Raw genomic sequence first — 72,089 nt, 5'->3', positions numbered from 1 at the left:
TCCCAGCAAATGCAGGAGGTCTGCCGTAGTCTGGAGGTGGGAGACGACTGCCTGGGGCGAGCCCGCCTTCAACAACCAGCCGTCGAGATAGGGGAAGACTGGAACCCTTGATCTGCGCAGATGAGCTGCGACCACCGCCATCACTTTCGTGAACACCCGAGGGGCACTGGTGAGGCCGAAGGGGAGCACGGTAAACTGAAAATGCTCGTGGCCCACCGTGAACCGCAGGTAACGCCGGTGGGCCGGGGATATGGAAATATGCGTCCTGCAAGTCCAACGCTACCATCCAGTCTCCGGGGTCTAGGGCAGCTAGAACCTGAGCCAAGGTTAACATCTTGAACCTTTCCTTTCGGAGGAAGGCATTGACGTTCCGGAGGTCCAAGATGGGGCGTAGGCCCCCTTTGCCCTTCTAGGGAACCAGAAAGTAGTGGGAATAGCAACCACGACCTACTTCTGGACTCGGAACGCGCTCGACGGCCCCCTTGGCCAAGAGGGCCGAAACTTCCTCGCGGAGAAGATTCAAATGATCCCCCGAGATACGGTGGAGCTGCGGTGGCATGGCTGGAGGGGTCATCTCGAAGGGGAGGGAGTAGCCCCTTCGGACGATTTGCAGCACCCACCTGTCCGATGTAATGGACCGCCAGTGGAGCAGGTGATGGCGAACTCTGCCGCCCACTGGCGTGGAATGGGCCTGAAAGCTCGGACTAGGAAGGCTTTGAGGCGGATGCTGCCGGGGTGGATGTGGGCTGACCACGTCGTCCTCCAGATCCACCACGGCGGAAACCACGTCCGCGACCGCGCGCAGGTTGGTTCTGCGGCTGGTGGCTGGGCGGACGTGAGGAGGCGCCCCTTCCTTGGCCACGAAAGGGGCGAAAAGCGGAGGTGTGCGCCCGCGGAGCCGAGAGGCCCAAGGACTTGGCCGTAGCCCGGGAGTCCTTAAAGCGGTTCAGCGCACTGTCCGCCTTCTCACCAAACAGGCGAGTGCCATCAAAGGGCATGTCCATGAGGGTGTTCTGGACATCCCCGGAAAATGACGTGGACCGCATCCAGGCGTGGCGACGGAGTGCCACCGTGGTGGAAATCGCCCGACCCAGCGAGTCCGTGGTGTCAAGCCCACATCGTATGGCGTGCCGCGCTGCATCCCTCCCATCGGCCAAAGCCTGGTTAAGACGTGTCCGGACCTCCTCCGGACACAGGGGCAGCACGTCCTCCACCGTATCCCACAGAGAATGGGAATAACGGTCCAAGAGACAGGCGGTGTTTAAAGACCGCAAGCCCAAACTAAGGGACGAGAACAGTTTCTTGCCAAACTGCTCGAGTCTCTTGGAATCCCGGTCCGGCGGAGCGGTCGGGAAGGAGGATTGGGAGGTAGAGGCCTGGATAACCAGACTCTCGGGGGTGGGGTGTTGGTACAGGAAACTGGGGTCGCCCGGAGCAGGGCGGTGGCGCCTGGCAACGTTCCTATCCACAGGAGGAACTGTGGAGGGCTTGGACCAGGTGCCCTGCAGAACGTCAGTGAGGGCCTCATTGAACGGCAGCAGAGGCTCAGTGGAGCTTGCTGCGGTTTGAAGCACCTCAGTGAGGATGTTAGTCCTCACAGCCACGGCAGGCAGCTCGAGCCCAAGGGCTGTGGCCGCCTTGCGCAGCACCACAGAAAATGCTGCACCCTCCTCCGAAGCCACAGTCGGAGGAGAAGTGAATCCAGTGTCTGGCGATGTATCAAGACCACTGGCCTCCCCCAGTTCATCTGCCCAGTCCTGTGAAAGCTGCGACTGAACAGCCAGAGGGTCCTCAAACCCCTCCCAGTCGCCCCCGTCGTCCGATTCCTGATAAACAGGAGGAATGATCGGAGCCGGACTGTAGAGATGAAGGGTCTCAAGCGGCGCCGGACGCGGCGTCGGTCGACGCCGTTGCGGCGCCGGGTCCGGAATAGGGCTAAACTGGGGTTGGACGCCGTCCGGAGTCGGCAGCAACGGCGGCGGCGTCGGCGGCACCGGAGGTGTAGGCGTCTGCGCCGGCGGCGCCGGTGACGGCGTCGGTGGTTCATGCGCCGGCGGAGGAGTGGTTAGGTCAACCGGCGTCGACGGGGGCCCAGGCATGGGCCCCGCGGGGACCTGCGGCGTCGAGACCGGAGTCGTCGACGGCGCCGGGGCCGAAGCCGCCGGCAGGCAGGGTCGCCCAGTCGAGCCCGCGGGGCCCGAAGGCGCGCCAGCGGACGTCGACGGCGGGGCCAGGCTCCTCATGGCCGAGAGGAAGGCACTGACCTCCGCCGGCGTCGCGTTAGTCCCAGGGACCGGAGGGTATGGGGACGGGCGCGGCGCCTGCGGCTCCGCCGGAGCCGCGGGGGTGGAACCACTTGGACCCTCGGCCGAGTCGCGCGACCGGCGAGGGGAGTCCGAAGAGCGATGTCGCCGCTTGGACTTCTTAGAGCGTTTGGACTTACCCGACGACTTGGTGCCCAACGATCGATGGTGGCGTCGGCTAGGGCTCCGCGAGCGATCCTTGGACCTCCTCCTGGACCGGGATCGCGCACGACGCGGAGCCGAGTGGCGAAGCTCGAGAAGCTTGCGGGACCGCTCCCGCCGAGCCTTCGAAGTCAGGGCCTGGCAATCGGAACACGACTCCGCGTCGTGGTCGGGGCCTAAACAGTAGAGGCACCGGCGGTGGTGGTCGGTCACCGACATCAGTCGATGGCAATCCTCGCAAGCCTTGAACCCAGGCATCCTACCGGCACCAGATGTCGACAGACAAGGATCAAAAGTGATCAAAAAAGATTTAGTCAAAAAAGACTAAAAGGGGTAGCTCTCCCGGATCTGCGCTTACTGGCGTGGAAAAAAGAAGAACTGACGTCAGCGCGCGAGGGCGGCGTCTAAGTACTCCGACGACGTCATCCCGGCGCACGACGCCGACGACGGACGCGGAGCCGCAGACGACGCCTAGCGACGCGCAAGGGGTATTGCTGACGAAAAATCTTCCGGATCCAGTCTGACGCCTGGGGATATTCTAAGGTGAGGAATCTAACTAACGTGTTTCTTTCAGATGCACCAGTTTACACCCAATCGGAAGATTCCGGTCCCTGCATGCTGCAGTTTCCCACACACCTCCTTAAATATTACATGCCAGGTGCCACACACCGAGATGGCTGAGGTTAGATGCCCCACTCTGAATGATGTATTTTCTTTGTCTAAGCACTTTCACACAGGCAAGGGCCAGACCAGCAGTCTCATGAGTCAATCTGATTGATATTCTACTTTGGCACCACAGTGCATCATCTCAAAAAGGCCACATAAGCATACATTGTACTTTTGTGACATAACCAAGGCAGGTGATATGGTTACACAAATTCAAGCCTAAATATCAGCGGCTTCCCTCCTGCCTGGCTAGTTCCATTTGAGTCACCTTTTATAGTTAGCCTTCTTCCAACTTTTTCAGAAACGCTAAGGAAAAATAAAGATTGCCTGTAGTGGTCTATACTCCTTTTCCATTTGGTAGTGAAAAGCTGGTTTAATTAAAGAGAATTTATGAACTCCTCACGAGCACGTGGCTTACTATTACCACCTCCCAAGTCTCAACCCAAATGACAGTCTCAGGTACTGACACCCAGAGATATAGTGAACCTTATTCCCAGTTTTATATGGTGGACAAAATGTTTCACTGCATTCCAGCTCTATTAGTTACAGGCACAGCTGGCTGGTCAGAGTACTGCCAAAGCAGATCTAGTAGGTTTGCTGACATTATGTGGGATAGCTAGTAGTATGGTTTCGGGCGATTTGTCTGGGTGTCTCCATTCAAGCTGCCTAGCAAGCTGCCTAGCATGCTCAAACAATACACAGGCAAACAGAAAATATTCTATGAATTTACTCACACTTAGGTGCCAGTCTGTCATATAAAATACTATTCCAATGTAGGGTAGACTAGTTGGCACCTCACTGCAGCAAATATTTCCCCCAGCTCTATGGCATTTTGCAGCACATGCGCATTTCAATAATACCCTTTTATGGGTGGAAATACAAAGGGGCTCATTTATTAGGTTTTGACGTATGGCACCACCCCAAGGAATCTTGCTGCGCTACCCTACGTCAGAACAAAAGGACAGGAATTATCTATGTGATACAGTGCATTCCTGTCCTTTTCCCCAGCACCGGCACACAATGGGTTGCCAAAGCAGCCACCCTTGCACAATAGTGCAAGGGTGCCTGCATTGCAGAGCTGATTGATTTCCTGCACAAAAATCAATCAAGTCAGGCGATTTCCTCTGTCTATGTGTGCTGCAGATTTTTCGTAAATCTGGGAATGCTTGAGATTACATGGGTGTTGCGTGGGAACGCCCACAGTAACACCCATGGAACGCCCCTTTCATGCAGTGTTCTGCGTGAAAGGGGCACATATTTAAAAGGCCATGAAAAGCCACGTAAAGCGGCTTTACGTGGCTTTGTAAATATGAAGGGGCACATTGCTCACCGTAACGTCAAAAAAGTGACGTTCCGGTGCTGCAAGGGGCCTCATAAAGGAGGCCCAAAATGTCAATCAATCAGATAGCAACAAACTGGCTAAAGAGGATTATATATATATATTTTTTAACTTTTGTCTAGTGCGGACAAAGAGGAATAAAATTAATTTTTCTGAAGCTGAATCCAAGTGAGATTTTGCCTGTCTGTAATAACATCAATTGGTGGGATTCTCAGTATTGGCCCAAATCCCTTTGTTCTAGTCTTGACACTGTTCCTACAGCCCGTAATTTATTATTAATGCTAAATTATCATTCGAACCCCAAATATCAGCTGTGACTAAACAATTCCTTTTTCACATCAAACAGCTGTGAAGATTTTTCCATGTTCTCTTTCCATGACACAGACAGATCCTACCAAATGTTTTCTCCAGTCTGAACTAGACTATGACAATTTAGCATATCTTGGCCACCCTGATCAATCATTGGGTCGCCTGCACAAATACCAAAACATACTTGTCAGACTAGTATTGTAATTCAAAGAGTTGTATTACGTGACCAACTACAGACAATAACTACACTGGCTGCCTATTAATAAATGCATACTTCAAGTTATTTGCCCCATGCATCAAGTTGTCTGCTATCGCTCTCCTACATTCTTCTCTCATAAATTCAAAAAATAAACTCTGAATGGCCACTTGAAATCATCTGAAAACTTACTGCTTTGTGCTACAAAGTTTAGGCTCCATGGATGGCGAGGAACTCACTTCTTTTGTCAAGCAGAGCTGAACCAGTGGTCAACAAGGAGTCCTGCATCCCTAAAGTTATCTCTTGGGGACAGGACTGCAGCAGTGGTCACCAGCTAGAGCAAACAGGTGCTTTTCAGAGGTTTGTAATGTTGCTGGAATATGAATTTACCTTGAAAAAAAGCAAAAGACAGGAGGCATTTGGCAAAAGAGTAACAGTTGTTTTAATTAAACTCTTTGGCCAGGAAACATCCACAGAAATGGGTCTCCGGACTGTCTCAACATACATTCGTTCTGAGTGCCATTATATACAGTCTTTGTAGCATCATAAAGCAATTTAGATCTTATTTAAGAGAAAGGAATGCAGGCCTAGTCACAGGGTGTAAATTAGGCCACCTGATATTGAATGCAGGTGGGCCTCAACCTTGCCTGGACACAATGAGGGCCAGTGGGCGAAGTGTCCAGATGTCCGTATGGGAAGCGCGTGATCGCTGCATATACTGTGTGTGTTGTGTTCTGAATGGCTGAATGTTCCTCACTTCATGTGACATCTAATTTTGTGGTGTTTTGGGAACGCAGCACCCCTCCGGCCAGATGTGCTTTATTGGGGCCATTCTCCTGGTGTTGCTACCGATCTGTGGGACTAATTTGGGGTTTTCCTGTTCACATGTTTGTTTGGCTAGTTATGTGTCAAACCACCTGTGATCTGTCAATCAGTAGCCTCAGGCCTAGGTTGCAGGGCCTACCTGAACATGTATTTCTTACTCTGGGTTGATAGAGAGGTTACCTCGGGAGATTGACAACCGTGACTTGATCCCCTCTTTCAATATACATGAATCGTTGCGTAGAATGACATCAATGTTAACAATAATTACCCTGCTGGCTTGATTTGAAGGCGAAGGCGGGACAGTGCTGAAGAAGGGATAGAGAGCTCAATGATCCAGGGCCTTGCCTTGCCAGCGAGTGAGTGGCGCATGAAGATTCAGATCCTCATCTATTGATGTGGGCAGGCTGCAGAAAGCACACCGGTTTCTCCTCCCCATCCTTTGTCCTCACACGTGCAGGCTGCTGTGCACAGGACACTTAGGTCGTCTGAGGCGGCGAAGCGAGAAAGAATTCCAGGAGCATTAAAGCCCAAATAAAAGGGCAGAAGGCACATAACGGGGTGGCCTCTGTGACATTTGCAGTATTCTGTAACCATCAGATTGGCCACAAATACTGGAGGCAGGTCGAAAGCATAACCATTATAAGGAACGTTTTCCACGCCAACGGCTCTACAAATGTTGATTGTGAAAATTATTTTGTCCCCTCCTCCCTCCACTCCAAAATCTGAGAGGAATAAGCCCCCACACCACTAATGTCCAAGCATGAAAACAACATTATTCAGCAAAATGAACTGTGTGGGTATAAACCTAGACCAGATGCAGAAGCTTTTAGACACAATCACTGGGAGACTCCTAGAAATGAAAGGCAGAGGGAGTTGGACTGGAGATTTTTTAAATACCCTGGAGGAGACAGTACAAGCATTGACCAAAGACTTAAAAGCTGTTCAAGCCACACACAAAGATCAGGAAAGCACGGAAGAGCAATATTGCCTGAGAAATCCAAAGCTGGACTGATGGAGCCTTCTGTCAAATAACTAATCAGAACTTTGCTTCCCAAAGCCATTCTCCCAGCTATCTACCTAGTGGAGAGGGCACACAGATCCCTTGGTCCAAAGCTATAGTGCAAAGAATGCATTACTTACCTTCAGTAACGCTCTTTCTGGTGGATACACTCTCTAACTGCATATTCCTAACCTTGTGAATACTCCTAGGTGCCAGAGTGGATCCAGAAAAATTACATCAGCAATTCCTTTGCATATCAGTAGATGGCATTGTGCAACTCTCCAAAGAAACACAAGGAGATGTTGAACAGAGTGTTGAAACTTTTCAGACACTCACCCCCAGTCACAGATCTGGGTTGAATCCATCAACGTTCTTTAGCTCACTTTGCCACCTCAGTTCAGACCCAGCTATATGCAAATCCGTCTTGACCCTGTGCCTCATGAGATCAGTCCAGCCCAGACTTCCAAGCCAGGTCTTCCCTGGACCAGAAACAAGCATCCTGGGACCGGTCTCGGGGTAACAACCCTCATCAGCCGACTCTCCATCATGAGAGTGAGTGTTTGATTGGTTCTGATGCTCCGTCCATCACCACCCCCTTTTGTACCAATAGTTTGAGCATGCAGGCCTTCTGGATGCCGTTACCTGGCCAATCGGTAGCAGGTTTTTATACACAGGTCAATCCACCTGGAAATTGTTTTTCTGTACAGTTTTTCCCTTCTTTGCCACAGAGAAGCCTGCAAAGAGCTGATTGTCCACCTGATGTTCCTTGCTTAATCAATGTAAAAACAGAGCGGTTTTTGGTTCTAAGCAATGCAGCCGTTAATCCTCCTTGGATAGATGAGGCTGGGCGAAAACAACTGGCAGTAGACTCTTCTATGTGGAAATGCGTGACAACTTTGGGGTGGAATGCAGCTTTATTACATGTACTAGTTTGTCTGGAAATAAGTTACTATATGGCTGCTGGGCAAATAGAGCTTCTAATTCACTCATGCAACAAGCCAACAGTACCACTATGAGGAATGCCATCAAGATGTGCAGTCGAAGGGAACCGTTGTGCATGAGCTCAAATGGTGTGCACCTGAGGGAGCACCAGATTGAAGACCTACTGGGGCACCACAAATCGTGTTGGTGGTAACAAACGTGTAATCCCTTTGAGAAAACGCATCACAACGGGCGAATTAAACAAACATGGTTGATCAGGTAAACGTAAGAGCTGACAGAGCCAACAAATAACCTTTAACTGTTGCCACATCAAAGCTTTGCTGGGCTAAAGATAAGAGCAATTGCAAAATATCAGACAGCTGTGTTGGTAAATGTAGGAAGTAGGTTCTGCGTTTATGGTTACTCCCAAATTTTGCTGGTGTCACTGTTTTCTGACTAGTCTGACTGGGATCCTGCTAATCAGGACCCTAGTCACTGTGCTCTCTCCCTAAATTGGACTATGGTAAGTACCTTGGTACCTACCTAAATGGCTACTGGTATACCCTTCTAAGTCCCTAGTATATGGTACTAAGGTAACCAGTATACTAGAGTCCTGACCTCCACCTCTCCCAGATGACCTCCACAACCCAGCAAAATACATCCGTTATGACCAATAGCTTATAATGGGGTAAGGGGAGAGGTCTGCCACCTGCACAATTGCGGTTCAACAGTCACCACTGCAGGTGGTTTGCACTCTCCTCTGAAACCTGTGGGAATCCAAAAGGTTTCCTTTGTACTGAGCCTTCAGATCTCACTGCAGTCTGCCTGTGTCACTAAGTATGGTCCACAAGCAGGATGCAGGAGGCCAAGAAGCCTAAGAGCAGTTGTATGTTGGAACAACGCATGCTGTTACTCCACAGTCTTTACAACGAATAAGTCTTTACCACGCATATCATTATAACATGCCTTAGGGAAAGCGCTGGACTTTGGAGCAGTTTAATTTACTATTCTAACTTCAGTTTGCGCAACAGTAGGGAAACCGTGGAACTTTAAAGTCCCACGCCGCTTTCCCTGAAGCATGTCGTTGTAACAACATGCGCGTTAAAGGAATGCATGGTAAAGACGCATTTGTTGTAACAGCCGCGTTGTAACTGCACTGCATGGTTCGGCCGTCGTGGTAAAGGCCGTTTCCCTTATGAGTCGCACTTACTGAGACCAGGATCAACGGTTGAAATACAAGGACTCATTGAGGCAGAGGGAAGGCTCAGAAGAACACTGTATCCAGGACGGTTCCAATGAAGTGGAGCCTCTATGAAGGAGTCAGGTGTGACTATGGCGTGTTCCAGCAGCAGAGAAGTCAACAGGTGAGTTGTCACCTGGAGGTGGTCCACGACTGTTTGAGGGATGTTAGTCTACAACAACCAGTCGTCCAAGTATAGGAAGACTGCTATTCCTACCCACCAAAGATGGATAGCTAACACCACCATCATTTTTGTGAACACCTGAGGTGCATTGGTAAGGCCAAAGGTGAGCACCAAGAACTGAAATTGCTCACTGCCTCTCTCAACCTGCAGGTAACGTCTATGGGACTGCAGCACAGGGATGTGTCAATAGGCATCCTGCAGATCCAACATCACTACTCAGTCTCCTGTATCCAGGGCAGGCAGACTTCGGGCCAGTGTGAACATTTTGAACTGGTCCTTCTTGATGAAAAGGTTCAGAGGGCGAAGGTCGGCGATAGGACAAAGGCCTCAGTATTTCTTCCGCACCAGGAAGTAGCGGGGATAACAACCAGTCCTGACTTCTGGTGATGAAACCCTCTCTGTTGCTCCCTTTTCCAAGAAAGCCTGAACTTCCCCTCACAGAATGCACAAGTGGTACTCTGATGTTGTGGAGCAGGAGTTACATTCAGAGAGGTGAAGAATAAGGGAAGGGGGTACACATTTTGTATGATTTGAGGCACCCATTGGTCTGCTGTGCCACCTATAGAGGTAAAAGGTGATCTGACCTACTAGGTGATTGTATGCCGCCAAAGGCAGACTAAATTGGCTTTGCAGCAGCTGAGGTGAGAGTATGGGTTTAGATAGTTTAAAATACAGAACTATTTTGAGAGTAGGGTAGGAACAGTAGAATGTACTTGTGCACACAGACTTTCAAGTTGTATGTCAAAGAAGCCTGGTTTTTTTTTTGGGGGGGGGGGAGAGGTGTGGTATTCTTAGGTCTATTCGGGAGTGGTTAACCCAGCTTGAGGACACTGAACAAACGAGAAACAGAATCTGCAGTTAAATCAACCACGAAGAGTGGATGCAAGGCTAAACTGAGAGGAAGATCACCCTGGATGTTTCTTCACATTAGCTATATGAAATGACAAAGGAAGGACAAATATATAAGGAAGAAAAGGTGAGTAAGGAGAGGTCTGCAGGGAAACATACAGTTCTTGAAGTGTTTGAAACATACTACTTAGCACTCTACGCCTCCAAGGCATCTCACTTGGTATATCAGATACAGGTTTATCTCAACTAAAGTGTTTTAGCTTGGATTGAATTGTCAAAAGACACTAAATGCACGTCTACTAAATGCAGATAGAGTTAGAGAAGCTATTGCTGATCTGCCCAGATAAGACAGGTGTCAATTGTAGAAGGAATTCTCTGATTTGGTTAGCGCTCACCTCTTTCATATGTGTAAGGGGTTCCTTTGCCACTGTCCGACTCACTACCGCCAAACACAGAGCACTTACAAGTCTCCTTCCAAAGCATGGCAAGTCTTCAGTGGAGCATTAAATTTACAGACTAATATCCCTAATTAACATATAAAATAACATTTTAGCAAAGATACTTGAGAAAAGTAAGGCTATAGCCTTATACATCATACTTAGTTCTCTTGGACCAAGCTGTTTTCTTACCTTCTAGATCTACCCAGAATAATTTGAGACGGCTGTAATCCATTATTCACAAAGCTAACCCAGATATAACATCGGTTGTAACAAACTTTGCTGCAGAGAAGGCTTTCAATTCTGTTGAATGGCCCTTTCTGTTTGAGGTAATGCAAATGATTGGAGTGGGAAAATATGCTCTCTCCTTGGTTAGTCCAATATATGCAGAGCACATAGACAAAATACCTGTATATATAATGCTCTGTGAGGAACTATCATTGTGACACAATCCTTGACAGGGATGCCCGTTGTTCCTGCTCCTCTTTGCCCTTGCCTGATGTGCAAATAACATACAGATAGAGGCATCAAAACATACACACACAGATCATCAGTATTTAAGCTGATGATAGCCTCCCACATGTAGAGAGCCAGTACAGCAATTTGGCCAAGATTATGAAAGCGGTTACTCTACGTAAGGTAACTACTCAGGATTAAGTATCAACTGGGGGAAATCAGAGACAATGCCACTAACCCCTTCCATGCTACAAATCAGGACGGGCTCCCCCTTTAGTTTATCCCCCAATTCAATTAGATACTTGGGTGTGGTTTTCTCATATGGGCTCAAAGTTCTGTTTGAAATGAATTATCAATTGATCCCATCAGAAATGGAAATGAAAGTTAACTGCATAGAGCTTCCCATTTCCATGATTAGTTGTATTTTCTTTATTAAAATAGTGGTAATATTGAAACCGCTGTGTTTCAAAATGTCCCCTCAGTAGTACCCAAACACTATTTCCAAAGTCTGAGTTCAGTAATTATGCAACTGATTTGGCCACGCCAAACTCAAGTGGTGAGCTACGAGTGTCTGACTGCACCTTATGCAAAGAGGAGACTGGCAGTTCCCAATTTTGACAGATACTTAGTAGCCCAGGCTCAGTACACATATTAAGGGTGCCATCCTGACACGGAGTTACTGAATGTAAGAATCGAGAAAGCAAATGCTATATCATCTCTCCCTGAATACATTACTTCTTAGTGAATACAAGAGTTCATGTAATGAAACCAGGCTACTTTTACAACTCAGCACGGAATACATGGGCGACCCTCCTCTTATTTCTCCGCGGTTTCCACTCCGGAATAGTCAGGGTCTAGACATTTCCATAGAAAATACATTTGCTAAGGGCTTGGGATAAAACAGCTAGATGATGTCTTTGAAGATTTTGCCTTTACACCGCTTATAAGGCAGTGTTTGCCTTCAACTTAAACCATATTCTATTATTTCTGGTCCGGAATATGGTTAAAACGAAAACTGTCATCCTTGAAGGCTCCAGAGAAATCAACCCTGGTGCTCCACATTCTGACAACAGACCAATAAACTATTAGCATAACATATGAATATTATAGTATTAGGGGCTGCAAACACACAGGTCATGGTTCACAGGATGCTTGGGAACAGAAACTGGGACATGCACACTCAGTCCACCAATAGAGACTTGTCCATCTACAGACCAAGTAGTCCTTATAACCAACACTTGCTTCACTTTACATCCTCCAGTGAGTATATGTTACTCCTTGTAATCTACAAAGGGTTTTTCAGTATTAGATGTGTTCAGATGATTTGCATTTAGGATGGTTATGTTTGCCTATCAATGGGTTTTGGCTACAAGTCTAAAAGGGTTTATCCAAAATGGAGGGCAAGACACTTGCTTCAGCGCCATAATTAAGGCTGCTGGGATGAGTGAAGGGGCGAACAGCCCTGGAATAGCTACGTTGCCAGATTCCTAAATACTGAGGTTGGCACAAGGATAGAATTTACTTAAATAAGTTTAAAGACACTTACTGCACACTTATATGGGCAACAACGCAAAAATATTTTACTGACTTTACTGCGTGTTTCTTTAAAGATGAGACAGTTGAAGATGGGGGGGTGGTTCAGATGTGTTACTGCTGATGTAATGTACTGATTGTAGGGACTAACACAAGGATAACATACTGACCATACATGCCATTCGTATAGATACATTGGTACAGGCAGTACACAAGCACTTTTTAAAGCAACTTCCCATGGTCCCCCTCCCTCCACATCTTGAAGTTTTAAAAGACGAAACTTAATAAAATTAAACACAATCACCAATCCACCTGTGCCAATGTCACTGCAAACACGAATTTAGGATTACCCAGAATCACCACTGGAATTTTCAGAAGGCACAAGCAACTGGACAAAGCAATGGAACTCAGAGACTGTTTAGGGTAGACAAGTTAAGGGTGCTTTTGTGGGATTCCGATTCGTTTTGGGCATCAATGCAAACACCTTTCTTAAAAATGTTATAGAACGCAATCAGGACAGGTAACATCATAATGTGTTAGTCCTTTGTAAGACATTTGAGGACTTTTGTAGTTTGAGAAATTGCCTTGTGAACACTATTTTCAGCATCTCTCCGCTATCATTTAATACATACCGTTTCATTACCCAAAGAAGTCTATTTTTTTTTTTTTTTCATCAGAGTACCCAAAAAAGCAAAAGGCATTTGTGGGAGGCACCTTGGAACCATGATGTTCCTGGTAAGTTAATGGGGGTTAAATATATTCACATGGTCTATATGTAGCTGGAATAGCAGCCTCAGTATATGTGTGAAATGTTAGTGAATTTGTATAGACTGCAGGAAAATTGACCCAGGAATACATATTTGTGCATTTATACGATTCATAAGCCTCAACCACAAAGGGAACATCTCCACTGCCATTGGCGAGCCCAGATTTATTTAAATGATTAGTGACTGCTTGTCTGCAATTAATAGCAATAATCACTGCTTGCGGTGTTGCCATATTAATGAATGTAATCCAAAAAAGGAAACCCTATAGGGGACTATCCTTGGGTTTCACAAGTAGGACCTCTTGGAGCATCCTGGTAAATCCTCTCACAAATGTAGTCAGTAGTACACCTTTTTTTAAAAAGGTAAGTTTTCTTTAATTTTTATTATAAATGTACATTTAATATATAAAGACATGTCGGTTTCTGTAGCACCTGGATGGGTGCATGAAGAACAGTTTTTCCTGGGATGTTCAAACGTGTAACGGTCAGGCAGAAAACACAAATTAAAGATATATTATGGATTGTGCGGCTTTTCCATCATCTTCAGCGCCAGTCTTCCAACCATGAATAAACTGTCAAAGACATAAAAACAAGTCTTTATTAAACCACTGCACTTAAACAACTTTTTAAATGGGTGGCTATAGAAAATGTTTGAGAGTTCTAAGTGCTCACATTCATTACCAAACAGCCAATTCTATAAGCATTAGCCTCTGAAATCAATTACAGCAAACAAATTATGGTCTCTGTACGAAAAGAGTAAAATCAATGACATGACATTCTGGAGTCTTTCAAACGTGATATGTGGAACTACAGCAGAATTATCGTGACAGATGTGCTTTCCTACTGTAAATTTTGATGTTTTGAGTGTTTGGGGTTGAAAGCCTAGCGAGGCTCTGTGGTTTACTCTGAATTACAAACTACCTAGAACTGTGACCCTTATTTACGGGGATTTTGCATAGGGACGCAGGGCAGCGCAGCAAATCATCGTGCTGCGCTGCCCTACGACAAAGTGAAAGGGAAGAATGCACCATATTTATGCAATAGGGTGCATTCCTGTGTTTTCTCCCTACACTGGCGCAGTTTGGGCTGCCTAGCACCAACAAGCACCCTTGCCAGATGGAGGAAGGGTGCCTGTGTTGTAGGCAGGATTGTTTTTGTGCAGGAAGGGGCACCTTCCTGCATAGAAACAAATCTTTAAAGGCGTTTTCCTCTTTCTAGGAGTGGTGCAGAATGCAGTAGACATAGAAAGGAAATAAGGATGAGAAATAAAGACTTTTCTCGTTACGCCACACATCACGAAGTGTAAAGATTTAGCACTTCCCCCGGCTTACATGATCTTGTACATCTGGGGCAGCGTCAAAATCCATGGGTGTTGCATGGGAAAACCCACCGCAACGCCCGTGGAATGCCTCACGAGGACAGAGTAAGGCAATTCAACGGTTTGGGCTGCCTTGCCTTACTCCATATCTATGTGGCCACCCAAAGTATAGCCAAGACACGTTTTAGCGGCACAAAAAGTGACGTTCCGGCCATGCAGGGGGTTCGTGAACAACCCCTGTGTGTCTCGATTGGTCAGTCAATCCCTGTGTGGTATTTGGAGTACAGAATGAATCCATGTACAGCAGTTATACCCCAAACTCTAAGTAACTTAAAGGGGACACTGATTCCTACATCTGAGCAACCAAGCACTCTTATCAAGGTGGTTCCCTTTGTGTTCTCAAAATGCCGGCTCCAAACTGCTGTGGCTTCAAGGGCTCAATAGAAGGCTACAACTAAAATAACTCAGTGGTTAGAGATTATAGATTATGCAATGGTGGCTGTCAGACACCATTGCATTCAGGTGGCAATAGACCAGACAGCGGCTTCTGGCCACAACTGTGGTAGATGGGGCCGTTAGCCTCTGGTATCAAGGAGCTTGACCTACTGTGCTGACGGAACTTATTTTCTGTCTTTTGAGATACCAGTACTGTCCCTTGACTTTAATGTATGCTAGTTGATTGGATGGTGGATGACAGTTCTGTACCAGAAATGAGCAGAGGAAATACACAGGGAAAATTAATTGCAGATGTCAGGATCTTTAAGAGAGTCCTGGAAGCAAAAATAGTACGCAGTCACATTTTAAAGATGGTTCCTATTGACCCCATCTGGAATTTGGCTTCAACTGGCCTTAGTAACTAACAGATTTACAACTCATTCATGAATTAGTTTTGCAAACCTATCTTTTTTTATTGGATTTCCTGGGTGACATCATCTGCGAAGTTCATTGCAGACAATAACGGTGAAAATTTGAGTTTACAAATAGTCTTCAATGAATGAGAAGTCCTTCACTAAGCTGCAAATTCTTAGGCAAAGCAAGAGAAATGCAGTGATTGGCGGACTGCCTACAGTTATTACCCATTATGAAATTTATTTTTCACTAGCAGGACCTACTTGTTAAACTCAATCCAAACAATCATATTTTTCCCTTTCTGTGCCCACGTGGCAATCCAATTAGGATCATCAATATGAACTGCTGGATTTGACCACATTTTCCCCAGATCATTACACAATGGCAATCTACTTGGCAAACTCCATCCACCACACTGGCTCCAGTAGCCATCAGGGGAAATAATGAATACAGCATTGCAGGGACTGTGAAGGCGATTCTAATGATAACCCAAAAATAACAGTATCAAATGTTACTATGTACCAGCATTTGCTGGGGAGAGGCGTTGGCCTAACGGCTAGGGCGGTTGACCGTGAATCTGGGGAACTGGGTTCGAGTCTCAGTAATACATCTGAACATCCTGCGATTCTGGGCAAATCACTTAATCTCCCCGTGCCTAACAAAAATGAATGTGTTCTCATGTTACCCAACTGGTGCTCTGTAAAGCGCTCGGATACCCGATTCGGGTCAGGTTCGCGATATATAAAACTTTGCAATTTAAATTTTTTTTTATTTTTAAATTGAGACTATAGGAGGAGCTGGGGACTCTTTGGATCTGAAGGATGGTACAGGATAAACAAAGAGACCCAGCTAGCTCGCTCAAGTGAACAAGACAATAATAACTTTGTGGTAAAACAGCTCAATGTGTACATGACCCCTATAGCAATCCTCAAAAAATAGTTTGGCTTACAAATTGCCTGTTTCAATGGATGCATAGTAGTAGCTTTCAGAGTAATTCCAGCAAGTCAGAAATGTTACTCTTTGGGTCCCCCCTCCTACCTGGGATAATGGCCTTTGGCCAAAGGATATCCACCGGATGTGGAAGATGTAGTAGGTACCGGTTCTGGCCTGCAAAAAAGGCTTAAAAAAGTCCTATACCTTCTTCCCCTCTTGCAGCAAAAATAAAAAATACAGTGATCCAGGCCTTGATCACCTCTAGTTTGGACTATGCCAACTCACTCTACTATGGTCTGCAGCCTACCTCCGGAAGCGACTGCAACTGGTGCAGAATACCACCGCTAGCCTTTTGCTGCGAATCCCCATGACAGCACACATCCAGCCAGCCCTAAAAGACCTGCACTGGCTGCCAGTCAAAGAACGTGGAGGTTCAAAGGCTTAAGTCTAACACATAGAGCTTTTTACCGCAAAGGTCCTCAGCACTTGTCCAAAAGTTTTACCCATTACCAACCGGTCACGTCACGCCAGTCCTCCAGCTGCCTGCTGGTGGGAATTCCTCAATTCAAAAGGAAAAGGTGAGGTAGTAGCTCCTACTCCTACCTGGCCGCCAAGGATTGGAGCGCACTCACACCACAGGTCTATACCACTGGGGATATTTCGATCTTCAAAAGACTAAGACATGGCTCTTTGGGTCTGCTTTCTACCTCCCTTTATTAGTTGGGATTAGATCTCACTGTGTAGCGCCAGGACAGCTGTGGAGCTTTCGGGCTATACAAATCCCAAATACAATTTATCTCTGCCCTCTGAAAATGTATGGCTCTTCGATCCAGTAACTATGCGGGAGGTAGGAGCCTTAGAAAGGACACATGCTACTTCCAGTACTTGTTTGGACTAGCACCTATGCTGCATATGTCTCTACGGCATTGCTTAATGACATCTTGAGTCAGTTTCAGGATATACATGATGCGGCCAGATGGAAAATCAGATCCCATACATGTCTGGCATTACCTTAGGTGGTCTAAAGGCAGGTGTCCTTTCAGCCGGGGTAACTGTAGTGGCGCCCTGGCATTTTGAATGCTAAGTCGGAATTTACAGGACGTGCAAAAGAATACATTTGAAGCTATTATTTATAGCCCCAGATTTACTTGGGACACACCTAGATGCCTTTACTTTCTATGAGGAAGGTTGGAAATCTGGGATAGTGAACTTGCTTTCTCCAAGTCATAAAGCTCAATGCAAGGTTGGCTTCAAGCCATGTACTTCAGGAGTCCTCAACAAAGCCAACCAAAGTCCCAGGCAGCATCACAGCCGTCTCTATGCTAGGGTCCACATTCAAAAGAAAAGTAGAGTAGATGGGTATATTGGGAAGGTCAGCAATATTCCCAGTAGTTATGTGATGAGCTCTGTAGCAGAAGGACACCAACTAATCCGTATGCTGCGTCTTCCCAAGGACAAACATACCGTGATCTTCTGGTCTTCCTTCAGATAAGACTGTCCATTTATGTTCCAGCACTTTTTTTTAGCCGCAGGTTTGATGGTATACCATGGGGCTGATGTAGTTTTTATTTTGCAGCTCTTTATTCTAAGAGGTACTATGGAGTTCAGCGCTTTACTGACCCGTGTGTTAAACCCGAAGGGATCCAGTGTCATATCATTCCTACTGTTGGTCTCAGGAGGTGGTAGTTCACGAGGGACGCTTTAAGGCAGACATAACTTTTGATCAGGAGTACCCATATTTTGTGTGACATTTGTGCTTGATGTGTGCAAATTATGGATTTGCAGTCTGAATGGAATACCGCAGTCCTCACAACAGCATCATTTTTGGTTCACTAACCTTTATTATATCATTCAATGTAAATATTTGGTCAATCCAATTACATTTATCATTTGTTGAGGTGATGCAGTCAAAACTTCAACAGTGAGGGCAAATGTCTATAATAATTATTGGGAGAGTAAATTCACAGTTGACCAGTGTTAGCCAGTAAGAAATAGTTGAAGGTTGCAGGAATCTACAGAGTCTTCTGCAAATTAAGCAATTCGGACAAGGGCGGCACAGCGAGGAACCCAATATCCTCAAGAGACCACACCCAAGAAAGTCAATGCATCCAATTACTGGTAGCAAAGTCAAATGCAAACATTCAACCCACAACGTTTCAAAGTAGATTACTGATGCGAAAAACCCAAATCTTTCTGTAAAAAATAAAATAAAAATCCAAGTAGTGACTGTCCCATTATCATGTATGTGAGGGCACAATGTAAACTCAGCCTTTAATGGAAGGCTATGTAACAGAAGCCTCAGCATCCATTCCTCCTTGAAATATATGTAGTGTCAAGACTGGAGGCTTCTATGCTACTGTTAGCACACATATAATTAGGTAAAAAGGTCTAGAACCAAACATCACCTGGCAATCGCTGCAATAGAAGTTTGAGAACAAGCTCTGTGCCAGGCCAATAAGTGGAACCACCTCTAAAAAAGCATTTTACAAGTAGCCCAATAGACTTCATTGAGAAGCAAAAGGCTATCTATAAAAAGGTAGTTATTAACTGCAAACAGTATTGTCTTCGAACATTTCACAATTTCACGATTTTATCCACTGTAGACAATTAAATACCTTGCACCAGCAATTAATCCTGCAGGCATGAATTTTCCAGAGTTGTAGAACCGGAATCCCATAACACCGGATAAGGTCCCGGAAGCAACTACAATAAGAGAAGTACAAAGTAAAAAGAAATTGCATGAGATAACAGTCGTGCACAAGATGCAATGGCCTGTCTGAATGAATAAAATTAGAAAATATATTTTGCATTGCAATGCTTTTTTTACGAATGAAACAAATAACTTTCTGAAATTATTTCTCTTTTTGTGACTCACTTTTTGGGTTCACAGGGTTTCAACACCTGGGGGTAAAGAAAAGTGAATCTAGAATACTTCAAGATGTGGGAAATTCAAGATATATACGATTTACTCACCTTACCAAGGTGGTTTAACAAGCAGTTTAGAAATGATAGGCTGACTCCCCACTATGCAAAACACACCTCTACACGTTTCAAGCTCTTGGCACTGAAAGATGGTTCGGTTATCTAAATTTGCTTAACCTCTTAAGTTTTGCAACCATGTACAGAGTTGTGTTTTGCACCATGAGGAGTCAGCATTTCACTTCTGTACTCGCTACACCTGCTTCAATAGAGTCAACTCAGCAACTTCTAAAACTTGATGGCACAATCCAAAATAAAGCTGCTTAATTATTTTCAACATGTTTATCCTCTGCCAGGTTGCTAATCTTCTATATCCCATACTTTATGGATACCTTCCCAGTTCCAGGTGGACCACGAGGCACACTGACTTCACTCCAACTGGCGTAGGATCTAGTTCTGCTAGTTAGACATGCATATGCCGATTCCAGAACTACTCAAATTATCTATAAAGCCATTACGGTTCCAGAAAGATTCCGATTTTTGTTTTAAAAATATGCACAGTTTATTTTCAAGTCGAGCATTTGAGACCTCTTGTATATAATTTAGTATTAATAGGTGTATGTACTTTGTGGGCTCTGGAGATCAGCCCTAGGAATTGCCTGCTTCCGCTTAGGGACTATTTTTTCTGGTCAACTGCCTCTATTTAACTGACTTGATAGAAAACGACCAGTAGAGGTTAATAAAATGCCAGAATTGCTTTCTGCTGCGGGACTTTGTTTTTCTGGCAACTGCCTCTATTTAACTTTGATAGAAAACGACCATCAAAGGTCAGTAAAATACCAGAATCACTTTAGCATTCTCTAGATTCCAGTCAACAGAAATTGTCTTCCACAAGCACCCGTAGACAAAAATATTTTTTTTAATCTTATATTTTCAGCGATATGACCACTGATGGCCCTGATTTTATATTAAAAAGAGCTTTGGACTATACAATTTGCTGCTGAAAGGCAATATTTCTCTCCATGTGTTCCCATACCTGGCGTGTCACGCAGTTTGGCGCTTACTTTACCTCCATGTTAAAGAACAGTAGATGTTTCAGCACCCAGGCTAATGAGCTGCATAGCTAAATACATACAAGGTCCCAAAGGCAAAACAGATTGCATTGCAGATGCTGGTTTGGTTTCTTATCAATACAGCAAAAAGTAACCATGACTGACAAGCAGGTTATTTCTCCCAATGCATAGCAATTACAGGATATTAAACCACATAATACCATTAGAGCCAATGGTGTGACGCACTTTGTAGTTGTTGACGTTTTCTAGCAGGCACAGAAAATCCAGCATATGTCTTCCTCCCTTAGGTTGCATGCAAATATCCCTGCTGCCCCTGCAGGTCTATCTTTCCTAAGAGAGGGTTCTTTAGGTGAATCAAATGCCCAGTCACTGATCACCGTCAAGTAGTAGGCACAATAGTGTTGCAGAGGAGGAAGAGCAGAGGTAGGCGGTTGTGCTCTTTGAACAAGGTATTCCATTGGATTCTAGACACTGCTGCCACCTCACAACCACTCTTATGCCTTACCCTCTCATATTGAACTCCATTGGTCAGGAGAACCAGTCCCTGGGATGTGTGCACTTGTCCTAGGTTAACCAATGATGTGGTTACATTGCAATTTGAGTTATCATAAGATTCATTCATGTTAATCTGTTAATGTGCTTGAGCATTTCCATCTTTCCTAGACCCCTGAAGAAGGGTCGATACTTGACCCGAAATGCATTGGGTATCATGAAAAGCGTTGTGTTGTATATACCATTTTGAAAGTTGGAAATAACGTTCCATGAGTTAATGGATGAACAAATAAATGAATAAAGTAAATTGAACTCCCAGAAACATTGAAATTATTTCTTTGATGAAAGTGGAACGACGATAAGAAACATTACGTTTCAACAAAATTGCACACATCCCAGGGACTGGTTCTCCTGACCAATGGAGTTCAATATTATGTAGGGCACTGACAACAGTGCAACAGATGTAGTAGCACACCACGAACGTATAAAGTACTGGTCATTATCATTTGAAATTGGAGTGCACTTAGAAACAAAACTGATTACCCTCTCATAATTATAATACATGAATTAGGTGAATTGATAGCCAACATATGTCTTCAGATACCTAGAGATGAAGAAAACGGTGGGCAGAGGAAGGTTGGAAATACTTGTACATTAATGTATTTGAACAAAAGAACCCCAGTCCCTCATCAGTTATCCGTACCATTGGAGCTCCCAGCTGCCACTACTACAATTACTACAAACAGCTGGAAGCTGTTCGTTGCTGCACGGAGGCCAGAGTATTTTTAACAGGTTTTTAATCTACTTGTTGCATGACAATTACAGCAACTTTATCAGCCCACCTGCCGCGTCGATGTGAAATCGGCGGGGACGTTTTAAATTTATACCTCCAATCACGGCACATCTGCTGGTGTTATATATGTACCAGTTTTTCTATCTTGGACCTTGTTCTTAATTCATGAACAGTAATATACCGGTGGCACCAACGAACCTAACAAATATCAATTGATTTGTAGATTAAGGGTTTGGATATAAAAATCAAAATACGAAGAGGGATATCTTCAAACCCCTCTTCATTTAAGCAAATTTCCTCTACAAATGTCTAGTGTAATTGAATCCTAGCTTCTTCCTACTTTTAATAACTGTCCTGAAGAAGGTGAACGATTACCAACTCACTGAAACGCAGCGTCGACTTTTGTTTTCTTGTTCTATATATGATTATAAATTGTATTTTAATATGAAATGTTTTTAACTTTATTTATACAGAATAAATTTTATATGTCCCATTTAGTTTGTCATTAGCTTTTCATATGGTACCGACTCTTGTGATTGGAGATTGTATGATTGTATGTATTTTTTACTCTAATTTAAGTTACAGTATTGTGTAATGCCCATGATCCAAATCAGTTGACACATTGATTAGGTACCTTTGTTTTCTGTGTGTACTCACCCTGTCCCTTTTCTAAACATAAAGGTATCTTCCCTGTTTTTTTAATTTAAACTACTACAATTAACCCAGCAACACAAAACAAAAAAGTCCCTCACTTCATGTCTTGGAACACATTGTATTTATTATGCATCTATTTATGTGATATTTTTATAGCGCATGATTAGCCGAAAGACAGCAGAGCACTGTACATGGTCATGGTCACAGATATTCAACAAGTCATTGAAATGGTAGATGATGGTGTTGGGTGGCAGATAGGTTCTGAGAGTTGAACCAGATTGTAGCGTGTTTAAAGAGGTGTATCTTCAGCAGTTTCTTAAATAAGACTAAGATTGAGGGTCAGTCTGAAGGATACTGGGCTCCTGTTCCAGATCCTTCTACATAGAAGGGGAAATCCTATTGCGGGTCAAAACAGGCTACCACATATGCTTTTGCATTGGACTTATTTTCCCCACATTCTCTATCGATATAAAGTCTGCTGCAGTCTTTTAACACTCCATGAAGCAGTGATGATCAGAGGGCAGAGGTGGGATGCCAACGTACCAGCCCCAATGTCACTGGCAGGGCTTGCATACAAAAGAAACCGGGATGCTGAAGCAGCGCACTAACTGGAGGTCTTCAGCATTGTAGAACATTTAATATTCCTGCATTCCTTCTCTGCCGAAAGTGTGCTCCAGTCTTTAGATACTTCACAGGGCTATGAGGATCAGAGGGACGATTTGGGGCAAAAAATCATCAGCACCTACAGTGACTGGAAGGGCTTCAGCACACATGAAACCAGGAGGAGTGGAGTAAGATGGTGGCACAATGGTGAAGTCCAAATTGGGCATAGAGTCCAAAACGTGGGTTGTGACAGGGCAGTCTGACCAGCGGGCAGGTCAAGCTACAGGTTTTCAATCAGAGGGGGTACAACCTCTCAGTTTAGGATATATTCGCTCTGGGAAGGATTTAAAATGCACACAAGTAGCTATTATAACAAATTTAACACTTAGACAAAGTACGAGCCAATAATGAACTCTTGCAACAAAATATTGCATTATAAATCCGCAATCAATTTTGTGAAATATCAGCATTGCTACATTACGTTGAACGGCTGGCATGGTCTACGCTGTGCTGAAGAAGCCAGTTTTAATGAGAATGTAGGTTTTAACTATGACCAGATTGCCATAGGTGAAGGGAAGGCGATAATGTTACAGTCTGACAAATTAGAATCCCAAGTTGTTCTTCAAATGCTGGCCCCGTTAACTTCTACTATGGACGACAAGTTAGAAAGATTAAGTAAACTGGTAGAAATGAATACTGGAACAGAGGTGAATAAAAAGTATAACTGCACATGCTCACCAGTCTTGGATCAATTAGTTACTATCCCAAAAGTGCTACTAAGTTCGGTGGCGGATATTAAATGGTTATGAAATGAAAGAGGCCAGCCCTTTATTACCATACCGGAGGTAACTCCTTTAACAGACAGCAAGGAGGGACAAGTTCTGTTGGACCCTATTACAAAAAGGGAAAGTACAAAGAAATATAAGAGCAGGAATTCTACGGAAGAGCCAGTCCTACTTGTTAAACTCGGGAAAGACTTACAGCCTTCAGCTAGTCCTCCTCAATAAAAAAAAAGATTGCACTGAACTGTAAAGCTAATGCAGTGGTGCCTTTCTAACAAAAAACAAAAAATGACATTGGAAATACAAAAGGTAAATGACTATTACTGGTTGGGAGCTCTCAATCGACAGTCACTAAATATCTGAGTGTTGGATAGGCTGGGGTACAGTGTGGTAAACTGCACCACTTAAGCACAATCGGATAATACTCGCACTTACATAGCCCCAAAGTAATTAAAACATTGTCTCTTAAACAGAGTAATCAACTATTACTTCTACGAGCAACCATATGCGTTTGAATCAAGGTGGTACTCCGCTATGAGGGAGACAGGATTGGGTTCCCTGTGAGCCGAGAAAACCTCATTATCCAGCACACATATGATCTTGAAAGGCTGGAAAACCCAATAAAATGTTTTTTTGAAAAATCATCTTGAAAGGCTAGCCTCCCAAGAAGATACAAATATAAAAGCCACTAGGCCAACGCCAAATAGGAATACATATGCTGTCTTGAATGCTCCTACCCATTCTTTCTCATTTAACACGGGTGTGTCAAAAGGTATCACCAAGACTGAAAGGGAGGCAATACCTTCCCAAAATCTGAATGACAGCATCATTTTGTCTTAGGAGAGGAAGGGCCGTTTAAGGGCCACTCTGGTATCGCAAGGGGTTTACCCTTTTGAATGGAAGAGGCCCCAGTCAGAAAATTGCATTATATTCCAATAAGCTGGGAACCAGGTGAAACACCTGGTTGTAAGCAAGCAATGCTGCACAAAGACTAGTCTAGTAGTTGGGTGGCTACCACCATGGCACACAACCAATGCACCTCCTCCTTCACCTACTAGGTACATCACTCAAACAGCTAAATGAATTCATATCTTGAAATTTTCATCATAGAACATTGGTGGTGTGGCAAAAGATTTAGAAGATGAACCTGTTAAAATATAACCACTTTTGCTATAATTGATCTGCAAGAGATGTGGGCAATATGATAATTCCCACTAGAGGGCTACTGTAAGCTTCACTGCTTAGCTGTAAAAGCATCTAAAAATGGGCGTGCTTGTGGTAGGTTCTCAAATTATTTTCCTTCTCATTAAACATCAAGGGCTGTATTACAAAGAATGCCCCGTGGGTACAATGGGCATGTGCGCCCACTTTGCGCACCCCTGGGGCACTTTGATATTCCAGAAGGGGCTGCAGACACCTGTGCGGTCCCTTCTGTAATACAGATAGTGCTGGTGCACATGTAGCACCAGTGCTATGATTAGAGGGTGTTCCCTCATTTGCATGGGGTGTGGCCACATGTAATTGAATGAATCACTTTGCCTCTGCTCCCGAACCAAATGTTGGACGTAGGTGCAGAGCCAAACAAGCCTTTAGGAGGAACACTGAAAGTGCCCCACAAAAAGGTGGTCTACTTTAGTGCGCCTCCTAAAGGCAGCCCTCTAGTGGGGAGAAAGGGCGGGTCCCACGGACCCCTGAGATATCCCCTTGCAGGCAGGCAGGCAGGCAGTCACTAACTACACCCACCTGCAGGGGGATCTCTTCCCTCTTGAAAGTGCAGGTGGGTTGCCACCTGCAATCTTAAACATGGAACAGCTTTGAAGCAGCCGCTCTGGATTTCACTTGAATGAGCAGCTCCTAGGGCAGCACGAATTTGCAGCTGCCCTGGGGGCACGTCATTCACTGTAATACGGAGCACTATCCTTGCTTGTGCACGATGCACCTAACGGTGCTTCGTGGCGCAAAAAGGGAAGGTGTGGTGTATACGTAATACGGCCCCTGGACAACAAGAGTAGCCATGCGTGCCCCTTTCGTAGCTGCAGTGAATTTGAAGAGAGAAGCAAACATGAGAATTTGCAATGTTTATATAAATCCTGGATCACAGTAGAAGAGCACCTTTTTAAAGAGCTAACAGAAATATTAAGTCTAGTGAAGGAGTACCACCTAGATGCCCACTTAATTTTGACAGGTGGCTCAAATATGAATTCATTCTGGAGAAGATCGATCTAAATGTTTTTTAAGGCCATTTGAAACGGAACATACCTTCCATAACTAGATCTGCGGAATCCGGCAGAAACAATGCAGTGCTGTTGGCGGACATTATGCAGTCACGAGACATGCTGGATGCTAAAATAGGCACAGTTGGCTCAGATTTTACCCCTTTGTGTCAGGATCTCCTAAACACAATGGAGAGGATCATGGGGGCTGAGACTAGGGTGTCAGGTTGTAAGATTCGGTGATGTCCCTTCAACAGAAAGGGAACAAAATTACGGTTGTGACGAAAGAACTGGCAGTGCAAGTGGAAGACGCAGAGGGTCGTGCCCTTTACAACAATTTACAGTTTGTGGGCTTTCCTGAAGGATGTGAGGGTGCTTCTATGGACAAATCTTTGACATAATGGCTGCAAGTGAGCATGCCCCCAAAGTCCCTCTCGCCAAGTTTTGTGATAGAGAGGGCGCATTGGCTTATTCTTCCATACTACTTATCATTATAGTATAGGGGAGAGGGAATAGGGATTGTTTGAATGTTCTTTGTTGTGGTAATGCACGGGCCCGATGCTCGCTCACTCACAGTTCCATATGGAGTGCCCCAATACATGTCTCCCTTAGCAGCCCACGAATGACACAGACACGATAGGTTCCACCCGACATTTCCATGCCCTCACATGGAATGTCAGAGGAGTTCTGGATAAGATCAAACTAGGTGCAGTGCTAAAACAAGCCAAAAGATTACAGGCGGATATTCTCATTTTAAAGGAGATGCACCTCTTGGGATCCAAGGTCCCATGCTTGGCTAGTTATGGATGCACACAGACATTCCACTCTGGGTTCAGGGGGGGGGGGGGGTACGAGGTACTGGGATCCTCATTCACCGCAGAGCGCACTTCAAGTCCACCAGAGTATAGGTGGATGGCCATGGTAGATATGTGCTAGTGACTGGTACACTTTATGGAGACTATCACACTTGGCAGTGTGTAGGTATCCTCATAAATTGAGACAGATCTTAAATCGACCGCATAATTGGTTTATGGGGAGAATTGGCAGGTAGTCTCTCAGTGAAGGTTGGCGACTGGAACAAACTACATCCTGAGGCTGACAGATGGTGTGCTAAAGATGGTGACATGGGAACTCAGGGGTACAGGTTGGGGTCTCTGCTGTTTGAGCTGGGTTAGACCGATGCCTGGAGGGCATATCATCCAGCCGAAGCTGGATATACATACTATTCGGCAATTCATGGCTCCTTTTCAATGCTAGATTATTTGCTGGTACCCGCCGGATTCATCTGAGGTGGGACATAGTGCCCAGAGGGCTATCCAATCATTTCCCAGTGGTTTTAAAACTTCATGTGGGTCTGGTGTGCCCTCCTTTTCAATGGCGATTATTGCCCTGGCACCTTCGGAACCAGTCATATAAAGCACCTCTAGACCTGTCCATCACAGAATATTTCTCTCTCGATACAGAGATGGCGTCCTCCAAGACAATATTATCGGAAGCCCTGAAACCAACATACTGGGGGTAGATATTAACTTTTACAAGGGTGGGCGTAAGCGCAGATCCTTCACATTCACAAGATGCAAATGCAAACACTATGCCATACCTAACAGCAATACCATCAACTGCCACTAGACAATCTCAAACAAGCGTGGCATGCATCACAGAGCTGCATATATCAATTTGGTGACAAATTGAGTAGGATGAAACATCAGCTTTGCCAGACTGCACCACCAGCCTACCTGGCACCAGTGATACAGGATGCACCAGTTGGGTCCCAAGGAAGTGGCTCAAAGTTTTGCTGCATATTATGGGGAGATGTGCACCCAAAGAGATGCAGGAGACGTAGAACAAATAATCAAATTCATCAAAGCCCTGCCCCCAAGATCTCCAACAACACACCGCCCGTGCACATATGGATGAGCGGATTATTGAAGAGGAGCAGTCTATGGCTCCAGTGGACCGGAGGCCTAGAAAGGCACCAGTGCCCAATGGCTTGCCCAGAGAGTTTCTTAAATAATGTATGCCGCAACTGGGGAAACACTTCTTGGGGCGATTCCCGCAGCGCTTGAGGAATCCCCGCTTCCACCAGATTGGAGGCACTCTGAACTAGTCATTCTGCCAGAAGTACATTTATCATACTGTCCAATCTAACTTCTCAATATAGAGGAGAAACTTTGCTAAAACATTAGCCAACAGGTTAATAAAATAAATATCGAACCAGATTCACCCTGATAAGGCTGGCTTTATGCCCGACCATGCCACTTGCCACAATATCAGTCACGCTTATAACTCCCTGGCCCCGGCGGACTGACTGGGGCAGGCAGCAGCGGTGCTATTATCTGACCTTGATAAAGCCTTTAATTCCATCAGTTGGGAGTATCTCTTTGCTCTTCTTCAGTGCATTAATTTAGAGTGAAGGTTCCTTTCATACATCAGACTATTATACACTGACTTAAGTGCCTCAGTCCAGGTGGCTGGGGCGGTCTTGGATCCTTTTCAGATCAGGCGGGGTACCAGACAGGTGTTCCCATTATCCCCACTGCTGTTTGCCATGGAGCCCTTTGCCACATGAATTAGGATCAACGCTCAAGTGCGAGGATATGGATGGTATGCAGGGTTGTCGGATAGGAGAGCCATGTACACTAATGACGTTTTATTCTCCCTTACGGATCCTGCAACCTCTGGACCTCGCATTTAACAGATTAAGCAGGTTTTTGGTGAGACCTTCGGGCTATATATGAACGCTGGTAAGTCAGTGATATTTCTGATCGGTGAGGTCCCTGGAGACATGGAGTGGGCATCAGGATTAATGCTAGCTCTTCATGGGTTCAAGTATCATGGACCCAAACATAGCCCCACTGCTATTGCGTGTTAAAGAAGAAGTGAAGACTTCATCCCCCCTATCCCCAAATATACCCCTTCCCACCCCCACCACCGTACCGGTTAGGCAGATTGTCCATTTTCTAAATGGTTTAATTTCCCCGTATGGTATACCAACTCCAGAACTACCCCTACACTATCCCTCCATCACAGTTGCGACAGGTCAATGTAGTTCTGAGTCAATTCTTATGAGGTGGTGGCGCGTCCTGTATAGCTCTGCATACTTTTTTCCAGTCCACATACTGTGGGGGTATTGCAGCTGCGCAATCCTGCAATTCGGCCTCTCACTTAAGGATAATGAATGACTGGTGGTACAATGGTCAAAATGATCCAGCATATGCCACAGAGATGGGCAATGGGTGACGCGTCTGTCCTCAATTTTCTCTATAGTGGAAGAGATCTCTTCCCCAGGCAACTAAGGTAGTGATACACATATGGAAACGGTCCCTCCGAAGGATGGGGTGGAGTGGTGGGGGGAGGCTGACGCAAGGGACACAGTAATGGCATGGCATTTTTCTCCGGCAGGTGGCCCAGCTGAGAGGGATTCAAAAGTGAGACACTATAGGCATCACAATGCTAAGGGACATCATGCGTGGCACGATGCTCAAATCGTTTTCAAGAGATGCAAGCTAATTACCAGTTGCACCATAGCCAGTTTTACAAATACCTACAGTTGCAACAAGCCATATTCCCTTATCTGCGAGACCTCCAAGAACTGCCAGAATTTAGCCCACCAGAAGGAAAATTGTTAATAGGAGATTGCGATACGCACAAATTATATCAGTTCCGGATTACGGATAGCTCCACTATGCTGCAAGCCCTTAGGGTGGCCGGGGGGGGGGGGGGGGGGGGGGGGATATAATGGAAACATGAAGATGAATGGACAGAAGCTCTAGAAGTCCCCCCATAGAGCAGCAATCTCTTCCCGGCTCCCTTTGATTAAAATGAAATATCTACACAGTACTTATACTTGGAGCCTCTATGGCACATAGGATTGATTGGATCCCCCATATGTCTTCGTTGCGAGGCAGAAGAAGGTACCTTCCTACATATGGTATGGAGCGGTGTGGCATTAATGCGCCTCCGGCAAGAGGCAAAGTCCTGCCTTTGGGAGGTTCTCGCCTGGGACATTCCACTGGACCCTAATTTGCTACTTCACAACACGGAAGGAATTGGCGGGAACCGCTATAAACAGCATCTGCTATTTTTAGGGCATACGCTGGCGAAAAGGGACATTGTCAGACAGTGAAAAGCAAACACACCACCATTAGTGGAGATATGGAAGAGAGGGATAGACAATTGTGTGGGGCATGAGGTGGCAGTGCTCCAAGCTAGGGGATGCCCACAAAAACCTCAGAAGATATGGCAGTGATGGGAAGATGACAGGGGTATAGTGCTGGCCCCGGTCCATACTATGGAATCTCAACTAGATACCAAAATACAACACTAAGGTCTAACAGCACGGGGGACTGAGATGAGCCTAATGCTGCATCTGAATAGGGGCATTACCGATGACGTGTGTATGGGGGGGGGGGGGGGGGGGGGGGGGGGAGGGGGAGAAATGGTTGCCGGTTGTTGATTGTGCTTGTTCTAGTGGTTTACAGGATTTATTTTAAATTACAATGTCCTACATATGTACGTGGGCCGGCTTGGCATGGATAATTGTTAAAACCCAATACAATTTGTCATGGGAAAACAAATGTGTAGGGACCGAAAAAATAAGTGTGTAGATAATGTTAGACAGCTAAGAATGCAACAAAGCTATCACAGTGAAAAGGTAGATGGCCCTTTTTATGCCTGTAAAAGGGAATTATGTTTGTAAATTCTGCCCATATATGAATAAGTTAATAAATGAATGAAGTGGTTCATGAGTAATAATATAGGTCTAGATGAATGTAAACAGTATATCTAATTTCTCTATTTCTTCGAAAGGATCTCCACGGTTGATGATAAAAGCACCGACAACTCAAGGATTAAAAGGAATCTCCCACAGATTTAAAAAACACTCTTTAAAATCGGATGGGGTTCCAGGACCTAATGGAGTGACAGCTTCTATATTTAAACACAATCCAGATTGATGGGTCACAGAGTTTTACTCCCAATTGACTTACTGTCTTCACCGTAAAAGAATTCCGGCGAGTTGGAAGGGCTCCATACTCTTTGCCATCCACAAAAAACATACCATCTGACTCAAATCATTGAGGAAGTGCTTTGTTAGAGGTGGATGGGAACTGCTATGCAAGTCATGCCTCAAGAGCTAGAGGCGGGTTTAAATGAAAAAAATGCATCACCAAACTGGTTCAGGGCATAACTGTGGCATGGAAGATAATTTCATGTATTTGTCTTTATGTGACCATGAAGCAGTTAATATAAAGGGCTCTTCACTATTTGAAGCCTTTGTAGATTTTAAAACCGCTTTTAATTGTGTACGTTGGCTATGGACCAAATTGTTCAACTGAGGAATTTCATCCACTCTTCTGGGTGTCATCATAGCACTGTACTCTAGGACTTGAGCTAACGTCACACGGGTGCCTCAGTCACAACTTCTGAAAATAAATTACACAAACCAGGAACCAGTTATTGGTTCAGACTAGCACCAGGATATCCTGCTCGGGATGAGTTGTAAGCTTTACAAATACAAACAGAGGTTTGAAGCAGGGTAGCGACTTGGAACTCCTGCTTTTCATGCTCTATGAAGTACACGTTGTTAACTAATAATAAAGCTAACATCCCCGCCAAAATTGGGTGATGACAACTTTGCAGTCCCCCAAACTTGTTAGTACCATTAGGGAGGTCATTGCCCTTCAGAGGCTTATAACAGTGCTAGGTGAATATTACTCATCAACAATCTTGCAATAAAACGATAAAGATTTCATTTTCTGAGAGAAACGCAAGATTACTAGAAAATAAAATACTAGTCTGAGTTCCAGCATATAAATATCCTGGAATCTAGTTTCAGGAAAGAGGACAACCCAGTCGCACTTGTCCTCTTTGAAACCCAAAGTTTCAACCTTGAACACTGCTATTTATTTTTCGTTTTTAAACAGTTCAGTGAACAGCTGTCAGGAGGACCATGCTCAACCCCCTTATTTCGTGCGATTGCTGCTAAATTTATTACCATACTAACCTATGGTGTAGCACTATTTGCCACTAAAATGATGGGATTGGCAAATGCAACACAATCTCTCAAAACAAGGGAGCCTAGGGGGTTAAAGGGTAGGTGGCCCCCCTCTCTAAATCATGAAATACAACAAGACCTACCCCGTACACAAATTTATTTAAACTCTTAAGTAGTGTGCAGGTACTCAATGTCTGTAGTGCCTGCCTCGCTCTCACTCAATGGTGTTCTTACCACATATATATATAAAAAAGAGTTGTTGACCGCTATAACCGAGTGCAGTCACTTGGTGGTGGCGACAACAACGTGGTACTTAGTGTTAAAAAGTTTCCCCATCCTGTAGTGCTGTAAAAACCTGCTAGTGAACAGATCAAAACCAAGGAAGGTTAAAGAGGTAAAGAAGGTGTGATAGGACGTCAGCGCCTCACGGAAGCAGCCCCAACGAGGTATATGTAGACAGGTACTCGCCTACTACCTCCTGTTGTCATCATCGGTCGCTGCCGCCCAAACAGAAACAGTAAAGGTGGAAAGGAAATTTATAATGTGCGTCACTCAAACCCTCGTGATAGTCCTAATGACTAGTGTCTACAGGGCAACCTATGTATTGAGATGGTGTGTACTAATCTACAAAAAGCAGGAAGTATCGACCCAAAATTGGTGAGTTGAGCCTGATCAGGACTCAAGTCACTCGAAAATAAAACCGAACAGCACTACACTGGCTATATGGTACTTTATTCTCAGCTGTGTCGCTGCTCATTTAAAAACCGACATGTTTCGTTGCCTTATTTACTTTACCGGCAACTTCATCAGGGCTGGGGTCGACTGGTTTCTCTGCAACGCTGGTGTAAACCAGCAATAACTTTCGGTCAGCACCCTCAAAATGCTGTTTGGCAGCATACCTGCACCTTCATTGTGTAAGTGTCTGTGGTATTTTGCACCAACCCTTTGGCTGTTTCATTCAGAGCTGCGGAACTTCGTTTCTCATCAGTCTGAGCGTCGGTACTGGACTCACCCTCGAGGGCGAGTCCAGTACCGACGCTCAGACTGATGAGAAACGAAGTTCCGCAGCTCTGAATGAAACAGCCAAAGGGTTGGTGCAAAATACCACAGACACTTACACAATGAAGGTGCAGGTATGCTGCCAAACAGCATTTTGAGGGTGCTGACCGAAAGTTATTGCTGGTTTACACCAGCGTTGCAGAGAAACCAGTCGACCCCAGCCCTGATGAAGTTGCCGGTAAAGTAAATAAGGCAACGAAACATGTCGGTTTTTAAATGAGCAGCGACACAGCTGAGAATAAAGTACCATATAGCCAGTGTAGTGCTGTTCGGTTTTATTTTCGAGTGACTTGAGTCCTGATCAGGCTCAACTCACCAATTTTGGGTCGATACTTCCTGCTTTTTGTAGATTAGTACACACCATCTCAATACATAGGTTGCCCTGTAGACACTAGTCATTAGGACTATCACGAGGGTTTGAGTGACGCACATTATAAATTTCCTTTCCACCTTTACTGTTTCTGTTTGGGCGGCAGCGACCGATGATGACAACAGGAGGTAGTAGGCGAGTACCTGTCTACATATACCTCGTTGGGGCTGCTTCCGTGAGGGGCTGACGTCCTATCACACCTTCTTTACCTCTTTAACCTTCCTTGGTTTTGATCTGTTCACTAGCAGGTTTTTACAGCACTACAGGATGGGGAAACTTTTTAACACTAAGTACCACGTTGTTGTCGCCACCACCAAGTGACTGCACTCGGTTATAGCGGTCAACAACTCTTTTTTATATATATATGTGGTAAGAACACCATTGAGTGAGAGCGAGGCAGGCACTACAGACATTGAGTACCTGCACACTACTTAAGAGTTTAAATAAATTTGTGTACGGGGTAGGTCTTGTTGTATTTCAAATGCAACACAATGCCAGCATTAACAATTACTGTTCAGCCTTTCAAACGGAACACCGTGTTCCATTTGAATTTGCTTTGTAAAGACAAGATTGAGCGCTTAAGGATAAATGTGTTATTATTTATTCCAAGATTACAGCAGCTCCAGCCACTGCATTAAAATCATTAATTTGGAAAGAAATGAATACATTCTCAGCAAGTGGCTCTAACCGGTCAATCACAAGTAACTCTGGCATCTTCAGAGTAGCTGGCAGCTACGAGTTCATTTTTAAATGAGCACAGGGTCACATTTTCTAACTAAAGTTAAGAGAAAGATGTGCTTATTTTTACATGATCATCGTTGGGCTGCAGAAAGCTGGGCCTGATAACGAGCAATGCTCGAGTCAGATTTTTCAACAGAGGTGAAGAACGGAAGCACTGAGGCATTTAACTCTTAAATACCAGTCCTGGTTAACTCAATATTGGAGGGGGAGAACAAAATAATGCTTCTGAATGCTTTTCAAATTAGAGGAAATTTTAATGAAGAATTAATTTAATGATTAAGTTAACTCTTTAATCTAATATTCTCCCATTTCAATGTCTCATTTATAAAACAGTAGGCCTCTTCCCCCCCCCCCCCCAGTGGCCAGTAAACACTGTGCCATATTTATAACTGAAAAATACTAGGGGCGTGGACGGCAGAGCCGATGGCTGCCTGATCGCATCCCTCTGTCTCAAGCGGAAAATGTATGCAATGATTTTGGAGACAACGAGATCGGTGGCATAGCAGTGTACCAGAAATCAATCGGTGATGGTGCGCTCCTTCGGATGGTACCATCATTATTGAACATGGAGTGCTGCCTGGAGCACATCTATCGTCGCTATTTTAGCCAAGTGTGGATCGGCGGCAACACAAAATGGCAGTTTGAGAGCAACAACCTCACGGACTCATTTGAAAGCAACCAAGCCTCTGAAAACCCTTTCGAACACTTGCTTCTCAAAGATTTGCCTGGATACACCTTCCAGTAAGCCATTTATACCGGTACTGCCACATTTTAATACCCTGCGATGCTCTTATCGTAATGAAGCTGGATTCTAAGATGGCGGCTTTAATGCAAAGCGAAGACCGGCGTTCCGAGTACAAAGAAGTTGCAAGGGGAGATTGTGCTTTTGTGCATCCGTTGTTGATGCAGCGCGAGTGGCTCACGAAAAGCGCTTCTTGGAGGGGTGGGGGGGGGGATGAGGGGGGGGGGGGGGTGACTCCGGCTGCCTGATGAATCCTTTCATATATGGTGCCTGACCCCAAGATGGCAGACTCGTGAAGACGTGACAGTAGTCCTGCCCCAGGCGATCCAGAGTGCTGCATTTCTGACGAGGGTGCACTTGTATTGTGACAGCGCTTGAGTCATATGTGGAAAACACCAAGTATGTCCAATTTTGTATCCAAGTTACAACTCCAGGTCGAATTATTATGATGGTGCCGAAGGCTCAGCCCTGAGCATTGTCGAGGATTCATTCTGTTGTCTCTTACAATGGGCAGTGCCGCTTTGAACCTTCGCAATCTCTCCAAATGTGGGGCGCTTTATCATCAGTGACAAGATCACATTGTGGTGCCTTATATATCCTTTTTGAGTTCAGCCTTTGGTAATGTTCTTCCTCATCTATGGATTCACCAGATTACCCCGGTTTATCTCCCAATTGCTTGTGGATCTTCAATATTATCCTGTGGATTTTACAAATGATTCCTGCTGCAAAGTTTCTCTGCTGAATTCTCTTTAACAGCCAGGATTGCTGATCCTAATAGGCTGAATCGTATGAGAGGTTCTGTAGGGGAGCAGTTGGTCTTCCATATACATTGTGATAGGTGTGCAATCACCAAAAAAAAGAGGTCTTCACAGCTGGTCAGCAACCTGTGTTTATTAGCAGGAGCTAAATCGTACGCCCAGAGCTTCTAAATCTTGTTTGCGCACTCCTAGTGCGATTCAATCAAGGTCTCATCACTGTGCAAGCTATTGCTTCAAGACGTGTACTGCCATTACACTAAATTGCCACAATATAGTGTACTGGTATTAATCTACAAGTATGTACTATATCTGGGTTTAATTTCTAGCACTAGCATTAGCACTTCTAACTCAAGGAGGGTTGCTTCCTCTCCGTACAAGATCTTCATAATGGCAGAAAAGGAATCCAATTCAAAAGAAATAAAGGTGTCCGACTCCCCCATCAAGGCCAAAGCAGATATAAATAGTACGATGGATATGATACTAAAAAAGCTAGCCAATGTTCAAGACTCATCTAAATCTACTAAACAAAATGCGGACGCTATGCAGCTCGAACTAACTGCCATCCGAGCGGATATGAACACGATTAATTCTAAAATAGCAATCGCAGAACAACGAATCAGTGATGTTGAGGACGCATCCTTCCAAGCTAACAAAGAAATAATATCTCTTAGAGATATGACTACCATCCTTAAGAGACAATCAGCCGAACTTGAAGATAGAAACAGGAGAGGTAACATTAGAATTTTAAGAGTTTCGGAAGGCTCAGAAGACACCGCAGATTCTTGCATAGCCTTCATGAAAACCTGATTCCTCAGGTTATAGGCATAAAATTCACAAATCGCTTTGAGCTGGACCAGGCACACAGAATTCCGACTTTCAATTCCTCATCGCGTCAAATAACTCGTTATTTGTAAACCGTTGCGATTTCAGCACGTTGAAGCCATTCTTAACTTAACTTGGCCCGTAAAAACCGGCAGATCACTTGGAACGGTCACAAAATAATTTTTACACAGGACTATTCTAAAGCTACAGTTGACACTAGGAAGGGCTTCCTCATGTTACGAGATAAATTGAGAGATACAAATATTCAGTTCTCGTTGGCTGGTCCTGCCAAATTTAGACTCAATGACAATGGCAATCATTGCTATTTTACGGGCCCCAAAGAGTTGTCAAATTTTTTTAGACGGCCCACCCACTCAGGACATGGACTTAACTCATTCCTCTTCCAATAAAAGGAAGTCAAGATAATTGCCCCATATTCCAGTTTCGCCATTTTTGCCTTGTAAGCTGGCTCATATCTTTCATATGTGCTTATACGGTTCATGCTTTCGGATATTTTATCACAGTGTGCAGAGCTGATTAATGTTAAATTTGAGATTTATTCTTTCTCAATGTCATGTGTGTATCAAATTGCTGACTATGCGGTGGTTCACCTTAGATATTATGGAACAGTCTCAAGTTCAATTACGTCCTAGATGGTAATATTAAGGTCAGTTTTTCGAATACAGTCTGGTCTTTAAGTATAGCGATTGAATAAAGATATACATGTGTCAACAATAGGCAATGTGTTTAATGTGTAGGATTTACATTTTTTCCTTGCTTATATTTGTTCTCATATCCTCTATAGGTCAGTATACGTAGGACCTTTGCTAGCATTTATCTATGCTTGGTTAATATCATACGTAGCTTTACCCTGTAATATATTACCCGCTTCTTCACATATTATACTCAGGAAAGTTTCACCATGTTAGGCTAAGAAGTTCTCCGCTGACAGTTGGACGTTCCTGCCGTCGCACCTCCTACATTCGAGGTTTGCAGGGTTGGGTGGGGTGGGTGGGGGGGAGTGGGGTGGAGAGTTGGGGACTTCCAGGGTTTGCGTTGTAAGACTGGATATTTTGGGTGCGATACCTTGGGAATTCTTGGCTGTTTCTTTCTTGTACTTTTATTTTCTTTCTTGCTGTTTTTCATGTCTTCTGTATTCGTATTGATTCTGACATGCTTCGCTTTGAATGAACAAGAGTTCCTTTGTTCTGTCTATTTTATAACTGAGATCAGCGTTATCATAATGTTTGTACTCAAATTACGTAATTCTAATGCATATGTCTATTTTGGAATGACTTACCTGATATGCTGTTATCTAACACCTTACGCATCACCTTAATTTTGTACATTCTGGGGCAGATTCCGATCCTGCATTTTTTTTCCCCGTCCGACTCGTATCGGTAAATTTTTCCATACAAATCGTACAGGTCGTCAGATTTGTACGGATCGGCCCGATCCTTACAAATCGGATCGGGAAAAGTTGTACCAGACGGACCCGGACACTTTTCCGTACAAATTGTAAAAATGCAGTCCAACCTTACTAGTACGATCCGGACCAGCTTTCAGATTTACGATTGGTACGGAAAACGTCCCGTCCACGGGGAATGCCATTACCCGCTACGAAGCTAACTTTGTACGACTCGTGTCCCGGGAAAAGTTGTTCCCGGGGTGCGAGTCGTACAGGGGTACGAGTCGTACAGGGGTACGAGTCGTACAGGCATACACCCCCGTGCGGTGTATGTACGGTGCATCCCCCAACATCGCGTACCCCCAACATCGCGTACCCCCAACATCGCGTATATGTACGGTGCGTACATACGCGATGTTGGGGTACGCACCGTTCATACACAATGCACTGGGGTGTATGCCTGTACGACTCGTACCCCTGGGGACTCTGCTTTTACAGCTGTTTTTGGCTCCCGTAAGAAAAGAGCCGTATGGAGTGCCGTAGGGACGAATCGTACTTGCTGGGCTGGAAACCGCTGCTTAAATACATAAAGACGTCGCGTGCAAGCTGTTCCGGATCAGAATCGTTGGGTTATTTTAGCTGTATGGTCCTTTGTACGATTTGAATGGAAAGTGGCTTTCTGTACGAATCATACTTCCTAGGTTGTAAGAAAAGTTTACCGGGTACGAGTTGTACGGGAAAAACGCTCCATGCAACGATTTGTACAGCCTTTTTCCAGGATTGGAATCGGCCCCTCTATCTTCACTTACATAAGTGATGGCTTAGACTAAGACATACACTTTTGCAGAAGATATTAACGTGGTTTCTTTAAATGTCAAGAGGCTTAACCATCCGATTAAACGCCGGATAATTTTTGATTTAGCAAAAACTAAAGGGTATATTATATTATTACAGGAAACAAAGTTATCTGAAAAAGATACTACATTTATTAAGCATAATTGGATATCACAACTTTCATGGTCACCGGCGGATCATAAAAAGAGGGGAGTGATCACCCTAATTGCAAGGAAAGGCAACTTTTCCCTAGTATCACAATCACAGGACGATGAAGGTAGATTATTGATCAATAATTTGAAGAAAGGGGAAGATTCCATTCATGTCGTAAATATTTACGGCCCTAACACATATGATCCAAAATTTTGGGAGGGCATTTCATCTACTATAGAGAATCTCCCCCAATATGATCTCATCATAGTTGGTGGTGACTTCAACATTCCACTGGATCCGTTGATTGATCGTCAATCTACATGTAAATATCATGTTACGAAATCACACGGCATAGTCCAAAACATATATACTAAATTTAATCTTAAAGACACTTGGCGCCTTCAACATCCAGACTCGAGGGATTACACCTTCTACTTTGCCCCACATAATTCCTATACTAGAATAGATTACATATTAATATCCAGTTCATTTACTCATCTAATTGATCACTCTGATATAAATCGCCCAAGCTAGTGTCTGATCACTCATGCATCAGTGTTAAATTGGGGGGCTGTCATAATAAACCTTCACCCAAAAAATTGTGTTTTAATAACTACGTCCTATCTGACCCCGAAAACAAAAAGAAAATTGAGGAGGCCATTATTGAATATCTTAAGCATAATGATATCCCAGAGACTAACGTAAACACCCTTTAGGACGCACTGAAAGCAACAATCAGGGGGGTCATCATTGAAATTAAAACAAAAAATAAAATCAATAAAAATCTTAACTCTGAATTAGTTAAGTTGGAACGTGAAATTAAAAGCCAGGAGTCATTACATGCCAACTCATTAAACTTTAATATTCTAAGCCTTTTAACGAAACAGAAATATGAATAGAATAAAATTGAGTAAACGTGCGGGTGTATGGGTGAACAAATTGAAAGCCCTCAAAGTTTGTGACAACAAAGCCGGTAAAATGTTGGCATCTTATCTCAAACAAACAGAACCAAAATGTAATCGCATCAATTAAAGATGCTAATAATCGAACAAATACTAAACAAAAGGATTTACTAAACTCCTTCAAAACCTTCTATGAGGTCTTATATAAAAATGATCAAGAATTAAAGTTAGACGAGTGTAACCAATATTTGAATACGTTGAACTTGTCCCAATTGACTGAAACAGATAAATTAACTTTAGAGAAAACTATCCGTGCATTAGAAGTGTTGAACTCTATTAAATCCCTGAAAGGCAACAAGGCTCCAGGCCCTGACGGATTTACTGCCACTTTCTATAAAACACTTACAGATTTATTGCAACCAACTATGTTAAAAGTATTTGATAATATAGGTCAGACAATTAACTCTATGAAAGAAGACAACATAATAGTTATGACTAAAGAAGGGAAGGACTCCCTATTACCTAAAAATTATAGACCAATTTATCTTATTAATGTGGATTGTAAAACGCATGCAAAGTTTTTGCCACAAGACTTAACACAGTCCTCCCAGATTTGATAATTAATTCTCAGGTTGGCTCTCTTAAAAACCGTATGTCCAATGATAACACTTGCTTGTTATGCCAGGTTTTGGAACAAGCAGCGATTACACAAAATCCTACAATAGCAATTTCTCTGGACGCTGAAAAGGCGTTTGACAGAGTTTCATGGTCATTTTTAAACAATGCATGTATTTATTTAACTTAGGGGAATCCTCCATAAATATGGTCATGGCCTTATTCTTATTGCCCTCGGCACATATTGCGATTAACGGCTCTCTCTCTGAGCCTTTTCTCCTACAACAAGGCACAAGACAAGGTTGTCCTCTTTCACCATCTCTTTTCCTTCTGGCATTAGAACCCTTAATCCAAGACATCAAGATGAATACAGCTATAAAGGGAGTAGGGTTTAATAACACTCAGGTTAAATTAGCTGCTTACGCGGATGATATATTGATTGTAGCTGAAGATCCGGGTCCTTCAATTGAAGCTTTGATGATGACAATAGCGGACTACTCCATACACTCAGGATATAAACATATAAACTCAATAGAGAAAAGTCGGAGGTGAAACCTCTGAATGTGCATTGTTCCAAAGAAACTTTAGGAAATTCAGGCCTGGTTTGGCAACCGGGACACATAAAATACCTAGGTGTCGAATTTGGTAGTGATTTACATGATACACTCCATCACAAAGAAAAAATAACAGAGGAAAAGGTAACGAAGCTTCTTAACTCATGTCTCCAAAATTCAATACATGGTGGGGGAAAATAGAAACCATCAAAATGATGATTACACCCAAGATTAATTATCTTCTCTCTATGCTCCCATTTATCCCGACAGAAAATTATCATAAGCTGGACATCCTTCTCTCAAACTTTTTATGGCAAGGCAAGAAGGCTTGAATTGGAATAAAAAAATTAAGGCTAGAGAAATATTTGGGTGGAGTTAACTTAGCCGATTTTAAATTATATCAAACAGCATTTTTGGCCAAACAGAGCTCTTATTAGATCTCGCCTCCTAACAATTACACCCCGGTGTGGTTGAAAAAGCTATTCTTGAGAACCTTAACCCCCCTTGCCCTACTTACCTCTAATCAAACTTTTTTACCTTGGTCTAAATCCATGTTTAAAAATATGAAAAAGGCACTACTAAAGGTAGACAAGAAATTAGATTCAAGCATTAAGGGATCCAAGATGGAATCTATATGGTTTAATCGTAATATTCTATAAAAAGGGAAAAGTTTAAATTTTGACACTTGGATCAACAAGGGTATATTCTTCCCACACCAGCTAGAACATTCATCATATCCCATTATGTTTGCAGAGCTTCAATCCAGATACAAATTAGACAACATTGAATTTTATAAAAAAAATTTAAAGTTAGAGCGGCAATATCTAAAGCCAAATTACATAATTCTTCCCCATCTTTACCACTTTTTGTGTCACAGATTAATAAGCTAGGTCATCAAGTATCACACATTTACAAACTTCTTCGCCCTAAAACCTCGAATCTCAACAAAAACCTTGTAGCCTTTTGGGAGAGACCTTCTTCTAACCCACTACCAGAATCTATTTGGCCTCAACTTTGGGGTTCTACAACCCATAATAAAATGTCACCTGTTTTGTCCAAAACTAAACTTTGGTTGTTATACAAAGTATTTTGGACGCCTGCTCGGCTGCATTCATAACATCTTTGCGATAACCCTATTTGCTGGAATTGTAAGGAAGAAACTGGCGATCTAGACCATCTTATTTTACATTGTAAGGCTGTGTCGACTTTTTGGGACAACGTTTTTGATTTTCCCTCAAACTTATTTAAATGCAAGTTAAAAAGAAAATGTTCCACTTTAACAACTGGTTTTCTAATGATTGATGCTTGTAATGATGCAGATAAAGCCCTATTAGACCTTTTACTCACATCACCAATACAAATAGTACTAAATAATTGCAAAGATACACATAAGACCGCATATAAAGGGTGGATGAACTGGATAATTCATCTCAGGGGTGCAGATAATATTGTTTACAGAATTCTCCGTGGAAACCTTCGACCAGATCTATGTGGAATATTTTAGATATATACCTTACCACACATAAACCACTGATCATTTCATAGGTAATGTCTCTAAAAGATTATTTTTCTTAAAATGCATAAATTGTTGGACCAACGCAAGTATTAATTTCATTAAATGTTATTGCAGAACTCTTTTTTCTGATATATGTATTTAGACATAATATTCAGTTAAATCAGTAGGTCTTTACATTGTTTTATGTAGATTCTTTTGTCTTCCTTTTTTATTAGTTGCTTTTCTATCAGATTAGTTACTTATTTATCTCTTGTCTTCTATCTTTTGTTTTCTCTTCCTATTTTCTTACTTTTATCTTCTTATGGTTTTCATATATTTGTCATAACCATCTATAAGTATACAATACTCTATGTACAATGCGCTTGTACTTACATCTTTAGCTTATATATGGAGTGGAATATTATTCTTGTGTTTATGTTGCTGTGACTTCTGCTCTGCCCATATGCAGCTTTAAGTAAAGATTGCAGTTTTGTATACCTATCGGAATGTGCTATATTTTGTTTTATTATAAAAATCTAATTAAAACTTTTTTTTAAATAAAAAAATAACTGAAAAATACAATATATATTTTTTTTTAACATGGGAGAAGATTTAAAGTCAAGAAAAATATTTTTATGAAACATTAAGTCTTATTGTTTTTCTACAGTTTCAAAAAGCCAATTGCGTCTTATTTTATTAACATGTTTCTTCACTTTAAATTCCTCCATTTGAAACAAATGGCTGTCTTATGTAATATATATATAATGTTTTGCATTTACACACAGCAGGCCTCTTGCTCCCAGTGGCGGGTAAACACAATGTCTTTTTTAGACCTCAAAAATACAGCCATTTCTTTAAGTGAGAGAAATGTAAACTGCAGAAAAATTTTCAATATTATGGAACATTTTTGCAGAACATTTTTCTGCACTTTACGGGCCAGATGTAAGACCAATTTTAGCATGAGCAAACGGGTTAGCGACACGTTTGCGCATGCTAAAATTGGAAAGGCCATGTACTAACACAATTTTGCAATTTAAGGACATTCCCTTCCGAATAGCGACTCTGTAACCCATGTACGAATGTTCTACGACCGCAATTGCGGTTGCAAAACTCGCAAATTACCACCCTCTTCAAGAGGGAGGTAATAGATCGCAAATGGGAGGGGGTCCCCAGGGGACCCCTTCCCATTTGTGGCAGGCTCACAAGATATTTTTTTAAGGGCAGGCAGTGGTCCCAGGGACCACTACCTGCCCTTAAAAAATGAAACAAATACGTTTCATTTCCTTTTTTGTTTTTAAATGCATCCCTTTTTCTTTGAAGGGAAACTGGCTGCATTCTAAAACTGCAGTATTTACAAGCAGTTCCAGACATGGTGGTCTGCTGAGCCCAGCAGGCCACCATATCTGGGAGGGCCTGCCATTCCCAATGGGCTCACAATTTGCAAAAGGCTCATTAATATTCATGAGCCTCTCGCAATTAGCGACCCCATTGGGAATCGCAAACAGTGTTAAACGCACTGTTATACATGCAAAATAGTGTCTCGCAAATTGCAAATCGCAAAAGACTCGCAATTTGCGAGGCGCTATTTTGCACGTCGTACATCTGGCCCTAAATTTCTCCCACTTAGAAAATGGCTTTATTGTCAGTTATAAATGTAACGGCACCACATCTCTGAAAGGTATGTCCTTTGCGGCAAGTACATACAACACAGTCTCTCATTCACCCATACACATTTATTCCATCCATAAGCACACGTTCATACATCCTCAAAGACCAAGCTCTCACTGACACACAACAGCCCTGTCGTAGTGCCCCTAATCCAAAAGAATTTTGTTCAAAACCAGAGTAGCTGGCTCTATGGACAATAGGCTTAAAGTCAATGAAGTTGGGTGTGGAGGGTGTCTGGTAACAATGAGCGAGTTGTTTTGCCTTCAGTAGCTCACAATGATTTTCACTGATCAGAAGTAGCTCTCAGTACAGAAAAGGTTGGAGACCCCTGCTCCAAACCCTGACTGGCTTCTTTAAAACTTTACTTTATCTGAACTTATCCGATGCCTGGCGTAATAAATTACCATCTCTTTACTAGCAAAGATCTCTTAAAAGATTTTGAAAACTTAAAGAAATATGCTTGGGTTACAACCTCCTCTTTTACAACTGGGCATCCACCGGAATATTTGAACACTCACGCTTCTATGGTCTGAAGAGAAAACTAATTCACTTTGGTTCAGTTTATTTTTGCTGGAAGTAGTATGTGGTAGCTGGAAATATGTAGCAATAAAAGATGTGGATTGTGACTGGAATCATTGTTGCTCATTATCTGTTTATGTCCAGCCATTCTACAGCTAAGAAGAAAACATGCGACAGTGAAGCAAAGTGAAACCAGCATCCCAGTAGTAAATTGCACCTGCCAAGTACTTTAAAAATAATAATTCAATTAATAAAAAAAAAAAAATAAGTCATGGGAAGGAGCAGGAGCAACAGAGGAAGAATAAATTTTAAAAGACGAAATACAGAAAAACTTGGAAAGAGTGGTGAGGGAGGCAACTAACGAGCAGGTGGTACAAGAGAGCAAAACAGTGTGCAGTGTGGGGATCTGACATGGGAAGAACACAAGGGTGTAAACAATAAAATACATGCATTCCTATGGAGCGCTGATAGAAAAAGTAAAAAGAAGATTCCTGAATGAAAGCAGTCAGAGAATACAAGTCATGAAAAGGATAATGAAGCTATGCTCCAGGGGCAGGACAAACAAGAACAGAAAGGAAAGTCATGAATAAAAAAACAAGCAAATGAGAAGGACAAAAAAACAACCCATGGTGAGAAAAGGGCTAACCCAAAGCCCAATATAAATACTGGGATTATCCGCAATAGGCCATAGCTAAAAGTGTGTTAAGCAAGACCTAAAAAGTAGTATATGCCTGTTCCTTTGTGTATTTTATCATGAAGTGTTGGGGGCTGGTTGCACCTTACATCACTTCCTTTGCAATCAATCAGCAATAAATCATAGCATTTATAAAGCGCACTACATACCCGTGAGGGTCTCAAGGCGCTGGAGGGGGTGGGGAGAACGCTGCTACTGCTCAAAGAGCCAGTTCTTGAGGAGTCTCCTGAAGGTTAGGAGGTCTTCGGTCTGCCGCAGGCGGATGGGGAGAGTGTTCCATGTCTTGGCGGCAAGGTGGGAGAATGATCTGCCGCCAGCGGTCACTTCGGTTGCGGGGGGGCGAGGGCGCAGAGCGTAGCTGGTGGGTGGTGGTGTAGAGGCTGAGTCGGCTGTTGAGGTAAGCTGGTCCAGTGTTGTGGAGTGCCTTGTGTGCGTGGGTGAGGAGCTTGAAGGTTATCCTCTTGTTGATGGGGAGCCAGTGCATGTCTCTCAGGTGGATGCATACCCCTGTAACCTGGCTAAACAGATTGACTTTTTACCATCTTTCAAATAAATATTTCTGTTGTATATCTGCACTATAGAAGCTTCTGCTGGATCGAGTGTGCCCGTTATACTGTATTTGATCATAATGTTTGTTTGCTTAGATGTTTGATCCCGCATTCCAAAACAGGCTTTTTTGTGTGAATTTACTTTTCCCAACCCTTTAAAAACACGAAAAAGGGAAAAAAAATAGAAAACAAAAAGTGCAGCTTTTGGCAGGCGGGTTAAGGGTCATGACCGAAGATTCCCCAGCCACTTTAGAAGACTTTCTTTCATGATCCAGGCGAAAATCCTGAAATACGGCGCTTCCAGTTCAGTAGATGTTTCACACCAGGTAAAAAGCCAATGCCTCAAGATATTTAAGAAAGCAATAATGAATTTCACAACTGCGGAGTACCATCACAAGAACTCAGTGGCATAAGTGCACGTCGCTCAAGAGAGGAACGCTGTTCTTCCCTCGGAAAGTATCATAGACGCAGAAATAGTACTAGATTATCTCACTTCAGTAGAGTACACTTACTCAGAGAAAGCCACACGTTCTTGGGATCCTGCGACAACTGATAAGCACCGAGACCAGCTAAGCTCCCAAAGAGAAGGCCAGCAGCCAACGAGGGCACGCTACCTGGAAGAAATAAAAGTACAAGTCAGAAACATAAAATGAATTCCTATATCTGTAAATAGTCAAAAACACCAAGAGGGAAAAACAGGACCACCGATACGAATATTCTAATGCAGAGTTTCACAGCTACGAGATTAACATGCAATTTGTATTAAATAAACAACTTTAATAGTAGCAGGTTCTTAGTATCTTTATAGCTATGTGGCTTAGATTGTTTGGTCAAACTTGAAGCAAACTTCTATTGTATGTACCCTACGGATACGGAAGCAGGCAGGATCAGTGTGAGCTGTGAGAGTGGATTAACTTTGTAATTTGTAAAGTAAACCTAGACACACATTGCCATCTACACCTTCAATGTGGAAAACACAGTCCACACAGAGTGAAAATACATTTGCATCTAGTCTACAAAAGGTTACAACAGTGTATGGCAGTGATCCATTTTCCACAAAAACCTTTGCAACTACTGGTGTGCATCTCTTTAACAGCACCTCGAGACTGGGTAAACACCAGAATGATGGACATCCCCTGAAAAGCTACCACTCCCACCCCTTCCTACCCCACTCACTCATCTGTCCACAACTCTGCCACAGCCCTTGCTATCCAGTCCTCCTGTATGTCCCACTCGAGCTCTCTCTAAATCCATGTAAGTGATGATGCATTCCTGACCCATTTACATTCTTCCCCTCTGACTGAACTGCCTACTGTAAATACCCATTATGTATGGTGCTCCCTGGCTTGTACAAAGATCACAAACGTCCAGTGCATCAAAGAGTTTAAATAAATGCACTTCGATATTTTTATAAGAATGGAGTTTAGTGAGCGTTCTCAATAGTATTTTGAATACTGAAAAGAACCCCCGTGAGGTCCTACGATGCATAGTTTCATACAGAGATAGGAATCTTCAATGCTAACTTAAAACCAGCTTGTGCATCCCAACCTCAAATGCATGACTCCAGTACCTAACATGCAACTCGCAGCTATTTGGCACAATCGATGGAAATTAACGTCAAACAGTTACTTACCTGCTTTTGCATAACCAACTACTCCCCCGGAAGCCACCAATGCTGCATAACCAAATCCAATCCAATCAAGACCCATCCTAGAAATAGAAAAAAATACCAGTTTTATTATTCATATATTCTGGGCTTTCAAGAATTACTGCAAGTAGAGTGACATTTAGGATTTGACAATTTCCCACATGTAGGGCATAATTTGTGGGAACAAGTTGCTTCTTAATTGACTGTTGAGATGCATTTCATGACAACTTAAAATGCAGCCCGAATATGTTTTTTGTAGGTTTTAGTTTCAATTAGGATTGCTGTGCAAAACTTCAAGTTCCTCTTCAACACAGCGCCACGCAGCCCAGTGGCCATGCCCCACCACTACAGAGATCCAAATAATATTGGGGTATTGTTCTTAAGAATTAAAAGACGATTTCTTCCTGTAAGCAGAAGCTGTATATTTAGGCAACAACCGTATGGTATGGCGCCTCAAAGCCAGGCACCACAGTTTCAATTGGAAAGGCCAGTTCCAAGATAAACAAGCATGGAATCCCATGATTCAGAGATACTACTACAAACTAAACAGTCCTTCATGAAATTAACACACTTGAAATTATAAAATATTCAATTTTTATTCATAGTTTATCTTATGTGGATATCCTGTAAAGCTGAAATAAATAAAGTCCTCAGGGAGCTACTTTAGCTACCACTGATGTAGAGCATTCTGCAGGGTGAACAAATGTCGAATGGCTTTAAAATGTAACATAACTATACTACATTATTAATCACACTCTAAACAAAATAATCAAATCATTTTAAGTGCAACATCAATAGTTCATTGGTTATGACATCAGTAGGTCAGCAATGGATAAAAATATAAGCTCCGACAGAGTGAGCACTATTTCTCTCCGGAGGGGAATAGGGATGCAATTTAGCGCACTACTGCTACACTTGCATATGCTGGATTGACAGTGGCTAGTCTGGAATATTGGTGTAACTTCCCTGTGGTTGCATGTTGTTTTTGCCAAGCAAATCACTACAATGTTGCTGCAGCCAAGACCTGGCTAAAGTTGAGACTTCAGATTTTCATCGCGAAGACCTGTTACTTCCCAAGGATCTGTACTGAGGGACGGTTTGAATACAGATACCTATTCAGACAAGTCGTGTTGTTGATGAACACAAATTTAGAACCGTTCAGATAAATGTTCAAGAAATAGTTCAAAGACTTAGGGTGGTTAATTTGTACTAAGGGTTTTCCTGCGACAGAACAGGAAGGGCTTCTTAGGCTGGACTATTTGCACTGTCTATAGCTATATCAAGGTTATGCACAAGTTATTGGGCATTTAATAAAAGCATATGAATTAAACAGTTAACAGAATATTAACATTGTTGATTATTTTGCCGTTCTACTGAAGTCATGTATCTTCTATAAGAGATCTAGTGATGAAGCTTGAGGTAGTTATCAATCTATAGGAGCAGCACCAGTATTTATGTTACTCATTCTTTATATGTTTAGTTTTCAGGAATTAACAGTCTCCCATCCAAGTTCACGGTTTGTTACACAGTTATATGGTATATTCATTCACCATTACCATTACATGTTATCCATAATGCCATGTTGCTTAAGATATCTCTTTGATTTGTAGATGTGCACTATACACCAAAGACAACACTGACAACAGAAGGGATGAGTTAGAGTGGTGGAGACTGGTGTCTCTGTTTTATTTTGTATCCCATTTCCCTTTCACGATTCTACCAGTGGCCCTCATATTACTGTGTATGTGGTCACTGGTGTGGTGAGAAACAAAGTTGATTGACTTAATGAATTCCATCTGGATAACGTGAGGGCTGCTACGTGGAGGAGTCGAAGCCTTGGATTTGATGAGAATATTTACAACATTCAAGCCAAAGTATGGCATTGAAACGAGGCATGGCTTGATTATCAAGAATACTGAAGAGGGATTAGAAGAGAATTTCACTTTCAATCATTTGGAACAGTTCGGACCCTCTATTGATCATTTGTACATCTGATTGGAGTTTTAAAACAAGGAAATGAATTGATATATTCCTATTATAGGAATTTCCCTCAGATAGACATAAAGGCCCCATTGGCTGAACGTAGTGGTGGACGCCATTTTAGAGCTATTGGCGAATGAACTTTTGGAAAACATCTCCTCCCTTATGATCTTGTCCCTTGACTGCTATGTTACGGATGGAATTGAACTCTGTATAGGTCCTGATGAAGGTGGTCGAATCATCTTCTCACACCACCGAAACGCGCGTCGACCGCTTACTGAGCTGTTTTGCTCTGTAATAGTACATCTGATTGGTTGTAGAAGGGTTATTTGTCACACATTATCTTTTCCGATGAACAGATGTTGATTGTATGAATTTTTGTGAGAGTATGGATGCTTTGAATGAATGTGGTATGTTTGTATTTATTTGAGTCATTTATAGGGACATTTTTCTATTTTGTACGTAATTGTGGATATGGAAAAATATTTTTTTGTAAATAACCATGTTTCTTTTTTGTATTGTGTATAAATTGTGATCATTTAGTTTGGTTAAAAAAAAAAAGCAAAAACAAGTAAAAAAAAGATATATACATTTAAGACAAAATTATAAATGTCATGAAAATAATTCATGTTTCTTGTCACTATTGTGAATTAATAGACGAGTTAAATTGGCAATTATTACATTTTTCTGAAAGTGATATGGCTATGAGGGAATATATTTATTTGATTGCTCCAATAGGGTTCAGAGCACAAGGTTACTGCATTGTGACAACATTTCTCTGGTATGTCATGTAGCACTCCTGCCACGATCTGTCCGAGCATGAAAATTGAGTTATTGAAGGGGAGGGTAGTATCTTGCCGCTAGTTCAACGAGAGAGATGTCAGAGCCGAACTGCCTAAAGTAAAAAATTGGGGTTTGGCTCCCACATGTGAATAGGTTCCACTGCACTAAAATGCAATCAAAACTCTGCTTCAAGATAAAAATCAGATAAATATATTCTAATGCTAAATTGGTGTGGTTATAAATCCAGTTATTTAGGATACTGTCCAAATTATCTAGCAGAGTAGCATTCAACATAGAAACAATCTTAGTGAGTCCTAGACCAAAATAAAGTGTAAAAAGATTACAGAATTGTTCATATAAATTGATACAAAAAATGCATTGCTTGCCATGAAGGCTCAGATGCATAACACAATCATAAAATCATAATAAAACCCCTATTTAGGAGGTTAGATCTCTCCAGATTCTGTGTGTCAAACTCATTGAGAGCACTGACAGCATCCTAAGTGAGGAAAAGAAAGTCTCAAAAAAATTGGACAGCCTGGGATGGGGGAGGGTGGGGATTGAATATGAATAGTCACCACTGAACCTTCAAAAATTGTAAGTTTTATATACAATCTAAGCATAACAATTAGCAAAACTGCAGATTCAGCATGGTATGATCATGGTTACATTGCATTGGCAAATCAAAAACAATTTTGTATTAATAAAATTGCTTAGCATTAACCCATTTTTAAGGCAAGAGACATTTTCCACTTGCTTTCTCAGCTTTCTAGAGATGTACAACATAATATAAAAAATTTCTCAAACAATAGCTCATAGAATTATGTTCTTCTGCGTGCCTGCATCAGAACTTCTAGCGGAAACCCTTCAAAATGGAAAATGATTATCAGGTACACAAGAGAAAGTTTCATTCACAATACAAGCTTTTTAACACATTTGACCTTTTGCATCATAGCACTCTGTGCTCCGCGGAAACGAGAAGACGACTTGCAGCGGGTCACAGATTGGGAGGAGGGGAGTGCAGGTGCAAGATAAGCAGAACACCAGACACTAAACCCATTTCAAATAAATGGTGTCTCGCACAAAAATATAACATAACTATACTACATTATTAATCACACTTCTAAACAAAATAATCAAATAATTTTAAGTGCAAAATCATTAGTTCATCGGTTATGACCATAGGCATCACTAATTCACACAAGTAATTTTACACACAAACTGTTCTGGTGACTGTACAGGATGCAACTGTATGATAAGGCACTATTTTTACCCGCCCCTTCCCTAGCACACCAGACGCTTCTCAGAAGCCACAGTGGGTAAGGGTGATCCTTTCCTTTGCAACACAGCATAGAGCATGCTGTGATGCCAAAAGTCTAAAAAATATCGGTCTCTACATGTTCGTACGTGTGCAGTGTAGGAGTCCACCAAAACCAATCTCTATGAGGTGATTGGTCACCATGAGGAGGCTCTTGGACCTAATTAAGAACTGAAAGGGTATATTTTAGTGGACTTTACTGGATCTGCATTCTTGCACCTTCCACCATTATTGGCATTGTTGCAAAGATCAGATAATCCCAGCCTCTTGTCAAGAGGTTCTCGCTTGAACAGTTCCAGGACAAAGGATCAATTGGCAAAAGTCCTGGAGGAGCATTGTCAAAGCTGCTTGAATCATCATATCTTTCTCTGATTTTGTTTTCCTTAGCGCTGTCAGCAACTCATTGATTGTGGCAAAATCATCCACTGTGAGCAATGCCGCTGCCCGCGTCCCACGCAGTGGGACATCAGCAGGGCAGCCCTCTAGTGGCCGCCCGTCGCAGCCTTCCCCCAGGGAGGAGACCTCCCAATAGTGTGCAGATGGAGGCGGGCCGTTGGGGGTGGGGGGCGAGGCTTGCCCCCCCTACTTAGGCGGCCCTCTCGCCCAGTTCCTCCTCTGTTTTCTGCGCGCCGCTCCAGCTTCGACACGCGTATTTTCGCCTTGTGGGTCGTGCGTCGTCGGGACCGGCTTTAATCGCGGTGAGTGCAGGCCAGGAGGGGCCATTGCCGATTTCTGTCTTCCTCACCTTGTTTCTCCCACTTTGGCCATGCCCGGCGCGGTGCTTCCGTGTTGGACGTGGGGTTCCAGAGCGGGTCGCGTTGTGGGCTCGTCGCGTAGTTCTTGACATGTCCTGCCCCTGCCTTTGTGGGGGGGGGAGGGGGGCAGTGTGTTGGCGGCGTGGTTTTGTGCCGTATGGCGAGGCGCCGAGCCTCTCCTTTAATGTTCTGTCGCGTTGAGTCCGATTTCAGGTATATTGCGTGAGGCGGCTTGTGCTGCGGGTGAGAATTGTTTCCGCGTGGGGTCCTTTTACTGAATCCATCCAGGGTCAGCGGGGTTAGGCGCGGCAGCAATGGTCAAGTGAAACTTGGTGGGGCAAGAGAGCGAGAGCGGGCAGCTGTCGGCGCCTGTGGCTTCTGCCCGCTAGCACCGCGCGGAGGGTTTCATGTGCCTGCTGCAAAGCGCGTGTGCCGATTGTGGTGCAGTTTGGGTTCGTGGGTCATCCCCGTTTGAACACTGCCTCCGGTTGGGTCGGTCCACGTGGGTCGGTCGGCTATTAGGGGAAGCCCCTTTAGAGCGCGAGCGATAGTGGCGGGCCTACTACCCCCCCTGGTATTGCACGCCCGCGCTTCGGGAGGTTTGCAACGCGCTGTATGGGTTTACTTACAATTCGATGTCGGGCGGTGTTCGCGTACAAAGGGTTGGGATTTCTGTTGACTTGGTTGTTTGTGCGGAGTATTCCGCCTGCTGCGAGGCGCGGGTGCCGATTGTGATGCAATTTGGCCTCGTGGATCGTCCCTGTTGGGACAAGGTGGCGTCGTGCGCTGATCCCGGGCGGCAGAAGCACGTGGGTCAGCCCAGCATGTGAGATGTTGACGAGGGAGAGTTCTATTTTTGGCAGTCATGACAGTGTTCGATGCCGATCTTGTTATTTATCGACAGTTAGAAACGTCCTTGGCCAGCATGTTGAAGGCCATCAACTCAATCGTAGGTCATGACAATAACATGTACTGACGGTTTCTTACGTCTTGACGCATTTTGTGTATTACCGCTGTACTATTGCTACTCTGTCCGCCTACATGAGGCAACCTTTATCGTGACTATAGCATTTATGGGTGAACAGTCAGTACCGTCACCATGTCAGGCTTTAGATGTTGACAGGGAAGTCCAAAAAAAATCGAAGACAATTTAGAACTGTGGCTTTACGAGCATTGGCTGTATAGATCCCTGTCTATGCGCAGTTTCTGTTATGCAAATAATTGAGTGCAAGTTAGCGATGGACGGCAGGTCATGTATTCAATCCTAACATGTATTCACGCCTCACGCGTGTTGTTGCTATGCAACAGCAATGGGAGTGCCCCGGTTTCACGTTTAAGCGGCACGGCCCAGCAACGTTAGGGCGCGTCTTGATAGACCTCGGGGGGTGGTGTGTGGGTTCCACGTTGTGTCCACACCCTGTATCGCGGGACGGTGCGCACACCTTCCGGTAACGGAATGCGTTGAGGGGGTGCGGTGATCGTTAGCAGCGCGCCAATGCCGGCGAGTGGGCCGCGTGATATATCAACTATGTGGCGCGTTTAAATAGACCTCGGGGGTTGTGAGTTGGTTTTACGGCGCGTCCAGCAACTCATTGATTGTGGCAAAATCATCCACTGTGAGCAAGGAGGACAGTAATGCCCAAAAAAGGTGAACTGTCAATAGCTGCATGAGTGTGTTCGCTGTACAATAAAGTCCCCAAAACAGTGGAATAAAATGTATCAGAAACAAGCTACCACAGAGAAACCGGAAACTCCCGTTCTACCTCCATGCACGTAACGCTAGCACACTCACCACACATCACGTTTCTGGTCTGTCATGCATTGAAAGGATTGAGAATTATGGTCGGTACTTTTGTGAGCAGTTTTGTTCCACAAGGTGCTCAGTAATATTATGTTTGATGGTTCTATGGAGAGGATTTTTCAAACGAGTGCTTGCAAATAAGCTGCATACAAAAGGTCTTCCCAGTGCAACAGATTTGTAAGAGCTCAGAGGGAGAATGGTCCCCTTCATGCCTCTGGACTGCCTGCACTCCAGGTTTAAAGACACACGGCAAGCTGTAGTGTTTTTGATCCCTATTTCAGCACACACAATGATCATGCATGTGTACCGAAGCCTTTCTATTATCTGGATTAAGACCCAAAGTGGGACTCTGTGCTATGGAGGGCACATCAAGTGCACCCCTTTCTTAAAGAAGATTACGGTCATCTTTCTGGGCTATAGTGGACTGACAGTGGTGGCAGAGAAGTGATTATAATGCAGGGCTGACCTTTTTCCTGTTAATTGCCTTAGAGAGAAGCTTACCATCCCATATTTTAAATGTATCTGCCAGTCCCCTACGACTTGTTACTTAGCTGTTTTCATGTTTAGATTTTTCATGTGTGCACAATGCAATACGTGAAGGACGTGTGGAGCATAAACAATGCACATGGGTACAGCCTACATGCGTTTCCTTTTGTGTCAGGAATAGTTTGGTGGTAACTAGGATGAAGGCTCAGAGAGAGCCTAGACAGATGTATATTGTAGCTCCCCCCCCCCTTCACTACCTAGAACATTCCAAGGTTATTTTTCAGTGGGTCAGACAGAGGTGTGTTGATGAAATTAGGAAAAGAGACCAAAGACTCCTTTGAAGCTAGGGTGCACCTCCCTCCCCTTCCTGGCCCACTGTTCTCTGGGAGATGCTAACCCCCATAAGGTAACAAACATAAAAGTGGGGCATCCTTCCCTGCCTTTAGACACTTGATTCGGGTTGGTCCTGCAAGGAGACTACCATCTCCCCACTGCCTTCCTGCTCAAACTAATCACAAAGACCATGATTGGACCAGTCTACGTGGAAATCTGCAAGGTGCAGAACTGCCCAGAACCGATCACAGAACTGAAGTGCTGACATCCACAAGGACTGTCTGCAACTGGAGTATAAAGATGGCACAGAAACCGCTTGTCAGTATGCGACCTGCTTCGAGACAGTTTGGAGGCCCAGACCAGTCTACCCAGTTGATGACAAATCAACAAACACCTTTTCTGAGGTTGTCCGGGTATCCACCAGAAGGAGAATTCCTATGAGCAACCTAGCACTGACAGTGCTGCCATGCAAAAAGAGATCTTGACAATCTGATGCAGTCGAACATTAAATAAAGGAAAAAAAAAGCATCGAGCGAAATTGAGCTCAACAGGAGCAGTGTCCCTGCTGCAAGTCACAGTGGGCACCTGCTTGTTTGAGAGAAGGATTTTGAGACTGGGCCTGAGGAAGACCCAACTGGCAAGACCTCTATGACCGCAAGCACTGTGTCCCAAAGTGCACTTCCATCTGAGTGGGGCTGCTATGACTTACCTGAGGTTGCGGTAACTCATTGTGTACTAAAATACAGTCAGCTGGGCTAGAGTCAGGCCGTACTGTCTGCACATGGGGGCCATACATTGTACACTGCCATGAGTGCTAATTCTTCCAGCAATAGGCAGAGTGGCGATGCAAGGCTGTAAAAGAAGGGGTGACAAAACAACAAAGCCTCATTAACAAGCAAATGGTCTTTTAAAGACCTGTGAAGTACTCCGGTGCAGCTGTGTGCGCGCCCGGGAAGCTGTCTCAGTTCAAGGCGTTGCCCGCCCGGTGAGAACAATGTACTTAACTGGGGTAAAACCTAGAGTGTGACTAAGGGAAAGAGTAAACCCCACAAGATTCACTCCAGTAAGCCCCCTTATTATTCTCCCCCTTTAAGCCATAGGCAAATCCCATTGCCTATAATGATTGTCCCCAAAGCAAAATGGGCACTAGTTCCCCATTGGTACTACATATTTAGTGGCCTATGTGTCTAATATACAGTATATTTTCCTGTGTGTGCGCATCATGAGAACAGACAAATATTTGAATTGCCCTTTGGTAACCACTGCAGCAGAGCATCAGCCAAGCAATATTAAATATCGAACATGGTTTAGAAGTTGAGCTATGCCCAAGGTGCATTGCCGGTCGTCCTGACTTCGCGATAGCTCCTGCTACGTTCTTCTCCAAGATTGTATATTCAACATTTAAAATTCATAACTCCGGTTCTACCGATTGGACTTTTATGGTTTTGGTGTGAAATAATTTATCAAACGCCAATCTATTTTTCTATATTGGTGTGGCATTTTTCTTGTGTTGCGTTTTCACTTCCTTTCTGTTGTGCTGCAAAATACTTTACACTTCGCCTCCATGTTCAGTCTGACTGCTTTTGTGCCGAGCTACCTGAAGGTTAAGCACAGGTTAATTTTGTGACTGTGGTTCACGCGGACAAGGATTTTGGCTGTTGCTTGAGAGTGGCTCACTCACACCCTACCACCCCCCCCCCCCCCCCCCAATTTCTCACAAGGTGCACTCCCTTGGCTCTTGTACCTCAATCAGGATAACTGAAGTTAAGCAGCACTGGCAGACTAAATTATGTGGAATAATGTGATATTTGGTAGCAGAATTATTTGGCTATTTTGTGATTTTAACTGACATCAAACAAAAGCTAAAACGCAGTAACAGAAAAGTGACCAGTTAACATTTGCAAAAGGTCTGCCACTGTATAGCATTAAATGGTATTTTTTCTGTAACTTTTACGCTATTGAGGTGGAAACTAATTTTGTATTCATGAAACAGGAAATTATGCAGCAGATTGTGGATGTGGCAAGCGCGGCGAATCCAAAATGATGTGGAAAATGCTGTGGCCTCAGGTTTGTACAAGTCCAGTGACCCTGCCCATAATTTAATTTTGTGCAACACTTTTGCTCAGAAAAGCAGTTGACTCACCACAGTGTAAGTTATTACAACTGGATAGTAAAATAGCTTTCCTTTATGGGAACCGCACATGAAGCTAAGGCATGGTTAGCAGGCCCCAGCTATTTAAAGGTCAAATACCAGATTTCCAGAAAAAAAATCAATTAGAGAAGTGAGTGAACTAGGCAAAAAATAGATTTTCCTTCAGAGCAGAGCAATTCTAAAGTTGAATGAAAACTAAACAGAATAATTTGAGGCTATAAACAGTTCGATACACAGATGTAAAGACTCATTTACTATGGTGTCCAGTCATACAACTGTCATTCATTAATTTAAATAGTTTAATATTTCGAGGAAAAGACCCCATAAAATACAAATACGGTAGGTAAAAATGTACTCGCACTAAAGACTATGGGGATACGTATTTGTGCCTGTTTGGAACACTCAGGATGCTATAAATTAGCGTTCAATGCCCAAGTTCGTGCATAACTATTTATCCATTTCGATATTGCTAGTTTATACTTAGGACATTAAAATATTATAAGATTAGTGTCTTCAATAACATTGGTGCAAATTTGGCATAACGTGTCATCTGCATTGTGAACCCTCCCCTTATTAGTAAAACTACTTGTGAATAAATTACCAAATCAGAATGCAATGTAAAGAGTTTTGGCTAATTGTGGGTTTATTACACCCAGCTAGGATTCAAAAGAGGGAGTGCACTTGTGAGTCAAAAAAGCATCCGTAAGGCTACCTCCTTTTACAGTTCTAATTTTATGATCAAAGATATAAAACCAATAAGCCGATTTTATGGCGTTCCTCGAGGCCCTATTGATGGTTAAGGGGGAACACCAGCAACCAGCTGGATGTAAAATCCCCAGGCAATGTTTATATGGCCAGGAGACAGAATGGGATTTGTCAATATTCAGGATCTCAATTAAACCATTAATAAGAGATTAAACCAGGAGTAGACCACAATCTGGCCGAGTAAAGAAGAGGTCTCAAGGACGTTATATCGCAAATACGCTTAAGGCAAGCATTGGGGGGAAAAAGTCGTAAAATAGGGGTACGTTGGAGCAGTGATCTCAAGAAGTTATTCTCCCTCTGCGTAAGAACCTGTGGCATTGCCCACTCCCTAGATTTCTACCCCTGTGTCCCTAATATTTCAAACATTAGCATGGAGGCTTCATACAAGATTTGAACATAATGATTCACCCACTGGGCTATGACTTTGAGGTCATCTTCCACTGGGGTGCCGATAACCAGCAGACCATTTTTAACCCTATATCAGAGAACGAACCAGAGTGCGCCAGTGAGCTATGTCTGCTTTTAAGTAGGCAGCAATGCATATTGCACTGAAACTGCAAACGGTGCTAGAAATTAAGCAGTAGTTGAAAACCTCAAATGTTGTTGAAAAACAATTCCGATCTGCAGAAAGGGTTCTTTAAAATATGAAAAAAATTACACAAAAAAGGTACTAAGCAACACATACACTGGTTATGCTTCTAAAAGGCTGACAGTCGGATAGTGCATCCTGCCAAGCTAGCAATGAGACTAGTGCTGCTATCACACAGGTAGCATCAGAGCATGTAAAAATTAAAAGTTTTGGTAAGACAAGACGATGTTCCTGGAAATTGACCAGCATAAACAAGTAGCCGCCTGGTACATCGTGTGTCAAGTCACAGGGCACAGCAAATGACTGGCTGGCACCTATCTGATGGCCAGAGAAAGGAAGATGGTATTTTATAATACTTTGTTATCTCTCCCTGGCAACATGCACCCAGTAATTGTGGTCTCCATACATCGAGGCATCCAGTGGAGGTAGCTATCAGATGGTCCCCCTTCCATCATAAAAATTGAGGTTTTTCTAGCCTTGCTTGGCTGGATTTTATTAAAGACCTCCAAATTCTGATAGAGAGGGTGTGTGAGGAAGGGAGGCGTTAGCCACAGTCAGAGACTACAGTCGAGGGAAGGAAAAGGACGCTACTGTTAAGCAGCCTGCAAAAAAAACCTTTGAGATCAGAGAAAAACAAGCATTGGCATAGCCAATAGGTCTCGCCTTTGAGACCTTATAAGTGTTTAGCCAGAGATATTGACTTTGCCTACGTTTTTAAGCTGCGCAGTACAGAAGTCTGCAGCATGCTGAAAAGTTATAATAAAGTAGTGTCAGAAGCATTTGTTACCTTATAAAAATTTTATATGACCAAGAAACCATTATGTACAACTGAACGACCATATTAAAAAGTATTAACAATAAATAATGTTGCAAGTTTTTTTGTCCTTTCAATGCTGGCAACTTCTATCTGCCTGTCCCAATGGTTGCTTGTTATGTTGCAGAGACGCCTTTAAGAGACGGCATATATATTCACCGAAATTCCGTAATATATTGTGGGAATGACTGGCCGCTCTGCCTTCCTGCCACATCATCCCGGCTCAATGTGCCACTGACAGACAAGTGCTCCTTATGTATCCCAAATATCCGAAATGTTCCCTGGATGCATTTGGGCAGCAGCGTGTACTGTCATCCGCCTGTCAAGGGCAATGTGAAGCAGACGGCAGCGGGTGCAAAGACTGCGCGTGGACTGGGCCAGGTACACCAGAGTCCTGTCAAGCGCGTGCTGTCAAGGCGCCACTGAAAGTTTGACAGCTCAGATTTCTCGCTCCTTAAAGCCAACAGTCTTCTCTTTTAATGAACATTTATGGCCGATCACCGATAGCGCTTGAGGGATGCAACAACAACGTTTTACTATGCGAATATGTAGAATTCTATCCATGATTTTTTAAAGAATGTCTTAAATGACATGTTGGCCTTAACTGAAATGAACACCTCAGCTTGTTAGACTTAAATGTCTTTTATTAATCAGCACGTCATAGTTTTGTTGAGCAGGCTACAGCCACCAGCACGCTCGGCTCAGTTTGTGAGGGACGATGAGCCTCGATATTGGTTCTGCTGCGTGGGGAGCTCTACGCCAAAGGCAGTCGCCTCTCCAAGTTCACTCTCTCCCACAGAAGCAGTCTGGATCTGCGGCGCTGCCCGGCAGACATGTAATTTGAAAGGCTGGTGCAGGAGCTGCCTGGATATTGAGCCCTGTAATCTACAGGCGAGCGCGCTGTCTGTGCATGCTTTTACCTAAGGGCATCGCAGAGAGGTGATCTCAGACGAGGGAGCCTGGGACGGCCTGGGATACAAGGCACCCTGGGGGAGAGAAGGGGCAGCAGCAACCACAACACCCAGGGGGAGATGAGAGGCAGCAACAATTACGGTAGCGTAGCCACTATGTCGGTCCCCATTGACAGGAAAGAAATGTCCCCTCTAGCCACTATATGAATTATCAATCTTGGAAATAAGGGCTCAATGGGCCCCGGTGCCACTGCACCCATGGAAGCCATGCACCCCCCACATTCAACGCTCAAAAAATACAACATCACACACAACCGAGCATGGAGTTTGCTTTCAATAAGTGGTCTTAAAAGTACAGAGCGACCAGACTTAGCGGTACAGCCACAGGGCTCTCACACAAAAGCCATTGTGGTCAGGCCTCTATACTTCTGAGAAAGATCTTGAATACATAAGTACGGTCGACAGTAGTAAAGCTCTGAAGCTTAACCTAGAATGCCGGAGCAGAAACTCAAAGGAAGACACCAAGCAGGAGCCAGCGTGGGAGTCCGTAAACAACAATCTCCGACAAAACCAACACTCCCTACCACTGACCCCTCAGAAGCATGAACTGTGAGCAGTCAAGCGCTATAGCTTGCTCAGACTCCAACGGTCGTCGGCGCACACCTTCAACCGCAGCCTGCCCCCCCCCCTCCTTCTTTCCGGAGCTTTGCCCCAGGCTACTACTAAATTCACAAATCACTGTCAAATTCAACTGTGCACCCTCTCCCCAAAGAACAAGTTTGCAGAAGCCGCACAGAAATGTTACTCGATCCCCCCTACAACCGGAAACCAGTCCCTTCTTTCCACAGGGGCGCACGCAAGCCCCTACACAAGTAAAACAAGTCAGCCCACTGTGAATAGGCACTGCCAGCCCTTCTGACTGCGAAAGTCCAGTAGACTAAGGGTATTTGTTCTCCGAAATAGGAGACTTTTTTTTTTAAAAATAAATATAAACACAACCATGCACCACATGATATCCTTTATTCGTGCCTCGTTTTGCAGCTAATTAGGAGAGAGGCCTTGGCGTCCCTTTGGAAGGTGTTTGAGTTCAGCAAAGTTATGGGCAGCATGTTAAGGCGGTTTATTTAACCCCTTCAGTGCCCATGACGAGCTGGACTCGTCATGGGCCGCGGTGGCGCTGTGCCCATGACGAGTCCAGCTCGTCATAGACCCCGCCCGCTAATACAACAGCCGGCACAGGGCGGGGAAAGGGGCGGGCACTGAAGGGGTTAATATTCTGAAACATCGTGCCTTTCTCAACAAGATTTAAAAAGCGCAGACAAGCGCGGTCACGAAAGTGAAGCGACCGCGCTGGGTTAATTAGTAACCTGATCCTGCTTGCTCCGCTCACTCCCGAGGCCCATAGGCCATGGGAGTGAACGATTACAGAAAAGGCGGAACATACCCCCGCCTTTGGTCATTTGCGTTCTTTCATTTTTGAAAGCCACACAATGGCCATAAAATGTGAACACCATCACACGGAGAAGTCTGTAGGAAGTAGGGTGTGCTTACAAGAAGCCTCCCCATAGACCAACACAAGCGCGCTGCGCTAGGCTAGACCTAAAAAGTGATGCAAGCCACAGTACAAAGGAAGACAACTTGACGAGGAAGCGAGGGAGGCTTAAAAGCATCTAACGGCAGAGCGCTCGAGGCAGAGCATTGCTGCGAGCGCACATACAGGGGCAGTAGAAACAATGCAACAGCGGTGAAATACATGGTAAATTAAGCAAACAGTTGTGTAAACTATACACTAGTAAAGGAAATATGAACAAAGTACTTATCTTGACCGGGAGCAGCAAGAAAAGAGGAATTGTTGTTCTCAGTCAAGATCATTATTGAGTTACTCGACATGCCATTGGTTGGGCTATTATGAAGTCACTGTTTGTAGTTCTTTCACCAGTTTTTTCCTCAATAATGTAGTTGCATGGCTGCTGTTAATAGAAAGCAATAAAATACAGCACAATATAAACAAACCTCCGATCTTGTAATAAAATAAAATCTCCCGAATATACGGCACTGTGACCTTGAGACAAATACAGTTCACTACAGCACGCGCCTGGCAATCAGTTTCCATTTGAACTTTAGGTGAAAGAATGTATTTAACCTCCATGGTTTGGTTTTAATATTTTTCTCTCAACACTCACTATGAAAAACATCTTTGCTCCCTAATAATTCGAGGCTGACAGCCAAGTGTTACTCCGTCCAAAAGTGTGTTCAATAAACACGCTTACGGAACAACAAGCCAGGCTTTTCGGAGTGCCTCGCTGTCTCAAACGGGCAAACACCAAACTGGTGGGAGACTTCTAGAAGTTTTGGTGTTGTAACAGCCCCCTTTTTCTGTGGTAGGTTTTTGGGGATATCAAACACTCAAATGTACACACACGTCAATTTAATCATGAGGTCTGTAAGAAAATGCATACGAGGGTCAGATTATGAACATGATAACAGTAAACCAAAACCGTTGCCAAACTCCACGTAACAACCTAAATACATTTGTCAAAGCTACATTCACACCTCTAACAGTGGTCGTAATCCAAACTGGGCATTCGGCTAACATCACTGCACGTGTAGGCCGCACCCCCGCCGAACCAGACAACCTTTGAAGCATACATAATGGCATCACCACACAGGCACTGACAGGAGACAGGTTTCACAACAGCAGCTAGAGAACCTACAAAGAGTATTGAAAGGGTCGGAGGATCAGTGATAACATGACACGTGACAGGAGCTCCTGCAATGCCTTTCTCCCCCGTGAAGTCTATTTTGCATACTCACATCCAGCTCCGTGGCCCTATTCTGTAGTACTCATTAGAGACTAAGCCTTAAACGCTGCAGTGCCGCCGGGCACCTTAAGATCCGTGCGCATTAACGTCCGGAATACCCAAGAAACCATATACTAGTTCCCCAAGGCCCGGAGCCAGAGTGGTTGGGGGATGATGCAGGTGACATGCACTATCTGACTGCGAGTCCTACTGGGCATGACCCGAAAATTGGCAGCACCTGGCGGATTCTCGCAGTGCGTGGTTCCTCGGTGGACTCCTGCATGACTTGTGTACAAGACGAGGGCATCTGAAACTGCATGTTCCCCTATGTGCAAGAGCTCGTGGGCACTTGTTCTCGGCGATGGAAAACCCACACTCACCTGAAAGCAGCTCCGGGTACAGCACCCTCGATCTTCCTGCTCCAAAGTCACTAAGTCTGCACGAGAACCTGTCCTATAGGCAGTGATAGACTGTCGGCGGGGCGGGCCTCGAGGTCAGGTGACGTCCGTCACAAAGAGGCGGGATCAGAGGAGTCACTGAAACAGGAAGACATGCGCGCTCTTACCCAATCCTGTCAGAGGTCATCTAAAATGGTACATTTAGCGTTTCCTACGCTTACATTGTCAGTCAGCGTTATGGCCATCTTCGAGTCAGGCAAAACGTATATATACTACGGAAGAACAGCGCTGCAAATGCCATGTGACGGACCGTTACCGATGCTTGCCCAACTCCGATATTTATTAGCACTGAGATTTTTTTGCTACTTTGTTTTTGTTATACGTGTTACGTTGTATTTGCTGGCGATCTGCAGGCCACGACAATGTGAAGCGTTTATAACGACCAATACATTAGTGGAGGTCGGAGGACAATTTAATAAAGGAACATTACATAATTAGTGCTGACCGTGAGAAACCATCACAATACAGCACGGACAACACTAGAGACTGATTTCAGAGGGAACAGTTGAATGTGACACAATTAGCCCTCGATAAACACATTATGATAACATTGGTCTCACTCAATATAAATAAAATACTGAATGAAGGCATGCACACCCCATCTGCAGCTAAGATTTAAGTCCACAGATACAAAGCAAAACCAAAGGGGATGATGGACGAAGTGTTGAACATTGCAAACACTCACCCCCAGACAACTGATCTGGGTTTAATCCATCATCATTCTTTAGCTCACTCCGCCACCCCAGTTCAGACATGGCCATATGCAAATCAGTCTGACCCTGTGCCTCATGGGAACAGTCCTGCCCGAACTGCCAAGCCATGTCTTCCCTGGACCGGAAACAAGCATCCTTTAAAAGAAAGAAAATGTGAGTTTCAAAACCAGATCTTGAACAATATAAAAATGTTGAGCATTTGGGATAAGAATTTTCAATTCAGTTAAGGACACAGAGGCGAGGATTATGCTTCTCTTTCTTTACTTTACTTTTTCAGCAGCCAATCAAAACGTAAAATTGAAAACACTACATTTACCATGAATACCCACAGTCATATGTACCAATCATAGAGCCCACAGTAGTATATAACTCTAAAACGCCATCTTGTTTCCTCTTTCTTGTCCAGAAGCAGGAAATAACTGTTCTTCACTCCGGAATCCTACAACGAAGGACCCAAACGAACTTGAAGAAAAACCAGAGTCCAACAGGAGACCAACTTGAAGACCCTTGCTCCAGGGCGTCGACAACCTCCATTGAAGACAAAAACATCTGTCGGGGCCAAGAACAAGAGAAGGAGAATCTCCAACACTGCATGACTTCGACCCCAAAAAGTGGTCACTTGCCCTCATTTGCTGTGAGGAAAAAAAATACTGAAGCCGTAATCACTGGCCATACTATCAAAATTCCCTACCTGATACTAAGACCAGGTTAGGCATTAATTACAAAACAATCAGCAAATGTAAGCAGTGTAAGTACATAAACAAACATAGCTTAGGGTGGGATAATCCTCGCCTCTGTGTTCACAGCTGAGCCACCGTCACTTGGGCAACATCCGCAATAGGCTTGTAATACAAGGCTTTGAAAGTGGAATTGGACGACCAGTCCGCAGCTTTCAGGAGCTGATCCAACCTGGACCCTAAGGAAAAAGACATTGAGGCCACCGCCCCCCTAGCTAAATGTACCCCAAAAATAGAAGTATCAGTACCGGCCTCTGACAACAGCCAACACATCCACCTGGCTATGGTGGCAGCTGCTACATGTCTGAAGGGTTTTTGTAATGCAATCAACAATTGACCACCCCCCTCCCATATCAGAATGGCGCTCACTGGTACACACCTCATAAGCCTTCAAACATTGTACCACACAAAGCTTACTATTACCAGGGAACGATGGTTAGGAAATAAACCACACTTTGTCTTCCTTCTCCTGATGATAGCAAAGGAAACACCTTCTGGAAAGATCACTCTACCGGAGAGATCTAGCGCCCAAACATCAGACACTTTTTTTCAGGAAATTAAGCATAAGAGCATCGCCAATTTGGCTGACAGCTGGTTGCGCGATAAATATTTTTTGTTCGGCCAACTCTCTAAAAACTTTAGAACAATATTGATGTCCCACAGAACAGAATACTTTGGTTGGGGAGGCTTGGGCGTTCGAATAACACATAAAAGCTTGCACACAATAGGATGTTCACCAATGGGCTCACCATCCAATGGGAGACGACCTGCAGAATTTGCAGACCTAATATTGTTAACTGACCTATAGGCAATACCAGCAGATACCAAGGAAGACAAAAAATTCATGACTAAACAAAAATCTGCTCCAATGGGATCTGCAGCCCGTTCACGGCACCAACCACACTAGGGTCACCATGCTGAGGTGTAGCGTTTATGTGTGCCAGCGGACCATGCCTGTCCAATGAAGGCTGGAGTGTCCTGCAAAATGCCTGGGAGTCTCCACCTCTCCTGGAAACCTTCTATGCCAACAGAGAGAGGTGTCCCAAGAGAAGCAGAGGTTGTGGCTGCCCCACTGGGTCGGCAACAGGTTCCAACTGAAAGGAATCAAGACTGGACAAGCACTTGCCAATTCAAGGACTACTGGAAACCATGCCTGGGCTTTCCAGACCAAAATAACTAGAACCATCTCCACTTTCTTATGCCTCGCCTGGAAACAACCTCTGGGAATCATCATAAACGGGGAAAACGCGTAACTCAGACTGAGAGACTAGTCCTGAAAGAAGTCATCTCTGACCTGCGCTTGCAGATCCAGGCGGCAACTGAAAAAGGACAGAAGTTGCGTGTTGAGAAGAGAGGCGAACACGTCCACCAAGCATGGGCCTCACCTGCGTTGAATTTCATGAAAGATCTTCGGGTGTTGTCTCCAGTCACTAAAATCCCGTAGATGACAGGAGTGCCAATCCGCAACTGTATTGTGCTGGCCCTGGAGATCCTCCGCCACCACCAGCAAGCGATGTTGAAGGCAAAAGTGGCAAACGTTTTGGGCTATCTCTGCCCGAAAGATTTGGTCCCGCCCAATTTGTTCACATACCAAACCACGGAGACGTTGATCATCCACAGCAGGATGCAACAATCTGTCTTGTTCAGAGAGAGGCTCCGAATTCGAAAAGACCCTGCAAGTTGCTCCAAGCAACTGAAATGAAGGGACAGTTCCAACTTGGACCAACATCCCCCAGTGGAGATTGTGCCACATCCCGCCTCCTAGCCCCGCCAGCTGGCGTTCGATTCTGTAATCATCTCCTTAGTCGAGTCAAAGATCTCTATGTCGTTCCAGACCTCCATGTGATCCAGACACCATGACATTTCTGTCCTGGCTTTCTCCAACAAATTAACTTGTTCAAACTATGTGTGACCCTGAGGTGTTGGATCTTGAGCTGTAGAGTCCTCTCCCTGTAGTGGAGAGGACCCAAGAAAATGGCTTGAATCAAAAAATAAAAAAGCCATAAAAGCTGAGCTATCGACCTCAAGGAAATAGTCTGCTTGCACAATGCAGAATTCAACTCCTTCTTGATATTCCGGGCCTTTTGAGGGAGCAGGACTAGCTGTGGCAAGACCAAATTTATCTGAAAAATCAGGAATTCCAGGTGTTGAGGTGGGACAAGAACCGACTTCTGTTTAATTAACTAAAAAAACTGTTCCTGTTTTGCCAAACGCCTCTTGTCTTCTGTTTTTTTGAGGGACTTCAAACCTAAGTAACATTTAGCATAGCCACACAGATGTTGAGTAATAGGGCCCAGAGCCCTAACTAAGGCCTTATTTACGGACTAGTGCACTCCAGCATCGAAAGCCTCCACCAATTCCTGCTCCAGGACAACTCAGGGTCATCATAGTACTGATCCATTTCCCCTTCAAAAGAATCATACATGTTTAAAGACTGCCAAGCAGACAAACGTGTACCTCTGGAAGAAAAAATATATAGCTTCACAAAGAAGATTCACAAGGGGGAGTATATTTCAATTATCACAGGACCCAGACAGGCAGGAATAACTTTTTAGAATGTGGAGGAAGCTGCCTGTTGGTAAAACGTCTCTAAATTATTTCAACCCCGCAAACCAGCATGAACAGGATATCGTCAGGGAGCTCACGGGCCAGAGGCACATGTGAGGTTAAACGTTCCGCCTATGCGTTAAAAAGCAGATACCCCACACTGAGCCGGCCGCATGGGAAGAAGTCCTGCATGCGTACAAATTGAGCCTGTGAATAACAAAAGAGAACTGCAGCCGACGTGGCCAGCACGTCCTCGATCCCCACTCACATTCAACCAGAAATGACACACGCGGCAATTCCGGGAGGCAAATCGCTCTGTTAGACTGGTCATCCTTAAGGTGGTCTTACCCCAGACTTTTTGCCTTTTCCCTCCCATTTTAGCTGATTCCTTTTGTTGGTCTTAGGACTCTGAGAACTTTACCACTGCTAACCAGTACTAAAGTGCATGTGCTTTGCCTATAAACATGATGACATTGGTGTTTACCTGATTGTTATATCTGTGGTACTGGTAAGTCCTTTGTAAAGTGGTATACCATATACCCAGGGCCTGTACTTCAAATGCTGCTGGTGGGCTGCATCACTGATTGTGCCACCCACAGAAGAAGCCTTTCAAAACTGTCTCAGGCCTGTCACTGCAGTACCTGTGTGTGCAGTTTACTGCCACTTTGACTTGGCATACTACTTGCCAGGCCTTAAACTCCCCTTTTATTACATATTAGACACCCCAAAGGTAGGCTCTAAGTAACCCTAAGGACAGGGTGCCATGTAAGTAAGAGGTAGGACATGTACTTGCATGTTTTGCATGTCCTGGTAGTGACAAACAGCCTCTTTCAGTGTTCACTACTTAGAGGCCTACCCATCTCATAGGCCAGCACTGGAAATTCCGTAATACACTTTTACGCTGTAATTCCTGATCAAAGACGAGTAGCTTTTCATGTTTCATATGTTTGGAATGGCTATGATGAATCCTCCTTACTGAAGGTCAAGTTGAATTTAACATTTCTATTTTTTTATTTTTTTTATTTAATCTTTATTTCGGCCGATTTGGCCATAAAAGATGTACAAAAGAAGCACATGAACATGTAAAACCATCAGAGAAAGTAATCAGGAAACACATCAGATGAAAGACCATACAATTAAAATTAGAACTTAAAATTAGGTGGGAACCTGCGACTTTAAAATACGGGTGCGAATATGCCAGACATTAGTAAGAAATTTGGCTAGTGCAAACACAATTGGACCTGAAACATCAGTTTTTAAAATTCTATACACCGGGAGGTACTCCCTAAAACCAAGGTTTCTAATGAGTGGTAGGAGCCAATATTTCCTGGCGGCCTTGTAAGTTGGACAAAACAAGACCACATGCAGTTCGCTTTCCTCTGCTCCCACACATGCCGGACATAGCTTGGTAGATAGCAGTGTTGACCAGGAGCAGGTGTAGGATCGCAGAGGCAATGTGCCATATCTCCATTGGAGAAATAGCTTCCTGGCCAACACAGGAGACATAGCGTCCAGAACCCTCTCCAGCCGGTATGAGTCCTTACTTTGCGCAAATACAAATGTTAGTGACCCCTCATCCTTGCAGTCTAAGGCCATAGATAATTTCTGCTCGTGATAAGCACTGACCAAAGCTCTTCGTGGGATCCTTAGTGAGGCATTAGCAGGATCCGACCACAGGTCAGGGAGCCCCAATCCCGTACAGGACTTTTTAATATATTTTATCCACGGGATCTGTAGAGCTTTAGGGTGGGTTAGAAACTCCCTCAGTTCCGCCCTATATGAAGAAAGTTCTTCGCTGCTCCATAGCCTTCGCCAGTAGACTATGGGTCTGAGACCTAGTTCATCTGCTAGTGGTCTCAGCCCCAGGTCCATCCTCAGGGGGAGGAGCGGGATACTGGACGGGAGTGCTACTATCTGTCTAATGAAGTTGTTCTCAGTTATAGACAAGCTGCAGGAAGCTGTGTGACCCCACATTTCCGCCCCGTACATAAGAGCTCCTCTTGCCTGAGCCTTGTATATCTGGATAAGCGGCCCCAGTGGTCGATATGTCGAGCTTTTCATCAACCGAACGATGCCGCCAGTGGTCTGCACTAATTTAAGATTAACCCTAGTCTGGTGGGTTCCCCAAGACATGGTTTCATTCAACGTTACACCTAGATATTCAAAGGTGGAGACTCTCTCTAAACGTGATGCTCCCAGTAAAGGGTTCGGGCGTGATCTTGGGGTTGGGTTCAAGACCATAAACTTGGTTTTGGTAGAATTAATTTCTAACCCCCTATCTGTGCAGAAAGCCACAAAAGAATCAAGGATCCTCTGTATCCCCATGGGAGTTTTGGACAGCAGCAGGGTGTCATCTGCAAACATAATTGCAGGCACCCTGCTGCCATTCAATTTTGGGGCATCAGTGTATTCAGTTCCATTGAGATGGGCGATTACCCCGTTGACGAAGAGGCAGAACAGGGTCGGTGCCAATACACAGCCCTGTCTAACCCCCCTGTCAACGGGGAATCTGTCCGTTAGTTCCCCAAGTTTCCCGCACCTGACCCGGGCATAGTTATTATGGTGCAATCTCTTTAAAATTATCAGGATGTCTGGGGGGACCCCCATCTCAGCCAGAACACTCCAGAGTTTTCCTCTGGGCACGAGGTCAAAGGCAGCCCTCAGGTCCACAAATATAGTGTATAAACTACCCCCTTCCAATATTGCTGCCCTCCAGTAGATAACGTTCAGACGAAAAACCTGACCCACTGTGGAGACTCCCTTTCTAAATCCCGCCTGGTACGGACTGAGGGCGCCTGTTTCCTCCACCCAGTCCTGAAGCCGATTCAGCAGTATCCTGCCAAACAGCTTCTGTGACACGTCAATTAAACTGATTGGTCTATAGTTGGCTGGGAGCAGGGGCGAGCCCTTTTTAAATATAGGAACCACCTCTGCCCCCAGCCAAGTACTCGGAATTTCCATGCCACGTAAGACTCCATTAAACACAGCAGCCAGATAGGGGGCCCATACACCGGGCTCCTGCTTGAACAGGTCCCCGGGCAGGCCATCCAGACCTGGCGCCTTTCCGCCTTTAAGTCCCATTAATGCTACCTTCACCTCGCCCACTGTTATCGAATCCCCACCATACTCTGCCAGTCCAGTACCGATGTCAATCTTAGTTACTCCCAGCTCAGAACTGTAGAGAGACTGGAAGTGTGCCTGCCACACGCCTGCTGCAATATTTGGCTCTATTGCCGAAAGGAGGTTCCCCGACCCCCCGTTTACTACTCTCCAAAACGTTCGGTGGTCTCTTGCTGCGAGGGAAGTGGTGAGCTCCTCCCACTGGTTCTCCTCCCATTCGGTTTTAACATGGGTAACCAGTTTTTTGTAAGCCCGTCTATTTTCTCGCAGCTTCTCTCTGCCTGTTCCCTCCTTGATGCTTCTAAGGAGTTCTCCCTTTGCCTTCCTGCAGGCTGCATTGTACCATAGGGCCTTATGTTGCTGGGTCCTCCTCTGAATCTGAACCCTGCTAAAAAGCTCAGAAGCCGCTCCCTTTATAAGGTCCTCATGAGCCTGATATAATTTCTCATGATGGTCTGTATTGCCCACATCATTGGCTAGCTCTCCCACTTTTTCCAAAATAGGGATTAAACCTGCGTAGAGCTTCGAGAGTTTCACTTGGCTCGTAGCTAGTTTATCCCACCTGATTCTTCTCCTGTTATTATCTAATAGTAGTTCATGGTTGAACTCCTCCATGGTTGTTGTGGAGGCCTTTAGCCCAGGATGGCTAAGATCGAGTTCAAGGGCGTTATGGTCACTATCCAATCTCTCCACAACCCTAAAGTCCAAGATAGAAGACCAGTTCACTATCTGCACAAGGGCATAGTCCAAGCGGGACTCTCTTCCCAGTCTGTTGTACGCGGTTTTGCTTGGTACATCAGACTTAATACGTCCATTGCAGGCTCTAATTCCATGCTTTAGGGTAAGGGCAGTAATCTGCAATGCCACAGGCGTCCATACCTTTGGGGAAGGTCCTACGACAGAGGGCACTGACCACCTAAACTCTTCTTCCATGGGAAATCCCTCTATGAGGCCGACCAGCGGCTCGAAATGGGAATTTAAATCCCCTCCCACTATATAAGGAATGTCTCTTGGCATTTCCGCTAAGTATACTGATAGCTCCTCTATAGTGGGAGATTCACGCGAAGCTCCCACTGGCCTGGAGTAAATATTTATCAGGGCGAGTTTCGCTAGGTTCGGCCAGGCCAGTAAAACCACTAGGATATCATCTGATGGTACCGGTAGGCGTGAAGCCTGGCATCCTAAGTGGGATGCCACCCAGGTTGTGAGTCCACCAGAGGGGCGGCCCTTACCCTCCCACCTAGCCGGGATGGAAAATGACTCGTAACCTTGGTGGTTGTAATCTTCCCTTGCCCAAGTCTCTTGGAGCATACAAACATCCCCGGACTCGATGTAAGTTGTCCAATCTTGAGTGCCCAGTTTACTGGCAAGGCCAGCCACATTCCACCAAATTAGTCTCATGTGCGCTGGAGAAGCCACAGAACAGATTGCAGAGGTGGAGTGGGGGGAAGAGCCAGCACCAGAGCCAGAAACTACACCAATTGCTCTAACAGGGTCATTTTCAGAGGTGGGTTCAGCCGGATCAGGAAGTTTACTGGGACCGTTACCCAAGGTCACAGGATTTGAGTCCGGGTTTGGGGGCAGTCAGTCCACACCATCCAAACCGTTCAGGCAGTTAAAACGATTGTGGTCCAAATAGGGAGTCTCCAGAGGTCGATAAACTGGACGTGGAGCATATCCCCTATA

At 44.2% G+C, this 72,089-nt stretch overlaps 1 protein-coding gene across 2 annotated transcripts; it reads right to left on the bottom strand.

Moving 5' to 3' along the window:
• Positions 1 to 13,536: 13,536 nt before the first annotated feature.
• On the bottom strand, positions 13,537 to 63,346 carry TMEM14C (transmembrane protein 14C). Of its 2 annotated transcripts, none has more exons than XM_085607267.1 (5): positions 63,209 to 63,346; positions 47,326 to 47,402; positions 46,205 to 46,306; positions 18,902 to 18,989; positions 13,537 to 13,758 (listed from the first exon to the last, which is right to left on the bottom strand). In XM_085607267.1, the coding sequence occupies exons 2-5, from the start codon at positions 47,399 to 47,401 to the stop codon at positions 13,701 to 13,703; spliced, it is 324 nt and encodes a 107-aa protein (XP_085463393.1). In that variant the 5' UTR covers position 47,402; positions 63,209 to 63,346; the 3' UTR covers positions 13,537 to 13,700. The 2 variants fall into 2 exon arrangements, with proteins under 2 accessions (XP_085463393.1, XP_085463392.1); XM_085607266.1 differs by lacking the exon at positions 63,209 to 63,346 and adding an exon at positions 55,506 to 55,643.
• Positions 63,347 to 72,089: the final 8,743 nt, after the last annotated feature.

Source organism: Triturus cristatus, chromosome 5_2 (assembly GCF_964204655.1).
Source record: "Triturus cristatus chromosome 5_2, aTriCri1.1, whole genome shotgun sequence".
Taxonomy (NCBI): domain Eukaryota; kingdom Metazoa; phylum Chordata; class Amphibia; order Caudata; family Salamandridae; genus Triturus; species Triturus cristatus.
The sequence above is the reverse complement of the archived record's forward strand: the minus strand, read 5'-3'. Positions and strand labels throughout refer to the sequence as shown.

Bases quoted from the DNA above. Each gene is read 5' to 3' on its own strand.
- TMEM14C (XM_085607266.1), bottom strand. From the start codon at position 55,525: ATGAGTTACCGCAACCTCAG. The intron at 47,403-55,505 runs GTAAGTCATAGC...TTCTATTTCTAG, and splicing joins ATGAGTTACCGCAACCTCAG to GATGGGTCTTGATTGGATTG. The intron at 46,307-47,325 runs GTAAGTAACTGT...TATTTCTTCCAG, and splicing joins AGTTGGTTATGCAAAAGCAG to GTAGCGTGCCCTCGTTGGCT.